Genomic DNA, 72089 nt, shown 5'->3' on the forward strand with positions numbered 1-72089 from the left:
TGCGCTTTGTTTCCATGCTCTCGTGTAGTATTTAGACCACTACAAAGAATGGAGTCAACAAAATATAAAAATAAAATGAAAAGTCACTCAACACTCAAAGAAGAAAAAGGTAGAATTTCCTACCCACAGTTGCAGCAGGACGGTACTTCTACCATTTCGTGCCAATCCACACGCGACTTCTCCCCCGCGGGTATAAACGGCGGCGTCCCTTTCCCTTGCTCCACTCTCTCTCACGTTTGCTCCAAGAGAAAATGGTAGAATTTCCTACCCAAGCTGGTAGAACGACAGTTTCTACTCTGCAGTTATACGGCAGTTTCCTGGAGAGCAGCCATCTTGCTTGACGTCACCTGGTTGCCATTACAGCACTGTGGGGGCGTCATGACCGCGCCCAGTTATATGCGCTGCAACCATTACGGCAGTGTGGGGGCGTCATAGGCGCGCCCACTGATATGCGCCGCAACCAACACCGCAGTTCCCTCGAGAGGAGCTATTTTACCTGACGTCACCTGGTTGCCATTACAGCACTGTGGGGGCGTCATGACCGCGCCCAGTTATATGCGCTGCAACCATTACGGCAGTGTGGGGGCGTCATAGGCGCGCCCACTGATATGCGCCGCAACCAACACCGCCGTTCCCTCGAGAGGAGCTGTTTTACCTGACGTCACCTGGTTGCCATTACAGCATTGTGAGGGCGTCATGGCCGCGCCCGATGACATTGCGCCGAAACCAACGTATACCCAAAAGGTAAAACTGGTTGGAGTAGAAATGTGGTTGCAATGCGGCTCTACCGAAATGGGTAGAAAATCATACCTTTTTTTCTTAGAGTGAAATGTCATCGCACGACAGGAATAGCCATTACCCGAATTCAATACTGGACGATAATTTTCGTTTCCGTTTCCGGTAATGGAGGACCGTGGCACGTGTTCCCGTTTCTGTTATCGTTACCATCTCCAATCTCGGTAATATACTGTTTCTGTTTCCCTGCTTACGTTACCCTTCCCTGCTCTTAACTCGTAATCACAACCAGGGTGTCGAACCGCAAAAAATACGGGTTCGGTTCGGGTTCGGGTTCGCGTTGTTTTGATTTCGTTCCGGTTCAGTTCCGGTTCGGCCACGAGAAGAAACCGAACCGGTTCGCAGCCCCGAACCGGTTCGCGAACCGGTTCAACGCTTTCGTTTTATATGTTCCATAAAACTGCTTTTATCAGGAAGTGCGTGGCTAATAGCTTACTGCTGTTGTCTGCATTGACGTTTTTAGCGGTGAGGTAGCTCTTTAGCGAGAGAAATAAGAAATGGATGAACACTTATTGCAAATAGAGTCCACGCTGATGAAGCGGTGTTGTCCCGCTACTTTCTGTTCCCAAAATCTCTTTTTCACACGCACAGTGCCAGCAAGATAAACTTAAAGGAAGCCTAATAAGATGGACAGCGTAAGATAGACGACAGTAGTTGCCGGCACACTGCCTTCGCAGCGTGAATCGATCTGAAACCGTACTGAAGCATGTCGAAAATAAGCCTGCCAGCCTTACTCTGTCCGAGCTCACAGCAGTGTACTAGTTAATCCACCTCAGAAAGGCAATGTATCACGACACAACTGCACTACCAATAAGCAGAACCACATTTACGTTTCAAACCACGACCAATCAAACAGGCACCGTTCTGCGTACGCTCCTTCTCCACTTCTCATGTTTCTGACTTGTTTAATTTTTACTGCTCACATGTAAAAAGAAATCTTGGGCGCTTATTTGATCACATATTCGTCGTGTAGAGCTACATAACTGGCCTACTCCATTCCTGTTGCATTCGTCCGCGTGGCACCTCGTCTCTGAAGAGTAGACGCCGCATCACCGCGTGCGTGGGGCGCCAGCCGCGGCGCTCACAAGGACAACTGCGCTTCAACATGTTAAAAAGATGCTGAAAGTATACTTACTATACGTCGTCGTCTGACTGCTAGGAAAATTTCTGAAATCCATGATATAGGCGCGTGATGATGATACCGATGTGTCTTCGTTCGGGGATAGAGAGGAACTCTTGTGCTGACTTCTATGTCCGAACCGTTTTGTTGCGAACCAGTTACCGCTATTATTTTTTAGGGTTCTGCTCCGGTTCGGGTTCAGCAGTGTTCTGAAAATTTCGGTTCGGGTTCGGTTCCGGCAAAAATAACGGTTCGGGTACGGTTTTCGGTTCGGGTTCGGGTTCGGTTCGACACCGTGATCACAACTGCCCGCCAGAGTCGACAGGATGCACGCCAAACAATGCTATGTCGAAACTTTGCCAACCAATCGCGGAGCGCGCGATCTCTTTCGGCCAATGGGAGTCAACGATGATGCCTGACGCAGTAATACCACGTGATTATGACGTTGAAACTTTTTCTCTTTTTTTTTTGTTTTTTTGTAACCTTTATACCGACGGGGCCCGTCTAGTGACCCCACTATATCGACGGGCGGGTTCCGTCGGTCGCGCCTCACGCTTGCGAGTGACGCTTCCAGCAACAACAACAACATATATATTGTGATGATGAAGTGGGGAGGTTTTCCACTCTAGGAGTGGAACGCTACCCAATAGCTAGGGGTCTAATATGAGTGGTGACAATGATGGGTGATGACGATGAGAGATGACGGGAATGATCGAAGTGGCGATGACGATGCTGGACGTGATCGTGATGGTGGGAATGTCCGAGGGCGCTGCTGGGGTCATAATGAGTCCTTTAGGCCTGTCGCCTCAAAGAAGTCAACCACGTGACGTAAGACCGCCCTGGAGTCGGCCGCGGTGTCCCAAGGGCCGAGGATGGTCGACAAGTTGAAGGAGCGGCAACCAAGGGTGGCAAGCTCTGACTGCAGTGTACGCCTCTCGTTGACATAGGTCCGGCAGCGGAGGCATAGGTATGTGCTCAACGTTGGCAAGTACGCCACACTCGTTGCACATAGGGCTAGCCTCACAGCCTAGCTGGTATCGATAGGACGGACTGAAGGCCACATTCAGACGTAGCCTGTGGATGAGTGACTTCAGAGGACGAGGAAGCTTTGCAGGCAGCCGGTATGACAGCCCAGAATGCATCGCTAGTTATAAATACAACTCTGGCATGTAATGTAATCATTTATCGCAGTCAGCTGCAAATTATGCCAACGACCAAGCGTTGACAAACGTAAGGCAAGAAGTTGGCATGAGGATGAGACGACCATCTGCTGGGGTCACTGTTAACACTAAGTGGGTTTATGCGGAGCGAAGGGGAAGAGCCAAACACGCTCAACAATTACAACCCGTTTAATCAAAGAAATAAGTGCAACAAAGAGTCGGCCGAGAAACACGGGATTCGAGAATGGATCTCACCAATGTCATGTCCTCAGGATCACTGTTTCACGTCACACGACGAGTCGATTTCGCTGTTGGTCCTCTTCTGTTCTCTTCTTCACTGTCGTATCCGTGTGTCTCGTCGTTCTTCACCTCCTTCTGGTCTTCGGGACCACGTCTAGGTTTCCGCAGGCCTTCTCGTGTTCCACTCCCTCCTCGTTTTTTTCTTCTCTTTTCCTCCGCTGCTCTTCCTCGTCTTTTTCCAGTACAGTCTGTTCATCACACTCGCCACAACAAAGAAAAAATTCGACTCGAGGGCGAATTCCTTTAACCCAACCACTTCTGATGGTTGTCGTGTCCAGTCGAACAAATTTCACTGCAGCCACACTGATTCCTCAATCAAACTCAACTCTAACTAAACTCTTTTCCCAGCTCGGCGTGCTGTCTCATTGAGATTAAACCCCCTTGCAGGCAGTTCTATTATGCTGACGGGGCGCTCGAACGGAGCTACCTCTGGTATGCTGAGGGTACGGGCCCTCGACTGCGCAAGAAATACCGAGGTTGAGGGTGAGATAACTGTGCTTGATGAAGCATGTTCTGTTGTCGGCACAGTACGTCAACTATTCCCTCCAGCAGGGTGTGCATCATTACGTCTGGTTGCAGCGCGCCGGATTCGCCTGTATGTGAAGATGAAGATCCGGCAGGGTGGTGCACTGTTACCCTGTCTCGAAGAACCTCAGGTTCCTGTTCCTGTGTACACCCTTGCCTAGTGTCAGTTCCGCTGCCAAGTGAAGTGAAATGTTCGTTAACGGAATCGTCTCTCGTTGTCCTAAGATTAGCCTCATCTGGGCCGTTCTCGTATGGTCCAACGTATGGGGCTGGCTTCAGCCTTGCTGCATGTATGATTTGTTGCCTTCTGTTTGTAATACCTCGGATCCTGTACGTGACGTCAGAGAGCTTCTCGACCACACGGTATGGTCCTTCCCACTTCGGAGCTAGCTTCCTTGTCACCCCTTGTCTCCCCGCCATGATACGTACGTACACCCGATCGCCGACTTCATAATTCGTTTGTCTGCTGTCCTTGTCAAGTCGCGCTTTCCTTACTTCAGCCGCATTAGTCAAGGCCTTCCTGGCTATGTCATGAGCGATTGTCAGTCTTTGCGACAGTTCTGCCCTATAATTCTGGAGGGTACCGTAGTGTGGGGTCGGAGTCTTCCTTAGGGCGTTGGGAAATGTAGGGTAATGGCCGTATCGGAGAAAAAACGGTGACTCCTTCGTTCCCTCGTGAACAGCGGTATTATAAGCAAATAGCGCATACGGCACCCACATGTCCTAGTCTTTCTGATCATGGGCCACGTAGTGCGATAACAAGTTTGTTATTGTCTGATTCAATCGTTCGACAGCACCATTGCATTCTGGATGATAGGCCTTAGTCTGTAACTTTGTTATGCCGAGAAGTTCATACACATCTGTCATCAGCTTCGACGTAAAGTTTGCTCCCCTGTCCGTGAGAAGTTGTCCAGGTACACCGTGTCTAAGGATAACTCCTTCGACAAACGCTTTTGCCACGGTCTCCGCCTTCTGATCTTTCATAGACACCGCTTCAGCATACCGGGTCAAATGGTCGACGAACACGAGTAAGTAACGGTTGCCCGTGGCTGTTATGGGAAGTGGTCCCATGATATCCATGGCTGTTCTCTCAAATGGTTTACTGACTTCTCCGAAAAGTTGAAGTGGTGACCGCGCCAGATTTTTCGGTCGTTTTCTTTCCACGCAAGATTGACACTGCGCACAGTATTCTTTAATGTCCTTGTTCATCCCTTTCCAAAAGAAACATTTTACTATCCTAAGCCTTGTCTTCCGTACTCCGAGGTGTCCCGCGTACGGCGCGTCGTGATACTGCCGAAGTATCATGGGTACTATGCTGGTGGGTACAACGGGACGTTGCAACTCAGTCGTTCTTACCGTTTCTTCTTTCTTCTATGTGGCAGAGAATGCCTCTTTCATCAATGATGTAATGTCCATAACGCTGGTCTTTGCTTAGTTTGACGTTGTCAACGATCCCCTTCAGCTTTGTATCTCCCTGTTGTGCTTCTTTGATTTCGCTCTCATTCACAGCCGGGACAATTTCTGTGACTTTCCGTACCACTGCCCTGCTCAGAGCGTCCGCATTGCGATTCAGTTTGCCTGGCTTGTGCTCGATGTCCATTTTATACTCTTGCAACCGTAAGTTCCAACGAGCGAGTCTTGAGTTCGGGTCCCTAGTATTCATGAGCCATCTCAGAGCGCTACAGTCTGTGACAACTCTAAACTTCCTCCCGTATAAGTAGCACCTAAAGTGGCGTACGGCCCAGACAACTGCGAGACACTCCTGTTCTGTCGCTCCGTATCTTGTTTCGGCATCGTTTAGCTGTCTGCTCGCATACGCCACGGGATGTTCTGTGCCATCTATCGTTTGCGACAGCACCGCCGCGACAGCGTACTTCGACGCGTCAGTGATTAACGTGAAGGAACTTGAAAAGTCTGGAAACCGCAAGACCGGGGCTGTCGTGAGAGCGTCCTTCAACGACTGGAAAGCTTCCTGTGCTTCAGCATCCCATTGGAATGGGGTGCGCTTTTTAGACGTTAGCTTGGTCAGCGGATGAGCGATGCTCGCGAAATTGTTAATATGTCGACGATAATAGCCAGTTAATCCCAAAAATTGTCTGACTTCTCTTACCGTCTTGGGCACTGGGTATTTCTTTACACACTCTACTTTCTTCGGGTCGGGCCTGACGCCATGACGCGAGACGACGTGTCCTAGGTAACTCACTTCTGGCTTGAGGAACTGGCACTTGCTCGGCTTTAGTTTGAGTCCCGCATCGTGGAGTCGGTTGAAGACGTCTTCGACATCTTTCAAGTGCTGCTCGAACGTGTTACTATATATGATAACATCGTCGAGATACACATGACAGACCTTCCCCAGCAGTCCTGAAAGGATCACGTCCGCCGTCCTCTGCCAGACTGCCGCACTGTTGGCTAGCCCCATGGGCATTCTTGACCACTGGTAATGTCCAGAGTGTGCGTTGAAAGCTGTTTTCACCTTGTCGGCGGGGTCGAGTTCGATCTGCCAGTACCCTGACGCCATGTCAACAACGGTGAAATACTGTGCTGATCCGAGCAAGGAAAGGGTTTCGTGAACGTTTGGCAGCGGGTAAGGATCGATTCGTATCACCTTATTCAGTTCACGGTAGTCCACTACCAAGCGGAAAGATCCGTCAGCTTTCTCGACTAGCAGGGCCGGAGCGCCCCACGGCGACGTGGAGTGCTCAACTATGCCTTTATCCAATAACGCGCTTATCTGTCTATCCATTTCCTCCCTTTGGGCGTAAGGCACCCGATATGCACGGCGGTAGACAGGCACCGAAGAAGTGGTCGGTACGCGGTGCTTTATTACTTCACACCGACCCAGGTCATGCTCCGACATCGCAAATACACGACTATATTTTCTGAGTAACTCTAGCAGCTGTAAACGTTCTCTGTCGCTTATATGATCCAACTTGAACTTGCTGCTGATCTCCTCTTGATTGGATTCTGATATAGTGGCACACAACTCCCCTTCTTCGGTTGGCGACTCTTCTACGATAGCCGGAAAGAGTGTTCCCACGACTTTTCTTCGGGGCAACGAAAGTTCCTTCTCAGTTGTGTTGGCGATTCGTAGTGGAACCATGTTTTCTTTGCCCACCCGTACCAATGTGGCAGCACCTACTAAACCTTGCGTCTCTATCCGGTCTAAGTGGGCCACAGCTGTCGTGTGTAACTCCACCCCTTGAACAAGACCGAAGCATATGTTCTCTGTTCTAGGTGGTAACACCACCTCACGGACCAGTCTGATAGGGACACAGTCGAATCTGTGAACTTCCTGCCTACCTTCAACGTGGCCTTCTTGACCCCCATTTATCATCGGGACTTCGCATCCCTCTATACGTACAACTCCTTTACTCGTAATCAGATCTATGTCTCTCGAACGTAAGAGGTCGTGTCCAATAATGCCTGCTGTTGGGAATACCGCTTCATCCGTGCACACGTGGCAATAGTGCTCGAATGTGACGTTCCCTATACGGAAGGGCAACTTAAACACACCCCTTGTGTCTAATGCCTCACCAGTGATGCCGACCAACTTCGTACGTTCGTCTCGCGAAAGCTCGAAAGACGTTTCCCAGCCGGGGTCGATCCCGTAAAGTGTCGACGCTTTGACCAACGTAACCCGGGATCCCGTGTCTAGTAGACAAGTAACCTTTTGACCTCCAACTTTACACTCAATGATTGGACTTGTCTCTGTACATAACCTGACCACCTTGATATGAACCGCCTCTTCGTAGTGGTCTTGCGTAGAGGCTGGCACTAGTTTCCCGGACTAGTACCTGATACGTGCCTCGTTTGGGGAGACGGTTGTCGCGTTCGATCTGGGCCGTCACCACTTTGCTGTCTGCGGCTGGCCCAGTTCCTAGGCCTGTCCTGACACTCCCGAGCGAAGTGGCCGAAGTTTCCACAATTGAAGCACCGTCGTTCTCGACTGGTCTGTTGTCGTGGCCCCGTTTGTCTGTCCTGCCTCATCTCGGTGGTCAACTCTGCGAGCATCCGCTCCAACCGCTCTAGCCGGTGTTTCATGTCATCCGTCTGTTCTGAATTAGTCACAACGGGCCGTACCGGCAGTTGCTCTACTGTCATCTTCTCATTTCTCTCTTCCTTTGCCGCAACCTCTATTGCTTCCCGAAATGAAGACGGGTCGCGTGATAGCACAAATCGTCTGATAGGGTCCCGCAAGCCTGTTAAGTACCTCGTGAGTAACTGACCGTCCAACAACTCTCGAGCCACAGAATTCTTCTGTTCAGAGCCTTCTCCACTAAAATTATCCAATGTATCGTAGCCAAGTGCACGGAGGCGGCTAGCAAATGACCTCACTACTTCTCCATCTAACTGTTTCGCCCTCATGAACCGTTCCATTTTAGAGCTTCGAGTGTCGGTATCATATTGGGCCAGCACTAACGTTTTAAACTCTGCGTACGTCTTTGCATTGGCCAACTCCCTGTCTCGCCAGGCAAAGTCATAAGCCTCACCCACCATCTTGCATCTTGCGATACCTATGAGCTGTACATCATTCCATCCGCCCATGGCCCCTACTTGCTCTAATGTGCGTAAGAAATATTTTGCTCTGATGCCTTTGTCATCTCCCGTGAACATAGGAACCATATTTCCTAAAGCCAGAACACTGGCCCCTACGACGCTCGCATGAACTGCCTGCAAGTCCCCGGCGCCGTTAGACGCTCCTCCTTCGGGTAAGGGCATGATGTCTTACCCTATAACTCCACAAAATCCCACCGCTGCCACCAATTGAGACGACCCTCTGCTGAGGTCACTGTTAACACTAAGTGGGTTTATGCGGAGCGAAGGCGAAGAGCCAAACACGCTCAACAATTACAACCCGTTTAATCAAAGAAATAAGTGCAACAAAGTTTCGGCCGAGAAACACGGGATTCGAGAATGGATCTCACCAATGTCATGTCCTCAGGATCACTGTTTCACGTCACACGACGAGTCGATTCCGCTGTTGGTCCTCTTGTGTTCTCTTCTTCACTGTCGTATCCGCGTGTCTCGTCGTTCTCCACCTCCTTCTGGTCTTCGGGACCACGTCTAGGTTTCCGCAAGCCTTCTCGTGTTCCACTCCCTCCTCCTTTTTTTCTTCTCTTTTCCTCCGCTGCTCTTCCTCGTCTTTTTCCAGTACAGTCTCTTCAACACAAGGACATGGGAGGAGAGGACGCGTCGCCATAGTAACAATGGCCTCACCATTGCTCAACTTCAAGCTCAAAATTACACGTAGGGTGTATGCAATGAAGAACGGTGCAAAACATCGGAACAGGGATGGGTGCATTCCTTGTACTGCATATACGTATGTGGTACATATGTATCGATGAAGTTGTAGGACATGCCGACGTAACGTTCTGTGTTTTGGCCTTTGGCCGATAGTTATCGCGAAAGTGGGAGGGGGGCGGTTCTCTTTTATATTTATTTTTCATGCGGGGGGGGGGGGGGTCTGTTTATGGGAGTAGCCGAATTTGTCGTGTGACGAATTCAACCTCTCCCTAGTATTTTCAACATCAATACCAACACCACGTTCTGCGGGGCTGCCGATGATTGGTGTTGGCACCATAGGCACTGTTTTGGTTAGCATTAAATCTGGCTCCAAGGATTTTACTGATCTTCGTACTCCTGAGGGTACGCCAGGTACGCATGTTTTCTTTTTGCATGCCCCCATACTTATCGAACCCTGTCCCAGCCCCCACTTAAAAAAAAGAAAGAAAGAGAGAGAGAGAGAATCGTGACGGCGCCTCTGCACTGCACTTTTCAATCTTTCTTTCTTGATGCGCACACAATTCATTACTTTGATAATATCCGGAGTTGCACGCTATTCAAGGTCTCATATTGGTTGATGGCAGCTTGAAGCTCGGCAAAATGCGATGCGAAATGCGAAATTTTCACGTTCTCGATACTTTCCTGGCGATAAAGCAATACCGGGAGGTGTGTTTTCCTCAAGCGGTTCAGTGCAGGTGGGCACGCGATCAAGGCAGCAAACAATGAAAGTCAATGCACGGATAAAAGCTGAGCAACACGTGGTTGAAGCGAAACACGTGAAGGGAAGGACGACCCGTCACTGCGTCACTAGATGGCGCTGGGTCAACCCCGTCAAAATAAAGAGCGTGGCCCTGGCAACGACAACGACGGGTCCCGTGGATATTGCGGAGTCAGGTTTGAGGTCAGGTTTGAGGTCAGGTGCACCCAACCGGGTGTACTCTGTTTTTTCATGATCAAGTACTCTTTATGCCCGTGTTTCTAATTCAAGATTTTTGAATAAAATCCCAAATTCTGCTTGGGTTACCATCTCAAAGTCTGGGACGTTTGGCATGGAATGACCCTCGAGCACCCGTGGTGCGTATCCTTTCGTAAGTAGCCATTTTAACGTTCATGTAACAAAGTAAACGTCACAACTTTATACTACAAGAGGGAGATCATGCTGTTTTAGGACAGGCAGGTCTGTGATGCATTTGTTTCAGGATGGATATCTTGCTGGTTGTGCAGGAGCTGCTCTCGACGCTGCAGTCAAGAATGTTGTATCCATGGTAATACGCCCATCGCTACAGCCCAAATTCAATATGAATGAGAAGACAGGCAGCAAGTCTCCGTTCAAGGGGTCCAGTCTCTGCACTGTTGTGATTGGTAGGTAATCCTAGTGCTCTTTCCAGTTGTCTTACTTACGAATCTAGATATAGCAGTGGCATGTGGAAATAAAGTGTGTGTGTGTGTGTGTGTGTGTGTGTGTGTGTGTGTGTGTGTGTGTGTGTGTGTGTGTGTGTGTGTGTGTGTGTGTGTGTGTGTGTGTGTGTGTGTGTGTGTGTGTGTGTGTGTGTGTGTGTGTGTGTGTGTGTGTGTGTGTGTGTGTGTGTGTGTGTGTGTGTGTGTGTGTGTGTGTGTGTGTGTGTGTGTGTGTGTGTGTGTGTGTGTGTGTGTGTGTGTGTGTGTGTGTGTGTGTGTGTGTGTGTGTGTGTGTGTGTGTGTGTGTGTGTGTGTGTGTGTGTGTGTGTGTGTGTGTGTGTGTGTGTGTGTGTGTGTGTGTGTGTGTGTGTGTGTGTGTGTGTGTGTGTGTGTGTGTGTGTGTGTGTGTGTGTGTGTGTGTGTGTGTGTGTGTGTGTGTGTGTGTGTGTGTGTGTGTGTGTGTGTGTGTGTGTGTGTGTGTGTGTGTGTGTGTGTGTGTGTGTGTGTGTGTGTGTGTGTGTGTGTGTGTGTGTGTGTGTGTGTGTGTGTGTGTGTGTGTGTGTGTGTGTGTGTGTGTGTGTGTGTGTGTGTGTGTGTGTGTGTGTGTGTGTGTGTGTGTGTGTGTGTGTGTGTGTGTGTGTGTGTGTGTGTGTGTGTGTGTGTGTGTGTGTGTGTGTGTGTGTGTGTGTGTGTGTGTGTGTGTGTGTGTGTGTGTGTGTGTGTGTGTGTGTGTGTGTGTGTGTGTGTGTGTGTGTGTGTGTGTGTGTGTGTGTGTGTGTGTGTGTGTGTGTGTGTGTGTGTGTGTGTGTGTGTGTGTGTGTGTGTGTGTGTGTGTGTGTGTGTGTGTGTATGATGTTTACATTCCTCCCATGGCTACAAGGTTTCCCAGGTGTCTCAAAACAGACATTTTTCTGACAGATTTGCTCTGGTTTCGATATGCACTTGATCAGCTTTGGACAACCGCACACGATTTTGCTTGAGCAGTAAATCACAAAAACGGTCATGAGCAGAAATGTTCTTTCCTTTTTTTCTTCTGCAATGTGTTTAAGTGCTGTGTTTGTACAAAGTTCTATTAAATACGGATTTACCCAACAAGCCTGACGTGATGTGATGTGTTAAACAAAGAAATGGGGATGTTACTGTTAGTTACGACGAAGTCGAACAGGCTACTCAATACACTTACACACAGAAACTACAAACAGATGAGAGAGTTAAAGTGATGAAATTCAACATGTAGATAAAAAGTTTCAACCAAGTGAGCGTAAAATGCCGGAATCACTGGTGCACACACCGTACCCATTCAGCATGTCATAAAATGCCCGTAAGCCCAGTTGTATATAGAAAATCTTCAAGTGCCCTCAGCGCCTTGTGGGACGACGGAGGACCTAACAGTTTCGTGATACCGAAGGCTCGGGAGGCCACACGAGACAGGCTCGCCTCTAAAACTCTTCGACCAACAAGTCCAACGCATCATATACCGTTTACTTTTCAGGAGCAATAGTACAGCGGACACCCCTGTGCGAAGAGCCAGCTGTGTACAAGCCTGTAGGGGGGTTCCTTGCTGGCGCGGGTGACAGAGACGGCGACAGGCAGAAGCGCGAGACAGGTGTCAACTTAAAGGAGCATGGAAAGGACTTGGAACATATATTTTGTTACTGCGTCATACGAGCATACTATGCTTCAGGAAACGTCACCCAAGATATTTTCTTAGGGAAGTGTGAATTTACTGAGAAAATTGCTTTGTAATAGAGCGCGCAGCGGCGACGACCTCGCCCAGCTCCTCGCGTCTCGTGACGTCAGGTAGTAGAGGACTCCTCATTGGCCACCAAGAATCGTCTGCTAGCGGGAACGAACAGTGGAGACGCGAGAGGGGCGCCGCAAAACACGACTGCAAAAAGAAAAATAGAGGTCACTCGCCTCAGTATATTGGCGAGGCACATAGCGCTGCAGACGGGCAGCCAAGGAGAGCAAGTTTTCTGACCCGCGAGATTGGAAGCTCTCTTGCGCTCCAGGATTACGCGCTGCACTCGTAGTTCTTGTGCGAATGTGTCCCAGGCCTTGTAATAATAATTTCTAGTTCTCCCGACATATTTGTTCTCGAGTTATTCCATGCTCCTATAAGCACTGGTCCCGCTCCTTCATATGAGAACGAAGACCCGGATTTCTGATGTTGCGCTGTCGGAATATGTATATATATATTAATTTTTAAATAAAATGCAGCGTTAACATATGTTGCCCGAATGCTTCAATGTAGTGATCATAACGGGTAGGAGAAACATAATTTCTTCAGTAACCCAAGTGGTTCCAGCAAAAATCACAAGTCGTAAATGACCTTTGTGGTTTTTGTTGAGATAATATAGTGATGTGAAAGCTCCAATAAGGCTGCAAATGAGATAAAGGCAAAACTGGCCTGCCAATATTGGACCCATAATGGCAATAATAGCTTGCCAATATTGGGCCGGTTTGAATCTGCAAAATTGGGCCAATATTGCCGTGCTGCCTGGGGATATCTGGGTTTCGGGACCTCAGAACTTCTGGCTGCTGCTTCGCTTTGCTGTGACGGTGTTGACTTCGGTGTGGGTTCATGTGCGTGTGTTCGTCATGCATTAACGCCATGAAATTTACAAACGGTAGCGCTGCTCTGATCCGCAGCTAGCTCTAAAACGCACAGCTTATGTGTGCTGTATGTCTGGTGCCTGCTCTGAAGAAAACATCAGGTCGCAAAATCCGCACTAGAATTTCCGGGCGTCCTCCCTGATGAAGCCGAGACGAGCAGCAGGAAAAGCAGACGACAGCTTTGATGTCACTATTCTTAGCTACCCCCATGTAATAGCGAGCTACCGTAGCTACCGCTCCTATCCTAGCTACCGTAGCTACCATCGAGTAGGCGACCCGTTTTAGGAACGTGTGTCGTGACGTAATCGCGTTGATTCTGGAACGCCAAAGAGTAGCTACCCTCAACACTCGAGTCGACCCCAGTGAGTTCCGGAAGAAGGCACTAACGGCATTGCATGCAGATAGCCTTGCTTTGATAAAATTTAAATCCGTCCAAGCTAATGGAAACAAGTAACCCTCGGTGCAAGTGTTCTCTTCGTGCTGTCGTACAATCCGAAGGAGGACTAGATGGCGTGGCTGTACTGGCATGTATAGTTTATGCGGCATGCCGTTAGACACGCTATTCTTTTACAAAACGTCGCCAGTTGTGGATATGCAACCGGAACATCCACGTGCTCACGCTCACAGGTGCTCAGAGTCTCACTTGGCAGCACACACACATAAATGGGATGACAATGTCGTGGGTCATTCACCGTCGTTATGGCTGCAACACTGCCCCATTGCTCTTGTGGAAGGGATGAGATGGGGATGATGATGGAAAGGTGTCCTATTAGAGTTCGTCCATTAGTCCAGTGCTGGAGAGGCACTCAGCAACAACTCGTAGGCCTTGCATCTGATGTGAGGGGTACGACCATGGCTCGAGAATGTCGGTTAAGTCGAACTGTCGTTGATCGACGCGTTGCAGAGCAGCTTCCATGAGGGCGAACATCAATTGGGAAAACTCAATTTCTCATGAATTAAATTTTATAAAAGTGCTCATAAGTCATGGCAGAATGTCCCCCGAGATAGATCGCGTTGGCTCCATACTGTTCCATACAATCAGATTTTATAATACGATTTATTGCCGCTGTACCAGCGGCAACAACCACAACATCACACACCGACAGTGCGCAGAACCTAACAAACGGATTCCAAAGAACACTGTGCAATAAAATTCACAAGCGCAGTCAGGGCTGTATGCTCCTTACTGGAGGGCCAGACACCTAACCATCCAGTCGGTCGAGAGCGGCCTTCAATGACGAAAGTTCGGTGGCATATCTATACAATGGATAAGGATGTGTTCTATGTCCTCTGCAACGGCACACGTTACGCAGTTCACAGAGTTAAGTTCCTGTCTTTTTTTTTTTTTTTGGTAACGTGTACAAGTCTGCACGTGAGGAATAAGGAAATCTACAAGCTTTACATTACTCACCATATTGGGCCTTCGGATGGCAGGGGCTTCAGAAGCACGGCTCGTGGAGTCACTTATACATGTATGGATGCTGACGAACTAAATTCTCAATTACAAAGAAGACCTACGATCATAACTTTCATACCCGCTTTTGTGAACATTCCGCACACAACACGTAAACATCATTCTGTACTCAGAAGTGCTTACAATCACGAGAATTAGAGACAAAAGGTTCTCCATCTACAACCACAAACCAAACTTTATCCTGCACAATCCAGACCGCTATTTCCTGTGACACACACTCCAATATTTGTATTTTGCATTGTGGAACATCAGAATTTGTAGCCGCCTTCAACCAGAAGTAGCGGGTCAGGTAAGGATGGCATAGACGTAGGCCAGCTAGTGGAGCGAGATGCGTAAGTTTGGCCAGCAAAGACGACACATGTCGTCTGTGTCCTTTGTTTGTCTGAATGATTACTGTTGTGTTGTTTGATTACTGGCCTAACTCACGCTGTGTTCTCCATGGAGCGCGCCAGGTGTCATGGTTACCTGGTTGCTGGCTACCATGGTCCTCCTCCGGTGAAACTCTAGGCACCCCTTCACAGACCATGCCCCCTGCGGCTTGTGGTGAAGCATGCGCTTCTAGTTGGGTGACGGCCATGTTGCTAGCTCGGTCAAGAAACGACACACACCATAGCTCTATACCCTGCCAACAACAACAACAACAATAAATGAAGAAGTGATGATGACATGGGATGTTTCCCCGTGGTAGCCACAGGACACTACCCCATTTCACAGTGGTTAATATGAGAGGATGAATTATGGTGAGAATGAAGCGACGACAGGTCGGAGTTCTGTTTAGAGCTCTTCGAGGAGTCCAGTGGCCTGCATGAAAGCAAAAAGGGAGCGAAGAGCCCGGCACTGATGCGCAGGGGAGCTCCATGGGCCAAGTACTTTGGACAAGCTGAATGGTCTATGGTCGAGGAGTTCAAGTTGGCGTCGAAGTACCTGGCGTTCACACGTGTACCGCTCACAGTCCTCGATGACATGGGGGATCGTAGCTGGGGTGCGGCAAGCTAGGCACAGCGCCGTGTTACTGTAACCCAGCTTAGCACGGAACACAGGGGTGAAGGCGACGTTGAGTCGTAGACGCCGCAGGAGGGTCGTAAAGCTGCGAGGGAAGCCACTTGGCATCCTAAATGATAATGACGGGTCCACTGCATAGAGGAGCGACCATTGAGTGATGTCATGCAGCCATTGCTGGCGGGCCAAGGGTGACACCAACGCAGACAAGTAGGAGCGCCTATCCCCGTTGGAGAGGATAATGGGCTGGGGGGGGGGATATGTTTATTAAGAAAAAGAAAGGAAAGGTCAGCCAGACGAAGGTCGGCTTTGGAGATACGGTGGGCCGCAGCAGCCGCCAAATCTGCCTCTTCGTTGCCCTGAATGCCGGTGTGGCCGGGGACCCACTGTAGGGTCACCCGGTGTCCCTGTTCGCCGAGAACCTTCAGCGCCGTCAGGATACTAACAACCACCGGGGCCAACGAGCCGCGGATGCCCATGGTTCCTACACATTGCAGGGCCGATTTTGAGTCAGTGTATATCACCGAGGAACGGGGAGGGTATTTTGAGACAGACTTTAGAGATAACAAGATGTCATACAGCTCCGCAGAGGTCGACGAAGTGCGATGTGACAGGCGGAACCCACATGATAGTGACTCCTCCGGTATGACAAAGGCAGCGGAGGAGCCATCCGACGTAGACGAACCATCTGTGAACACAACCGTGCGGCCTCTGTACTTTGTATCCATCATTTCCAAAGTAGACTGCTTGAGAACCGAAACGGGGATCTGGCTCTTCGGCCCCAGGAGGCCAGGGATGTGTGTCGCGAGGGATGGGCTCGGCAGTGTCCATGGTGCCACAGAAGGGGCGGTCGGGGCAACAGTGAAGCCAGGGATGTTTCCAGATGTTGCTGTAACACATTGCCAAATATCTATCAGTGGCTTTGGAAAGGGGTTCCTTCTGTGGAAGAGAAACCATAAATAAAATTGATAATAATCACACGATATATTCTCAAATGGTGCCGAATTGTCGCACAAAGGGTATACAAATAGCGTATTAAATATTTCGCACAATGCTCCGTAGTTTGCTTTTAAGTGCAGATACACTTTGAGAGGCACAAACATGACGCCAGATCTTCGCTGTTGCTCCCCAGTCACCTCCCGCGCCAACGCATATTCATGATTTAACGCATATATGCGTGAAATAGCGCATTTATGTTCATAATGGTGTTCATAATAAACGCATAATGTTCATAATTTAAGTTTTACGTGGCGAGGCAGCTATGGTCATGAAGACGTCACAGCGTTGGGCCCAGGGGTCCCAACTTTGGGTCTGGCCCATACAGGCACCGCTGATACCGTTTCTTCGCTACTTGAACGACGTTAACAATAGCTCACTTGTGGTTGTTTTGATCCATGCCGCTATGGATTTACCCGTCTGACCCGGACATATGGTAGACAACGGCGCACCTGCTGCTCCAGAATATCGAGGACACGTGTCTGTTTACGTCCTAGAGGGGGTTGAACTGCGAATTCTAGGCCATTCAGGTCACTCACATTTGTTTCGCGCATATATATAAATGGGCCTACCTGAGTTTGCATTCAACAGACGGGATACGAAAGTCCTTTTGCTTCCCAACTGTCATTCGACACCAGGAAACAACATGCACTTGAACGTCATCTTCTTGGTTGCAGCTTGTGAGTAAATGGGAACAATCTTGTACGCATTACCGATCTATAGTACATAATAATATATTGCAGTTCAGATATTGCCCCGAGGTCGTATACCGCGCAGATTTAAATGCAGGAAATGGGAGAGGCGGTTCGTAGTCTTCACGCTCGTAGCCGACAAGCACCCATAACCTTCGAACCCTGAACCTGAAAAGGCATTCAAAAGAGATATCGCGACAGGGACTTCTCAAAGTATCCTCCTTTCTTGTGTGCTCATCTTTAATTTGCCTCTTGTTGTTGTTGTGTGCTCATGATCCTTGCAAAAACAAAATGATGCACATCAATTTAATATTTCCATTAAGCATGGACCTGTTAGTGCAAAAGCCACTTCGTCAGGTCATCCAGCACTCTAAAGAGTACAAAGAATGGGAGGGATTAAACTCGACTTTTCGTACCTTATAACTGCAATGCAGTAAAAGAACAGAGAAACATTAGCGAGCGACCTTTGCGCAAAACAACAACTTTATTTTCGACCTTGGAGAGTGGGGAGTTTCATCGCCACAGGCGATACTCTACCCCATTGCTGGATGGAATGGGGGGAATAAAATAACGAGCCCCTTCACAATAACGATCGAAGTCCGATGGTGTCCAGAAATGTCAGAAGAGCTTTGAGCGCAGAGCGTTGCTGGGCTGGATTGGGCCAGGGACCAAGCAATTTCGAGAGGGAGAAAGGGCGAGAGTCCAGCTGACGAAGAGACTCGGAGAGTGTGGTTCGGGAAGGTTCGTAGTGAGGGCAATGAAGAAGAATGTGCTCCAGATCCTCAAGAGCACCACAGTGGCAGCAGGTGGGAGAGTCAACTTGCCTCAAGCGGTAACGCCACTGAGCTGTAAAGGCCACATCGAGGCGCATTCGGTGGATTAATGCAGCATCTTGACGAGAGGTGTTTCGTGGCATGCGGAAAGCGAGCGTGGGATCAACTCTGTTCAACATAGAGGGGGCCTTTGCGCAATGCGCGTGATGGATGGCCATAAATCCCTCAAATAGCAAAGATAAACTGTAAGCAAACGACAACAGCAACAATAAATGATGGAGATGCGATGATGATATGGGATGTTGGTCTCCACAAACAACACTCAACGTCACCCTGAATTACTGATACAACTTAGAACGTGCATCCCCATTCCATTTCGCGACGACTGTGTTGCTTCTTGTTTGCGCCAGAACGCAAGAAAAATTTCACCAGTGTGCGTAATGCAGGCACGTGATGATACATGAGCACAGGGTGGCCCACACCCACCATGTTTGTTACCACTACTAAGCAGTCGCTTCAGTCCAAACCACAATCTTGTCCTGGTCAGGCGTCATATGGCATAGCATCGTTTTGACGCCGTGTGAGTTCTGTTACGTTCTGTTTACACATATCTAGCGTGATAGACATATCTACACGTGACATACGTACATATACGCGTGTTATGTATAGCGTAAGTTAGGCGCCGTGTGCTCCTGCGCAGCACTACATATACACGCTGCTACGACAGTAAATTAAATGTTGCACACAAGCAAACGTCACATACCGAATCGAAATATCACAATTATAATATTGTGCGGTCAATAACTTTTTTTTTATAAGAAACACCATATTATTATTTTTTCCCAACATCTACATCAAAAATATCAAGCGATTCTGCTGCAACAGACAGACGGCGTTGTTAGACACTAACGGATGCGTAGCAAGCCGACATAGGTCTGGCTGACCTCTCCTTGCGTGGACGCCACCTCCTGTTTATTAAACTTATATATACCCCCCCCCCCCCCCCCACTAACGGATGCGAAGAGAAGCGTTGGATCAAGTTAGGATAGGTCACTTCAGTCAGGTTAGCCAAGGGTGGGGGGGGATATGTTTATTAAGTAAAAAGAAAGGAAAGGCCCAGGATAGGTTAATGTATGGGGGCGGAGCAGGGCGGAGCCCCCTCCCCCGTGCTCGCCATAGGCGGTGGCGGCATTAGATTGTGCCGGCTACAGACTACGACTACCGACGACACTAGATCAAGCCGTGTTATAGCACTCGGCAGTTGCGCAATTAGGCTACATCACGTCAGAAAAATGTCATTAGTGACATCACGGTTACTGGCGCATGCGCTACTCGCTGCATAGATCATGCTGCGACTAGGCGGCGCTGGTGGCGTTGGTGCTAGTGAAAGAACTCGCCGTTGTCGGCCTCACAAAGGTGGGCAACGTCACGACTAATGCTCTGGGGGAACGTTCGTCCTGGGTCGACTTGTAAGGGAACTGCGCCAACATATGTCTGGTTGCACGAACATCCCATTTATAACGATGTGCTTTCGAAATCTGCATTCGAGCACTGCACGGGCCTAATTTTCAGGCCCGTGCCCGGCCCAGGCCCGGCTGCTACGGCCCGCACCCGGCCCGGGCACGACGTCTTCTATAGATTTACAGCCCGGGCCCGACTCCGCCGGCCCGGGCCCAGCCCGTACCCGACTGTTTCCATTCTCAGGCAGGGTCCCAGCCCGCCTCTGCTCTATATGTTCTCGAGGCCCGGAGGCGTCTTTAGGTTTACTAAAGAGCACAGCGCAGCGTGGAAAAGGCCGCAGCTAAGTGGTGCAGAGTGAGGAGGTGCACTCGAACGGATCGGTTGTGTTTCTCTGCCGGCGAGCCGCTCTGTGCTTTGTGCTTGCTTGCTTGGGAAGGCAGCGCGCAGCGGCGCGTGGCCGATATGCATGTACCTTGTGGTTCAAGAGAGACTCATCTCCGCTCTATTGCGCATGCACCGGTGTTAGTTCCCCTTTCTCAAACTCTCACGCGAAAGAAAGATGTCGAACACCAAACCTAACTGAACCTCGTGCCGGACTCTCAGCGCGCCCGCCACACCAATCGTCCCCAAATGTGTGTGAGTGCACGTGTGAAATCCAGACCCATTACACAGAAATAAGCACGATCACATATAAAAAAGTGATAGTTCTCAGATGAGGATACCATGGGGAAAATCCCCAATGGAAAAAAAAGTGACAAGAAAAATCAGCTGTCCAGTCTCGTGAAGTATGTTCGCGTACATGCACGACCATGGGCGTGTTATAAAGTCCGTACCCGGCCCGGGCCCGATGGCTGAAACCCGAACCTGGCCCAGGCCCGCATAAAAGACGCAAAGCCCGCGCCGGGCCGGGCTCGGGCTTTCGGGTAAGGGCGGGCCCGTGCAGTGCTCTAACTGCATAGACGCCCTGCTCCCGAACATTCTAATATGTTTCTAATATAATTCTAATATGTTCTGGAACGTATGTTTTCAGTTTACGATGTGTTTCTATCCTTTTTTTCTTCTTCTTTTTTCTATACTGTGCAAATTAGCGGACTTCAGTTCTTTATTTTCCGTCGTTGTCTTTCGGGCCGCGCTTGTTGTTCCGGTGGAAATGTTGTTAAATGAACCGCCACAGTGGTGGTGCTGCTAGTGGTGGTCATGGTGAAAGGGCTCGCCGTTGTCAGCCTCACAGAGGTGGGCAACATCACGACCGACGCCCTGAGGATTGTGCGTCCTGGGCCGACTTCTAAGGGAACTGTGCCCAGGAGAACTGGGACAGATTCTGACCTCTCTATACCGAAGTTGTGCCAAGTTGTAGCACTTAAAAATGCGAAACAAACATTCTACGCATCTCGACTTCCTGCAATGCTGTCGTCTGACCCGCGGAAATTCTGGAGGACAACCAACCCTAAACCTCATGCAGCCATTCCGCTGAAAGATGCTGATAGTCACGATTTTCCCGACGACATATGCTCACATGTGTTTAATGATGCTTTTGCAAGAGTATTCATGGATGACGGCCGCCAAAATTGCCGCTCGTTACAAGTTACAACATCGGTTCATTGAAACAATGAAGCTATGATCGTCCGCTAGTTTTGACGGCATCAATACAAAGATCCTCAAGAATACTAAAGTAATATCTGCCGCATACCTGTCAATTATCTTCACCCAGTCGCTCATAGACAAGGACATACCGGGTACCTGGCGAACGGCGAAGGTCATTCCTGTTTTCAAAAATAGCGATACATCATGTAGACTTAATTACCATCCCATTTCGCTGACCAGCGGTCCCTCGAAAATTCTTGAGCATATCATCTTCTCTTGCATTTCTTCACATCTCGAAGAAAATAATTTCTTTTACAAGCACCAACATGGATTCCGCGAAAGTTATTCCTGTGACACTTAATTTTCCTGTTTCGTTCATGACCTCCAATCTAATCTTGATCGTAACATTAGAACCGACGCTGTCTTCCTGGACTTCAGGAATGCTTATTAAAAGTCGCCAAAGCAAATTGTTCTCCAGCCTCGCGGAGCTCTCCAACAGATAAGCTGCCGAAATTTTTGTCCCTGCAATCCCTCCGACGTGTGTTGTACTATGTCTATAAACTCACATGATGGCTTACAACCAAAACCAAAAGGCTCACTGGCAGGCGTCATGTTGAAAAATACAGTTCTGTACTGGTTGCGACACACCTGTCTGACATCTTCATTCAAAGGTACAGCTGCCCGTGTTGGCTTGGTCGCCCCTAAAGGAGCATTATTGTGTTTGACGGTGGGCAGTATGCCGTACACGTGTGTTAGCCGAAAGTAACACTTGGAGACTTCAGACAAGTGTGTCGCAAGCACTATATTGTGGGCCAGGTCCCCGCCGGCCCGGTAGGAGTAGAGTCATGCTCTGCTCTTCGGCGCTGAACGCAGTATCGCGCGGTCGTTCCTCACACTTCGCATTACGCAGTCTATAATTTGAATGACGGCCTTCAGCGCCGTGCACTGACGCGACGCGCCTCACCCCGCCCCGCCCTGCACAATGGCGTTATAAACCAAACTTATAAGAGACCTTTATGGTAAGCTGTCTCCACTGCAAACTACCCACGTTGCTAGCAAATACAGCACCGAAGCAAGGCTCGTACGTGATGACGGTCTCAGTTGGATTGGTCACATGAGTGTCCCACCGAAGTTGAATTCGAAAGGGCCACACATTGAGAGGGCGGAGTATTCACGAGCTTCTGGAAGAGACCAGTAATTCTGGGCGTAACCGCGAAATTTTAAACGTAAGAAAGTGTTTGACGTCTGATATGGACGAGCTTCGCCCCGTACATAAGTTACACAAAGCCAGGAGATATATCCAGTTTCCCCAGCATGGTCGCGCCCAGTAAATAAGGGTGAGGTATAAGTTTGGATAGCCTGTAATAATACTGAACTGTATTTCGACTGTTGATTAACCAGAGCTCCAGGTATAGGAAGATCCCCCATTAATGGCCAGACGCCTTTTTTTATACACGGTTCTGATAACCGCGTACAAGTACACCCAAGCAGCACAATGTACTGAAAGTCGAGTGCAATAGGGGTGGACGGGTAGGTGGAAGGCCTTGAACAGAATTCCGAAACTAAAGAACATTGATAAGACACATACCGGCCACCCCTATTGCACTTGACTTTCAGTACATTGTGCTGCTTGGGCAGCGCACGTACTTATCTCACCCGTTAAAAGAACCACGTGCCTCGGCGGATTAAATTTTCCTGACTAGGGTAAGCGCAGGTATCGCGGAACTGACACAATTATCTTTCAATCTTCTTATGTTGGACGTTTCTGCCCCTTGCCTCACGTGTACAGCTTGGGACAAAAGTTTACGGAACACCGGGGTGTCGCATTTCGCTGTTGGGACGAAGTCAATTTTCTATCGTTGCACACTTCCCCCCCACTTAGGAATCAGCCCCGTAAGTTCTGACAGCTGATTTCGCCTCCTGTCGAGACTGGCTTGTGTTTACACGATAACTCTGGTTCGCCTGTGGGGAGAAACGATTGCTCGACGGTCCTCAACCAATACTTTGTGTCAGTATTCGCTAGGGAATCAGCTGTGAATGTACCTAGACCACCTTTGTACAATTTCCCACCTATGGAGGGGATTGACATTAGCTACAGTGGTGTAATTAAGTTAATTGAAAGCTGTCTTCTTCTTGTGGTGTTGATGGATTACGTCCAAACGGTTAAAAAGTACCAAACATATATCCGCAAAATTCTTAACGTTAATATTATCACAGTCTCTTTTTCGCTCAAGCTGATTGCTAAGGTCATTCCTGTGTTTAAGTCAGGTAACAAAGCTGACCCCAGAAACTATAGGCCTATTTCTCTAACTTGTTTGCCGTGCAAATTCCTGGAACACATTATAGTGTCACATTTAACTTCCTTTCTTGAGGCGAACAACTTTTTCTTTCCTCTGCAGCATGGGTTTCGTCGTGGTTATTCTTGTGAAACCCAGTTGGCTAGGACTGACCCATGACGTATTTAGTTTTCTTGACCAGGGTTGCCAGGAGGACGCTGTCTTTTTGGATTTTGCGAAGGCTTTTGATCGGGTGCCCCACGTCCGTCTTTTTGCAAAATTATCTAAACTCAATATCGACCCCTTCGTTCTCTCATGGATTCAGAATTTCTTAAGCGGCAGGTCACAGTTTGTGACAGCCAACGAGACAGCGTATTCTCTTGCGCCTGTATCCTCAGGAATCCGTCAGGGTTTGGTGATAGGCCCTCTTTTATTTCTCATTTTCATTGATGACATCTGTAACGGCTTAACTTCTTCTGTCCCCTTGACCCTTGACTTGAAAGTACCCTTGACTGTGTTACACTCCAACAGGACCTTGAACGTATTGGACTCTTGGTGCTCGGCATGGTTACTACCTGTCAATACTCATAAATGTAAAGTTCTCTCCTTCTCACGGTCCTTTCCTCTAATTTCAAGTTACTACTTCGGCACTTCCCTTCTCGTCGTCGCTCGAATCTTACAAATACTGTGTGTGGTGTAACACTAATTGCAGACCTTTCATGGTCCCAACACATTTCCCGTATTGTCGCCGACGCTAACCGTTCCCTTGGCTTCCTTCAACGCAATCTTAGGCTTGCGCCCTCTCATATAAAAAAGCTTGCTTACACGGCTTTCATCCGGCCAAAACTTGAGTATGCTTCGCCAATCTGGGACCCCAACCAGGACTACCTTTCCTCTGCAGTTGAGCGAGTACAAAATCGAGCAGTTCGTTTTGTCACTAACTCATCTGGCTATGACACTAGCATTTCCGCTCTTCGGAGTGACCTTGCTCTTCCTACCTTATCGTTGCGCCGTATCCAATCTCGATTTTCGCTCTTTCACAAAATCTGTGAAAAACCATTTCTTAAGTACATCTCTCTTACAGCCTCCTTCCTACGTATCTGAACGTCATGATCACGAAAATAGGGTCTGCTTACATAAGCATAATACCCTTTACTGCTTCCACTCGTTTACTCCCCGATTGTCAAGACCCTGGAATGACCTTCCCCGTCATGTAGCACTTTTCACTAATCATCCCCAGTTTCAGGCGGCCATCACCATTTTGTTATCTCTCCCCTGACTCTTCTTTACGTTCTTTTTCTCTTTCTTTTTTTTCGCACTGTTGCTCACAGGATCTACATGTGGTGTACATCCTTGCTGGTCTTTTGCATTATGTCTTGATGACTTTAGTATTGTATTTCCTTTTTGTTTGAGAAAATTTATTAGACGACTCATACTATAGAGCACACTACGAGTACTAATACTAATATTAATACACACTAATACACTATTTGGAATTAGTTATAATGCACAAGATACAATGTATATACGGTTGCATGACTATGGGACTGTACATATATGACTACACAACTGTGACTATATACACATGACGACCATATTCGTCACTGTGGCTATGTATTTCCGGCTATTTCCTTTTTTTATATCTGACGTTTCTTTTGTTGTTTGCCGATCATGTTAATTACTTTTTATTTCAGTTTTCACAGTGTTATTGTCGCCCAATTCCTCCGTTATGTTGTACCCGTTCGGGTCTTTAACGTATTCTAAATAAAATAATAAATAAAATGGTTGTTGATTGGAATCTGGGGAGGCACCCAGAGGATGCAACTTGCCCAGGTAACTGCGATCCTTTAACAAGCGTATACCCTTACCATCCTTGTTATGGATTCGTACCAACCGGCCCAGTTCCTTCTTCAGCTAGGGATAATGTTTTTCGAAACGTCGCCGAGTCTGAAGAGGGAAGTCCGAACCGACAGGGGCCATGAAAAGAGGGAAGTGTGACCGTGGCCACGCGAGCTTCCGACCGTAGTTCCATCCTGATCTATACTGTATTAAACAAAGAACTAATCAATCAAAATACATTTTACGGTTATATTAAAAACGGATCATCTTTGCTCTATTTCACAGGCTGTTTTACTGTACTCCATCAAGCGAATTGCGGAGGTATCAGCTTCAAGAAGAATCACAAGGCAAGCAAAACTGTAAAAGCGGAATCTGGTGTGCACTTTCAAGTATCACATAAAGATGGTGACCCTAGCATAGGAGTTCGAATAGGAGACACTGGCGATGGTGGTGACGGAGGCGCTGGTATAGGCATCGGAATCGGAGGTGCAGGAGGAGATGGCGACAATGGTGGCAGCGGAGGCAAAGGAGGATCTGGCACAGGAGTCGGAGTAGGTGGTTCCGGTGGTGATGGTGGACTGAATGGCGACGGTGGTGACGGAGGAGCTGGTATTGGAATCGGAATCGGAGGTGCAGGAGGGGATGGCGGCAATGGAGGCAGCGGAGGCAAAGGAGGATCTGGCACAGGAGTCGGAGTAGGTGGTTCCGGTGGTGATGGTGGACTGAATGGCGACGGTGGTGACGGAGGAGCTGGTATTGGAGTCGGAATCGGAGGTGCAGGAGGGGATGGCGGCAATGGAGGCAGCGGAGGCGACGGCGGTTCAGGTACAGGAGTTGGAATTGGTGGATCCGGTGGTAACGGAGGCCGTAATGGCAACGGCGGAGACGGAGGACCAGGCACGGGAGTTGGAGTAGGTGGATCCGGTGGTAACGGAGGTCTTAATGGCAACGGCGGAGATGGAGGCCCCGGCACGGGAGTTGGAGTTGGAGGATCCGGTGGTGATGGAGGCCTTTTCGGTAGCGGCGGAAGTGGAGGACCGGGCACTGGAGTTGGTGTGGGAGGATCCGGTGGTAACGGAGGATTTGCTGGCAACGGCGGAAATGGAGGTCCTGGAACGGGAGTTGGAGTAGGAGGATCAGGTGGTAATGGAGGCCTTTTCGGTAGCGGCGGAAGTGGAGGACCCGGCACGGGAGTTGGTGTGGGAGGATCCGGTGGTAACGGAGGATTTGCTGGCAACGGCGGAAATGGAGGCCCTGGAACTGGAGTTGGAGTAGGAGGATCAGGTGGTAATGGAGGCCTTTTCGGTAGCGGCGGAAGTGGAGGACCCGGCACGGGAGTTGGTGTGGGAGGATCCGGTGGTAACGGAGGATTTGCTGGCAACGGCGGAAATGGAGGTCCTGGAACGGGAGTTGGAGTAGGAGGATCAGGTGGTAATGGAGGCCTTTTCGGTAGCGGCGGAAGTGGAGGACCCGGCACGGGAGTTGGTGTGGGAGGATCCGGTGGTAACGGAGGATTTGCTGGCAACGGCGGAAATGGAGGCCCTGGAACGGGAGTTGGAGTAGGAGGATCAGGTGGTAATGGAGGCCTTTTCGGTAGCGGCGGAAGTGGAGGACCCGGCACGGGAGTTGGTGTGGGAGGATCCGGCGGTAACGGAGGATTTGCTGGCAACGGAGGAAATGGAGGCCCTGGAACGGGAGTTGGAGTAGGAGGATCAGGTGGTGATGGAGGCCTTTTCGGTAGCGGCGGAAGTGGAGGGCCCGGCACGGGAGTTGGTGTGGGAGGATCCGGTGGTAACGGTGGATTTGCTGGCAACGGCGGAAATGGAGGTCCTGGAACGGGGGTTGGAGTAGGAGGATCAGGTGGTGATGGAGGCCTTTTCGGTAGCGGCGGAAGTGGAGGATCCGGCACGGGAGTTGGTGTGGGAGGATCTGGTGGTAACGGAGGATTTGCTGGCAACGGCGGAAATGGAGGCCCTGGAACGGGAGTTGGAGTAGGAGGATCAGGTGGTAATGGAGGCCTTTTCGGTAGCGGCGGAAGCGGAGGACCCGGCACGGGAGTTGGTGTGGGAGGATCCGGTGGTAACGGAGGATTTGCTGGCAACGGCGGAAATGGAGGCCCTGGAACGGGAGTTGGAGTAGGAGGATCAGGTGGTAATGGAGGCCTTTTCGGTAGCGGCGGAAGCGGAGGACCCGGCACGGGAGTTGGTGTGGGAGGATCCGGTGGTAACGGAGGATTTGCTGGCAACGGCGGAAATGGAGGCCCTGGAACGGGAGTTGGAGTAGGAGGATCAGGTGGTAATGGAGGCCTTTTCGGTAGCGGCGGAAGTGGAGGACCCGGCACGGGAGTTGGTGTGGGAGGATCCGGTGGTAACGGAGGATTTGCTGGCAACGGCGGAAATGGAGGCCCTGGAACGGGAGTTGGAGTAGGAGGATCAGGTGGCAATGGAGGCCTTTTCGGTAGCGGCGGAAGCGGAGGACCCGGCACGGGAGTTGGTGCGGGAGGATCCGGTGGTAACGGAGGATTTGCTGGCAACGGCGGAAATGGAGGCCCTGGAACGGGAGTTGGAGTAGGAGGATCAGGTGGTAATGGAGGCCTTTTCGGTAGCGGCGGAAGTGGAGGACCCGGCACGGGAGTTGGTATCGGAGGATCCGGTGGTAACGGAGGATTTGCTGGCAACGGCGGAAATGGAGGCCCTGGAACGGGAGTTGGAGTAGGAGGATCAGGTGGTAATGGAGGCCTTTTCGGTAGCGGCGGAAGCGGAGGACCCGGCACAGGAGTTGGTGTGGGAGGATCCGGTGGTAATGGAGTGTTTGTCGGTAGCGGCGGAAATGGAGGCCCTGGAACGGGAGTTGGAGTAGGAGGATCAGGTGGTAATGGAGGCCTTTTCGGTAACGGTGGAAGTGGAGGACCCGGCACGGGAGTTGGTGTTGGAGGGTCCGGTGGTGATGGAGTGTTTGTCGGCAACGGCGGAAATGGAGGACCTGGAACGGGAGTTGGAGTAGGAGGATCAGGTGGCAATGGAGGCCTTTTCGGTAGCGGCGGAAATGGAGGAGCCGGCATGGGAGTTGGAATAGGAGGACCAGGAGGCAAAGGCGGAAAAAAAATAGTTATCCCTGGTTGAAAATGCAGTTTGTCGGAAACTACAGTTATGGCGGTAGTCTTGAAGTATTCTTGTGATTTATTATTTTGCTTTTGAAAAATCTTGGATATGTTTTCTTCATAACTGCGCGACTTCTTGACTTGCAAATACCTATTGTGAAGAGTCCCTAGCTTTGGTCATATGCTTGTGTAGTGGTGGAATAAAGTTCGTATCACAAATTCATATTTGATACTGAGCATTCATACTAAATTAGGCATCTGTATATGAAGCGGTTCTATGAATCTTTTGTTTCGCTGCTTATTTCCGAATTACGAGAGGTGAAGAAAATACAGAATATGACTAAACTATAAAAAAATGTTGGCCGCCTTCTGCAGAGAAATCTCTGGACAAAAAGCACACCGCCTACGTCACAACTCCGCGGCGTCCGCGTTGCCGGACGACGTGGACGACATCACGCGGGAGGCGCTGTGCAGACACTGAGCGAGCGCTCCCGCCGCCGGTTTCTTCTCAGCCCGGATGTGGGGATGTCCGATGGGGAGAGGTTGCATGTCGAGAGTGAGAGGCTCTGTGCTGCTGACGATCATCATCATCAGTAGCAGGAGGCTCAATGAGGAGCGTCACGTTGTAACCGTTCCAGAATGTTTTAACGTTTTTCTTGAACAAGGTGATCAGTACATCACTGCCAGTGTGCATCCAACGCCTTGCACTTTTCTCGTTGTTATTTTTTTTTCTTTTTTTGTGCAACAATCAGTGACAAGAGAGGTGGTGCGAGGTGTTACATCAAAAATTTCGGCAACAAGTCCACTTCTACGTCGGATGTTGCACGTGTTGCACGGCTGTGTCGGGTGTCGGGGAGGCAGCGCTCCGAAAGATTGGAATCGAGTGGAATGTTTCGACAGAGAGTGGAATATGTTCCGACCATTTCGAATCTGAGATATTCGACGTCAGAGCACATCTGATGCGCGAGCTAGCAGCCTTTCAAGAACGAAAAGTGTCGCAAAGCCACTCTGTTCCTAGACTCTTTCAGGTTGCTCCCATATGCCAACTCAACGGAGCGCGTACGAAAAAACAAGTCTCAAAGAGGTACAAATATACAAGGTGGTGCCGATAATCGACACATGCCTGGTAGAACGAAAAATATATAGATTGTACATGAGGCTCAGAAGGAAGACTCGTCATACGCTGCGAACACCATTGCAACACGGAGGTTACTGTCCGCGTCCACCTGGGCTCCGAGAAAACTTCGTCGCAGTCGTCAGAGTCAGACGAAATCAGGGTCTTAATGGCCTGAACCCATGATGGAACACTGCTACTAAACCGCTATGACTGGCCGCGACACACGCGTACTTCCTCTGCTTCTACATACCCGGTGACGTCATGCGTCGGCTCCGCACCGGCGCTCTGGGAAAGGGAAGTTTTCGCCACCTCCTTCCCCGACTGTGGTTTCGGTTTAGATTAACTGATATTTCCGCATAATACATCGCGTAAGAACCATTCCTATAGATGGTATTTGGGGGCCAATATGTACCAAAAGCATCGTGCAACACTCTTTATTTTTATTTTTTGTTTGTTTGTTTCAAAGGCCGTTCGAAGTCTCCCTTTCATTTGACGGAGAACTGAGCTGGGCCAACAATTTGCGCGCTACGGAACGGCGTTTTTCGCAATCTTTTTCAGCTATTGCAAAAGCAGTAGGGTATCTACTTTGTAACGCATTGGGGTAAATCCGACGTGCGCTTTCTGTCCCCAACAAAAAAAAAAAAAAAAGAAAGAAGCGTTAGATTCGCTTGGCATGAGAGAGGGAGAGAGAGAAATACATGATGACGATGATATGGGGATGACTTCCGCTCACTTGGCAAATTTCGGAGGCCACTTGGGAAAACCCAATCTCTCATTCATTAAATTTTATAAAAGTGCTCACAAGTCATGTTAAAATCTCCCCCCGAGGTAAATAGTGTTGACTCCATACGGTTATACAATTACATTTTATAATACAATTTTTTCTTCTTTTTTTTCTTTTCTTTTTTTCGCGTTATAGGTAAAACACCCTCTATGCATATCTTCGCTGGAGAACACTGGCGGACTTCCAATATGGCTTCCCTCACCCAGGGGCTCGTCTCCGAATTATGTTCGCTCTAGCATTCTCTCTTGATACCTAGGGGGAAATCACAATATATGAAACTCACCCCAACAGATACGTGCATTACAGAGAAGCAGGCTTGCGGCATCTCAACAACGAAGAAAGCAACAAACACTGTCATCTCGGTAGCACTGAATTAAGCATATGGACCAAATAAGATTTCATAGGTCCCAGGTCCAACACATTTTTGTTGTTGAAAGCTGTTGTTTCCTATTCACGTCGTATTCATGCACCACAGCGTTACTGCAGGGCTGTGCAAAGCACATGTGGAGCACGTGTGTACGGATGTACAGGATGTGAACGTGATGTGCGCTCACGTATCTTCCAATAAAGCTGCACTCACTTTTGTTATACCCTCTCTCCTGGGGTATTTGCGCAGGGGTGGCATCCAGTGTACTGCTCCATAGACGAAAGCGTGCTGGGCGAACGCAGGTCATGGTCACACGTGACAGCAAACGTCACCGCACACGTGACCTTAAAGATGGTGGAACCCGTGACCGGCGGCTAAACCGTTTGTAACGCGTCTGCTCTTTCTGTGCGCCGTTTTCGACGTTTTTCGATCCCGGTAATTATTTATCCAATAATCTCGCAGTAAAACGCGCAGTCTTGTACATGAGGGCTCGTACTGTTGACCACTTCCAAAAATGTGATGACGACCACGCGTAAAGACACACTGAGTCGGTATACTGAGACGGTAAACTAAGGAGAAATGGGATACCATGTCGCGGAAGAAGCACCGAATAGTTTACGCTGGCAAAATACGTTCATCTCTTGACTTTATGCCAACGGGAATAGTGTCCGCAAGCGCTAAAATGAGATGTAAACAAAGTCACATGACTTCAAAAGGACGTTGCGTATGACGTGTGACCAGCGTCGGAACAGGGGGTGCAGGGGGAGCGACTGCTCCCCTTCATTTACAAATGAGGTAGCACGGCTCCCCCAGTCAAAGGCCACTGCCACAGGGCGACAAGTTCTTGTGCGAATTTTCGTTTAAACCACTTTTTTTGCGAGTTAAGTTAGAGAAGAGTTAGAGACAATTGGCTATTAAATCTTCGTTCCGTACCGCGGCTCCCACTCGGACATGCATTTCATGTTCCTTCTGTTGCCTCTTCCATTATTGGAGCTGCCGCACTGGCAATAAGCTAAAAAAACTTGACTGCGGAAAAAAGAAAAAAAAAAGACGCGTTCTGGCGGTAATAGCGCTCGTTTGTCATTTTTGTTTGTAAAGTATGTATAAAAGATATGTAAATTATGTTCGTAATTATATTAACATTATCTGTTCACTGACATGTTCATACACATTACTTCTATAATGTTAGTTTAGGTCTGCTGTACAAGTATGCACAGGTCGTAATTTGCCTGGAGCACGTTTTGAAATTGTGTACCACCCCTGCATCGCACACATGGGCCCTCAAGGCAAGCAAAAGAAGAAGATAATGATGATTATGTTTATGGTAGCATTTTTTTTTCGCTCCACCAGTGAAAAAATAGTTCCAACGCCACTGACCACGAGAAGATGGAGGTTTTGCGAAAAGCACCCGCTTGAGGGTAGTTACAAGAATGGCGGGTTCGTGTCACCCTTGTGGGTATTTGGGCTTGCGAGTGCTGCCTGGGAGCAATTCCAATATATTCGATTCGGAATATACATAGCTTGGATTCGAAATTTCAAAATAGAGTTTCATATTCGATTCCGAATGCGAATTGATATACGTACAATTGAACCTCTGTATGCAAAAAGGGGGATAAGTCGAAAGATCCCAAACCGAGAAAATTTCAGGTGAATATTTGGTGAAGTAATTGTAGCTGGGTTTCCTCGAACAACGCAACTGCAAAATGTGTAGCATATATGTATGTTTCTACTCTACATGCGTGTCCTGTTACCCTTATGAAAATGATTTTCTAGTTTCTATACAAGACCTATAGAGAATCTATCTATCGTGTCTAGTGTGAATCTTGTGCATAGGAAATAGATAGAAGCTGTATAGGGTTTTTTACTGGTAAACTCTATACAGTTTCTATACAGGAGCCAGACTCTAGAATGTATACATTTTCTATACAGTCTCTATAGAGCTAATACTATAGCCGCCCCGAAAGATCTTATTTACGAACATGTGCTACTTGTTTTTTGCTGTACATTTGAAGAACAACTAATACATGTGATGTGTGCATGTATGAACACGGATACAAATGCTAATAACAATATTGTGACTTATCACTTCAGACAACGTGAACATTTGCCGTTTAGTACTTTTTAATGTTGCACTTGAAGAACTGCTGCTTCTACACTGTCAGGGGAAAGGGTATAAAAAGCGTATGTATAAAAAGGTAAACGAGGGCGGAAGTAATGTTTTTGTACATATTTCAACTGTCTATACCATCGTTTAAACCCAGTGTAACTCACTGATCGCAGTAGCTAATCGTATAGTACGGGGCTGGCTCATTAATTTGGTGTGGAGATTGTGCTGGTCTAGTTCGAGTAATTTGAATAATAAACACAGTCCTTAATGCAGTAATATATTAACAGCTGGAGGAAATGCTTTCAGTGACTGTTATTCGCTACTGAAATTACAATCTATGCGTGCTCCCCTCGGGTGGTGACCGAAATAAACCGTCCAAAATAAATCGTGCTGAAATAAACCGTGTCAATATAAATCATAGTAATACTCCCACGGTGTTCAAAATCCCGCTACCGGCGAGAAAACCACCGCCAGCTATCCAGATACCGAGTGCCGGTCGCCAATAGCCACAGGAGCGGTGATGGCCCGCACCCTGTGCCGACGGGAAAAGCAGCCGGCACGCAGGCAATAAGAATGATTTTCTAGTTTCTATACAGGACCTATATATAATCTATTTATCGTATCTAGTGTCAATTTTCTGCATAGGAAATAGATAAAAGCTGTATAGGGTTTTTAACTGCTAAACTCTATACACATTCTATACAGGATTCAGGAACTAGAATGTTTACATTTTCTATACAGTCTCTATAGAGCTAATACTAGGCGCCGAAAAGGTCTTTTTTAGGGACATGTGTTACTTGTTTTTGCTGTACATTTGAAGAACAGCTAATACACGTGATTTGTGCATGTATGGGCATAGATACAAATGCTAATAGCAATATTGTGACTTATCACTTCAGGCAACATTTACCGTTTATTACTTTTTAATGTTGCACTTGACGAACTGCTGCTTCTACACTGTCAGAAGAAAAGGTATAAAAAGCGTATGTGTAAACCAGGGCGGAAGTGCCATTTTTGTACCTATTTCAACTATAGCATCGTTTAAACCAAGTGTAACTCACTGATAGCATGTAGCTAATCGTATAGTACGGGGCTGGCTCCATGCATGCGCAACGTGCAGCACCACATTAATTTGGTGTGGAGATTGTGCTGGGTTAGTTCGAGTAATTTGAGTAATAAACACAGTCCTTAACGCAGTAATATACTAACCAGTTGGAGGAAATATTTTTTGTGGTTGTTATTCGCTACCGGAATAACAATCTACGCGTGCTCTCCTCACCCGTGTGGTTGCATCTCTAGCTAAGACGGCTCCACATGTGGCCTAGCCATTTCGTTGTGTGTTTTATTAGTATCTGTTCCTCTGCAAACATGTCACAGGCGTGAGCGTGTGCAAGCGTATTTCTTCGGTTTCTTTTTTCGTTCCTTTTTTTTTTTTTTTTTTTTTTGCGGTTTGGAGTTTTGCGCAGTGGGTGGCATGTGGCAGTGAAATAAATGAAAAGTTCCTGGTTTTTGAAATACAGACGAAGATTATCGAGCTACTGCCATCGGCTCCCTCTTCAAAATTCTTTCGTAACCCGTTTCGTGACGCACCATCTATTGACAGTAAAGTCCACTTCATATAGTACATAAATACAGTCAGTATAGAAAAATGAGGCAACTTTGTGTCCTACATGAACACAATCTGTGTAGAAAAATGGGGCAACTTTCTATCGTATGTCTAACTACTTTGTTTTCAATGTATATGTAAATGCTTTATCTATTTTCTATCCGATAGTATTCCCATTTATTCATAGAAACTCCATTCGGAGTAGATACAAGTTTTAATCTATTTCTTATGCGCTCTATCTAGGGTTTCCTATAGAAATCCTGTAGAAAATAGCAATTTTTTTTCATAGGTGTGTGACTTAGCAGAAATTGAACAAAGTCCAGGAACATGACATATCCCCTCTTTCAATGTAACACTGCATGCCAAGAGTTGTCGTGCAGAAAAAAAAATATCTCGTATCGAGCTTGGATGGGTGAACAATGGTGATGACAGGTAGGGTTAAGTCACCTCTGCGTAGTGGAGCTGCCTGGATCGGGCTTACCATGCTGCTAAGCGAGCACACTCGGCGATATAACACGAGCGCACTTCGTGTGCACGTTTTTTTTTTTTTTTTTTTCGCTTACAGCGCTCAGTAGCGCTATTGGCGCGGTCACGTGAGGTACGAATAGCATGTCTTTCGAGTCGAAGTCGAAGTCCACTTCCGCATTGTAGAAAAATTTAAGCTACACAATTTGTATGCATATGTATAGAAAATGTGCCTGATCTGAACGTGGCACTGTGGCATTGAGGAGTGCTCAGTCAACCTCCCAGGTGTACATCGCTCGCTGAGCGACTCCTGGTTTGTCAATCCCGAACGATGCGCAGCCACCCAGAGCTGACGAGCCGCAAGCACGGCGAAACACGTGTCCTCTGGTGCTGTCGCATCGTTCAATGAGTATATATATATAGTTCGCAATTTGCTGGGACACACTGCATATGATATCTCGTTACAGCAGCTCCGTGAAACAATTCAGAACGAAGTAAAGATCCGTTTGTTGTTTTAGTGGATTCTCATTAGGAAGAGTAAGCGGCATCTAGAGGTTAACCCTTTCAAGCAAATTTTACCTTCGCCAGTGGGTAGCACATTGAACTGATCCCTCTAGCGTTCTCTTGCCGATGACACACACCGCAATTTGTTTTTGCATTGTGGAACATCGGAATTTGTAGTCGTCTTCAACCAGAAGTAGCCCGTCGGGTGAGGAATGTATAGACGTAGGCCAGCTGGTGGACGAGATCAATGGAGAGCACAGTATGAGCTTGGGCAGCAAACAAAAACGACACGTCCTGTGTCTTTTGTTTGTTTAAATACTGTTGTGTTGCTTGATTACTGCCCAAACTTTCCATGGAGCGCGTGAGGTGTCATGGTTACCTGCTTACTGGCTACGGTCTGGCCTTGGGCAGTTAACAAAGACGACACAGACGACACGACGTCTGTGTACTTTGTTTGAATGATCACTGTTGTGTTGTTTGATTACTGCCCAAACTCTCCATTGAGCGCGTCAGGTGTCATGGTTACCTGGATACTGGCTACGGTCCTCCTCCGGTGAAACCTGAAGGCGAGCTTCCAGCTTCGAATCCCATCACAGGCCGTGCCCTCTGCGGCTTTTCGTGAATATGCGCTTCCAGATGAGTGAAGGCGATGGTGCTCTGTAACGAAACGACACACACCATCGATACTTCGCCTAATATCTTCCAGTGGCTTTGGAAAGAGGTTTCCGCTGTGGAAGAGGAACCATAAACAAAATTGATAATAATCACACGATATACTCTCAAATGATGCCGAATTGTCGCACAAAGGGTACAAATAGGGTATTAAATATTGCGCACAATGCTCCGTAGTTTGCTTTTAAGTACAGCCACACTTTGAGAGGCACAAACATGACGCCAGATCTTCGCTGTTACGACTCGCAGTCACCTCCCGTGCTGACGCATATTCATGATTTAACGCATATATGCGTGAAATAGCGCATTTATGTTCATAATGCTTTGTTTTACGTGACGAGGCAACTGTGGTCATGAAGACGTCACAGCGTTCGGACCACGGGTTAATTTTGGCCTAGACCAGGTTTGAGCCCGCAACTTTGGGTCTGGCCCATACAGGCACCGCTGATAGCGTTTCTTCGCTACTTGAACGACGTTACCGATAGCTTACGTATTGCTGTTTTCATTCATGCCGCTATGGATTTACTCGCCTGTGACGCGGAAATCTGACAGACAACCGTGCACCTGCTGCTCCAGGACATCGAGCACACATGCGTGTTTACATTCTAGAGGGGGTTGAACTGTCAATTCTAGGTCGTTCAGGTCAGCCACATTTGTTTCGCGCGTGCATATAAAGGGATGTACCTGAGGTTGCATTCAGCAGACGGGATACAAACGTCCTTTGGCTTCCCAACTGTCATTCGACACGGGGAAGTACCATGCACTGGAACGTCATCTTCTTGGCCGCAGCTTGTGAGTAAATGGGAACGGTCTTGTACGCATTACCGATCTATAGTACAATATAATATATTGCAGCTCAGAGATTGCCCTGAGGTCGTATACCGATAGGAGAGGGAGCTAGTAGTGTTCTGGCTCGTAGCTGACAGGCGCCCATAACTTTCAAACCCTGAACCTGAAAGGGCATTCAATAGAGTTATCGCCACACGGACTTCCCAAAGTGTCTTCCTTTCTTGTGTGCTCATAATCCGGACAAAAACAAAACGATGCACATCAATTCAATACTTCTATTATGCATGGACATGTTAGTGCAAAAGCTACTTCATCATGTCACCCACCACTCTAAAGAGTACAAAAATAGGGGGGGGATCAAACTCGACTTTTCGTCTAACTGCGCGTACCATATAACTGCAATGCAGTAAAAGGACAGGGAAACATTAGCGCGCGGCCCTTGCGCATTGCACGTAATGGATTGTCATGAATGCCTCTAATAGCGAAGATAAACTGTAAGCAAAGAAAGCACTCAAATTTCGAATTTCGAAATATAAGTGTTGCATGTGTGATCTGCTAGACTGTATACCAAAAAAGCTACTTTTTTTTATGACCCGATAACATAGGTATCCACAAACAACACCCAATGTCACCCTGAGTTACTGATAAAACTTAGAGTGTGCAACCCCCCCCCCCCACACACACACACACTTCCATTTCGCGACGACATTGTTTCTTCTTGTTCGCGCCACAGCACTAACGCAAGAGAAGTTTCATCAGTGTGGGCACTGCACTGCAGGCAGTTGGTGATACAGAAGCACAGGGTGCCCTACCCACCCTGGTTGTTACCACCAATAAGCAGTCGCTTGAGTCCAAACCACAATCTTTTCCTGGTCAGGCGTCATATGTAACATCATTCTGACGCCATATGTGACTTCTTTTATGTTCTGTTTGCACATATCTAGAGTGATAGACATGTGACATACGTACATGTACGCGTGTTATACATGACTAGCGTGAGTTAGGCGCCATGTGCACCTGTGGCCGTTCTTAGGTACCAATAAAACATTATTATTCTTAGTAACTATTATTGTTATGTCAATGTTAATATAACCAATGTAACCTCACACGGATATACTATACATATCGCACCATATGCCTGCAAATCCGACCGCACGTATTGAACAAATGACAAACGCAATTCACCCCTCCCTTGATATGTTTAACTTCCGTACAGACGTTTTCAAAACGCTCCTCTGGCGTTCACTCAGTAGCATGTGAAATTGTACCGCTTACTGCTTTCTATTTCGTTTTTCCCATGTATTGTATGTCTGAATATGAATATGTTCCTGGATATGTTATGTTCCGTATAATGTGTAGGGTAAGGTGGGGCAAGATGAGACAAAAATTTGCTATTGAATATGAAGTTTTTATTTATCGTGTCTTTCACAAACACTCGTCATAGGCGCATTGTCAGGGGTATAGAGCTTCCGACCTCTACATGCAGAACGGACGTAGCCTTTGTAAAATAAACATAAAACAAGAAATTCAAAAATGCCTATTGTCTCATCTTGCCCCTACCCTCGGGGCAAGACGCGACATCGCGTGGGGCAAGATGAGACACGCCGCATGTTAATTAGCTAAAAAAATTTTTTTTGCGCAATCCAAGCAGACAAAGTAAAGCCCGTGGGCCGCTACACAACCCCCTTGAGCCCACCGTCCACATGATGTGCAATAAAACCACACAATACCCGGTCCTGCTTCCCTTCACCGTCCTTTGCCAACAAGGCACCGCCACTCTGATGTGTCGCTGGTCGCTCGCTTTTGCGTGCGCTTCTGCTTTGCTGGGAATATCCTAAGAAACAGGAAAATTTGCTGGAAAATCCTAGGCAATATGCAAGCAATAAATCTCTGAGGAACAAGCGTAAAAGCCACTTAATAGCTGACTTCCGTGTCTACATTACATTACATTTAAACTGCATAAAATTTAAACTACATTAAATTGTCGCGTCTTGCCCCGTGCATACCATCGAATGCATTCATTTTTTTCTTCAACACCTGATAACCAAGAGTGCCCATATTTTGCATATATCTTGACGAATGAATAAAGAAATAGGATGTGCACCTGCATTGCACAGAATAAACCTGCGAAACGCTGCTGCACAGATAAGAAAATGGACTACAGAAAATGGCGCCTTTTTCGTGGGTCTCTAGATTACAGGCAGAAGTGAGATTTTTTCTCTCTCTCTCTCTTCAACGCATGCACCAATCAGGACAATTCTGATGTGCAATAAAGCGGACATGCAGAGCCACCTATGAGTAAAGTTTTATGCCCATGGAGCAACGCGTCTCTAAGGCATGCGGCGCCGAGCAAAAAATGTCGCGTCTTGCCCCGTGTCTCATCTTGCCCCACCTTACCCTATATGTATGGGTAAGTCCTTACCTGCATCGTCTACGTGCGCCAATACCAAGGCTTAGGCTGTTCTTATGCACGGTAATAAATATATTATTATTATTACCACCAGAGCCTGCGCAGCACTATAGATACTACACCCTGCTACGATCGTAAATTAAATGTTGCACACAAGCAAGAGTCACATACTGAATCGAAAAATATTATAACCATAATCTTGTGCGTTCAATAACTTTTTACACAATATGCATCTGTATAACAGACACCATATTATTATTTTGTTCCCCCAACATCAACCATATGGAGCGATTCTGCTGCAACAGACCTCGTAGTTAAGCCTAGAGGATGCGGAGAGAAGCGTTGGATCAAGTTAGGTTAGGTCACTTCAGTCAGGTTAGCACGGGTTAGGTTATTATATGGGGGCGAAGCAGGGCGCCCCCCCCCCCCCCATATAGTAACCTAACCCTGGCTAACCTGACCGAAATGACCTAACCTAACGTGATACAACGCTTCTCTTCGGCGCGCCCCCTACCCCGTGCTCGCTCAAGGCGGTGGCGGCATCAGGTTGTGCCGACGACTACCGACGACACTACACCAGGCAGGGTTATTACACTCAGCACTTGCGCAATCAGGCTACATTCCGTCAGAAAAACTTTATTATTGACATCACGGTTACTGGCGCATGCGCTACTTGTATGGATCATGTTGGTGGCGCTGGTGGTGCTAGTGAAAGAGCTCACCGTTGTCGGCCTCACAGAGGTATGCAACGTCACGACTAACGCTTTGGGGGAACCGTTCAGGGTTCGTCCTGGGCCGACTTAATATGGGAGCTGTTCCGACATACGTCTGACAGTGTCTGAAGAAAGCCCAGGAAAAACCCCACACAGTACAGCCGGCTCATTTGCATAGCGAAATTTGACATTTTATATACAAGGGTGGTGGACTTGAATAATGACTGGCTCCACTTCTGCCATCTCGAAAACATTTAATTAACAGGTTAATTAATGAATTTAATTTCGTTAGTCGTCCAGTAGTTGCAAACGCTGTCCTGCATGCAGTAGGTTCGCCTGACCGTATAACCCACCAGCTGAAAGCTCTGCTTCTTTTTAGTAAAAATTCTGTAACGAATAAAAGAAAACACCTTGTATATCTTCTTGAATATCCCCATTTAGAAGCGCTGTTTCGACATCATAGTGACGCACCGTCAGTTTCTGTGTGGCTGCTATGGTGAGAAGTACACGTAATGTTGTCAGTATTGCCACATGGAGCAAATATAGCGTCATAGTCTTCCCCCATACTTCTGTGAATATCCTTGAGCAAACGACCGGACTTTATACCTTTCAACGTTCCCGTCTTCGTCCCGTTTGGTCTAAAAATCAGTTTGCAACCAAATGGCCGTTCTCCTTGTGGTAACTTCACAGGACCCCAGGTGTGAAGCTGATGCAAAGATTCAAATTCTTCCTTGGCAGCTTCCATCCATTTGGTTTTTTCAGAAAAAAAAAGATAACTTTTGCATGTCCTTTCAGCTCACTGGATCAGGGGTCGACGTCACATGCGACACATATGCCAGACGATCTGGTTATAGAGGTCCCGGCAAAAGTTTACGGAACTCGTGGGCGGTGTATTTTCTCCTCGGTGCGACACCCTAGCGGCAAGCGGAAGAGGTCTTGTTCACTCGTTCAGAGGGCTGGAAGAGTCCGCCGGCAGCGAGCACATTCAAGCCATACCAAAACTACCGCGGTGTGTCGCTATACCAGCGCACGCGCTCACCCCTCTGACTTACTACCCTACCATTTCCGCACGCTGGTAGGGTGTCGCACAGAGGAGAAAATACACCGCTCGCGTGTTCTGTAAACTCTTGTCGGGACCTGTACTCCTTTGTTTCTCCTCTGCGATCGCCGAACCACTTGTTCTTGTGCCTCTATCTGTTCTGAGAATGTTGCCGGCAATATGTCCGCTTCAAACTCAGCTGGTGTATCAGAAGGTACCCTGTGGTGAAGATCCCTATAGGTTCTTCTCGTCCGGTTTGATGTGCCTGTTTCTCCGTTTCGCAAGGCGCTGGAAACACATGCGAATTTTCGCGAAACTTTTCCATAACAGGTCATTCGTCTATCAGACAGCTTCGTGTAACCTTCACAAGGATTCTGTCTCCTTTCTGGGTCTCGCTAAAGCCAACTAATGTCCCTTCGATTGCACGGAAATCCTATTCATGACGATATTCTTTCGAAATCTGCATATACACCCTGCATGCTCCCGAACATTCTAATATGTTCTGGAACGTATGTTTTTTTTTGTTTAGATGTGTTTCTATCTTTTTTTCTTATTTTTTATTTATTTATTTTTTTTTTTTTTTTGTTGCTGTACTGTACAAATTAGAGGACTTTATGGCCTTTATTTTCCGACGTTGTCTTTCGAGCCGCGCGTGTTGTTCCGGTTGAAATTTTGTTAAATGAACCGTCACAGTCTCAACGTATATCGCGCAATGTTGACCAAGGGCAAGTCGGCCAAGAAATCTGGTTAGTTACGCTTTCATAGACTTTGGCTGGTTAGCAGTGTGCTATCCACGCATACTTGCATTCCTATACGAGTAATTTGACTGAATGAAAACAGCCGAAATGCATGTAATAGATGTAGTTCCGTATGTGTTAGTACAAGGTGTGTGTACTCTGAAAGGTCAGTTCGCGCACGACGCGATAACTATTTGACGGACAAACTTCCGTTCGCCAAATAATTTTGTTCGTACGTTTCTCTGGCAGAAATTCTTCACTGTGTGGCAGCGTATCTCTCTCTGCCAAGTACTTATCGCATCACGAGCGAAAACATGGTAGACAACAGTGCACCTGTTGCTCCAGAATATCGAGCACACGTGCCTGTTTACATTTCAGAGGAGGTTGAACTATCAATTCCTGGTGGTTCAGGTCAGTCACGTTTGTTTCGCGCGTGCATATAAAGGGATGTACCTGAGTTTGCATTCAACAGACGGGATACGAAAGTCCTGTGACTTCACAACTGTCGTTCGACACCGGGAGGCAAGATGCACTGGAATGTCATCTTCATGGCTGCAGCTTGTGAGTAACTGCGAACGGTCTTGTACGCATTAGCGATAAGTAATACATCATAATAGCTCACAGTTCAGAGAACACACTCTTCGGCACTTCCAGGCTTGTGTTGTGTTCGTCTGTTGTGTATTTCAGCCTCGGAACAGTTATGCTACGTCCACACTTACAGCACTGAACGCCGCGAACTACGGAAATGCAAGACAACTTGTCGCGTCCACACACAGCAACCCGCGAGAGTCGGGAAAGCCGCGAATGCGCCGAACAACGCGACGCGAGAGTTGAAATTGCTTACTACTTTTGCCAGGAACGCCGGGAAAGTCGCGAGTCTGAACCAATCAGCGCGCTCCACGAGCGAGAACGCTGGGAAGGAAGAGCAGCGGCGTGGACAACAAATATGGCGTTTGCGTATCCCTGGTTTACGAAATTCTAACCAAGGCTCTAAAGCAGCGCTAAACGTTGTACGACAGCAAACGAAAGGCAAACAGAAACGTAAATATGAAGACTGGCAGCACAGACAGCACACTGGCAGACTGGACAGCACAGCAGCTGCTGAGAGAAGACAAGGAAGCAAGTTTGTCGCTGTGTGGAGACATGTGTAGATACATCCCGTCTGCTGTTCGCAGTGGGCATCGCTTTACAGGACGCTGTGTAAAATACAATAAGTATATGTTTTGCAACTGTTATCTTCATTTATCAGAACGACATCATACGTATTACAAGTGCGAAGTTTGAGTACAGATCGAATACTTGTACGGAGGAGAGTGTGAAGCAGAGGACGGTGTGGGACGAAAGGGTCGCGAATGTCGTAAGGGCAGTGAATGAATTCCCCGTATTCGCGACTTTCGATGATGTAGTGTGGACGTAGCATTACTTTCCATCATGTTCCCCTCAAGTAGTATAGCACGCAGTTTGGAATGCGAGAGATATAAGAGTGGCAGTTGGTAGTCTTCACACAAGGAATCGGCAAGCATCCATAACTTTCGAGTACCCAACCTGGGGGAGACATTCAAAAGGGATATCACGACGCGGACTTCTCAAAGTATCCTCTTTTCTCGTGCGCGTGATCCGAGCAAAAACAAGAAGATGCAGATCAATGGAATACTTCTATATTATGCGTGGCCCTATCAGTGACCCAGATTGTCAGACGACTTTCCGTCGGATCATGTTATACTTTACAACTACAATCCAGTAAAAGAACAGATATACATTAGCGAGCGACCCTTACGCAACGCACGTCAGGGATTGCAAGTCCCTTCTAATGGCAAAGACAGTCCAGTCCGTTCATGAATCGCTGTTGCCCAATGAATGGAAAGCCGGGAAGGTCGTGCCGATCTTTAAATCAGGAGGTCCTCACCTAACTAGCATTATCGACGTATACCCCTCACCAGGGAAAATTTTGTTGCATATTGTTTTTTCTCATTCTGTCAGGTTCCTGGAACAGAACTGCTCCTCTTATTTTCTGTCAGAATGGGTTTCGACGTAATCTTTCTGCGAGACACAACCAGCCCGTTTTGTACATTCCTTAACCACGACTTATCTGCAGAGACTGATGCAGCGTATCTCGATTTCCGATAAGCACCTGACAAGGTCCCTCACGAATACCTCCCAAGGTAGATTTAGCGAGGTAGCGAAGGCGGGAAAAAAACCAAACCTGACCCGGCAACACTGTCAGCTCCGTGACTCGAGCGATCCTGGATGTTGGGAGCACAGGTACAGTCGTAAACCAAAAATATTTACGACGCGCGGATTGGTCTTGCATATATTAATAGTTTATTCATAATTCACGTATAGGTGGGGTGCATTGACGTGCGCTGGTTCACCAGGAAGAGGGAAAAGAAGCATGCGTATGGGGAGGTGCGCCGGTTCGCCAGAAAGAGGGAAAAAGCACGGGTAAAGCTATGGTGTGACGTCGTATGCACGCCTCCTATAGGAAAGGCTACCTGTAGCCCCACTAGTACACATTTACCAAATCATCTACTACCGGAGTACGTTTCCGTATCCTGCTCCTCTGCGCATGTGTAGCAGTAGGCTCGTTTGTCCGTGCATTCTTCTATCCGTGTCGTGTGCCCGTGCATTGTAATGCGCAGTTCGTACACTTTTTGTATTAAACAGGAAGCGACGTTCACATCTCGAAGCTGTAGACGAAGATTAACACGCGTGAACAGATGAGTGCCATGCATCCCGTACTGCCGGCCCCGCGACAAAAAGGTTTCGTCATGGCAAGACCGGCCATGATAGCGTGAGTGCTAGCGAGCCAGCTGTGCGCCAACGATGCCATGTTCTTTTGCAACGGACCCATTATGACCACTCATTGAAGAAATACAAACGGCTAATCACTACGTGTATGTTTAGGTATAGGTGAGGAATGAACATTAAGTGAAATTTCCTGTTTACTTGAGGTTATCACGTACCCTGTGTCAAAACCTGTGATAACTCTGTATTGCGAACTGATTTGCGTCATTAAACCTGATGTGATTTATTTTTCTCTGTTCTCGTCTGGTATTGCTGCCCTGTGTGATAAGTATGGTTCGTCAGGTAAAAGGGAAGGGAATACAACACAAACGAAGTACGCGAATGCGAAGGCGCCATGGCTAATTATGCACTGCTTGCTATTCATGCAGCTGACGTCATATCTGACGTAATTTATTTACAAAAGTAGTAGTCCACGCAACGGATGGATGGTGCTGACAGTCCCTATCATGGCGTCATCTGAAGTCGCAGGGACCTATGGGGGTTTCGCTACCTGTCTATATATACTTTGTACCTCCTCCTTAAACTCACCGAACTAAACTTTGATAAGTTACTCTTTCCCTGGATAAGCGATATTCTTTAGGACCGGTCATTTTTCGTCGCATGTAACAATCACTACTCAGCAGAGCACTGAACGGGCCTAATTTTCAGGCCCGTGCCCGGCACAGGCCCGGCTGCTGCGGCCCGCACCCGGCCCGGGCCCGACGTCTTCTATAGATTGACAGCCCGGCCCGAGCCCGACTCCGCCGGCCCGTGCCCAGCCCGTACCCGACTGTTTCCATGCTCAGGCCCGGTCCGAGCCCGCCTCTACTACTATATGTTCTCGAGGCCCAAATGCGTATTTAGATTTACTAAAGACCACAGCGCAGCGAGGAAAAGGGCGCAGCTAATTCGTAGAGAGTGAGGAAGTACACCCGAACGGATCGGCTGTGTTTCTATGCCGGCAAGCCGCTCTGTGCTTGGTGCTTGCCTGCTTGAGAAGGCAGCGCGCAGCGGCGCATGGGCGATATGTATGTACCTTGCGGTTCAAGACAGGCTCATCTTCACTCTATTGCGCATGCACCGGTGTTAAGCCTGGTTTAGAGTCCGACGGAGGGGGGCGTAACGACGCGCGGCGCGCATCGCGAGCCGCCGCCGGTGCGTTCATAGTTCGACGACACTCGGCGAAGCGCACCGCGGCGGCAACGCGTGACTGCGCCAGCCGCCGTCGGGGAAGTAGAACAATGCTCTACATCTGACGGTGGCGAGCGAGCTGTGCATGGCGTGGGCTCTGGTGGACTTGCATTTCCCAACGTGGCGTCGCCCATTGAGCTTTTGATCGAAACTGGAAAGGAACATCCGTGCCTATATAATAAATGACGGATGGACTATAGAGACAAGCAAAAGAAGATCAACTGGGAAGACGTGCGACTTCCTTATTTAATTCAGTGTTCATGTTTGGGGCTACCAAACGTATTACAGTAATACAAACATAACAGTGCCAACGATGGGAACACGGATTGTCTTCAGTCGGGTTCCAGTACGCGGGTACAGATACGACTGCTTTCCCACTGCGAAATGTGAAAATATCCGGTGCTGTTTTCCTTGCGCTGCGCCGAATGGCGTCGAACTATGATCGCGGCAGGATAAGAATGCGTGGTGTAGCGAACGCTGGCTGTCGGCACGCAGCGCGGGCGGCCATGGGCGAAGACTACGTCGGACTCTAAACCAGCCTTTAGTTTCCCTTACTCGAACTCTCACGCGAACGAAATATGTCATGTTCGCGTACATGCCGGCGTTGTCAAACCCGTACCCGGCCCGGGTCCAGTGGTTGAAACCCGAGCCCGGCCCAGACCCGCATAAAAAACGCACAGCCCGAGCCCTAAGCCCGGGCTCGGGCTTTCGGGTAAGACCGGGCCCGTGCAGTGCTCAACTCAGTTCATGTGGCAGCTCCTTCTGGAATCGGCAATTTCCATGTTTGTACCGCCCCTAGCGGCGGAATGCCGAACGTCGTATTTTGACCACAAATTAACATGGCTGGCTACGCTTTTCGGACTGGCACGTCGCGTTGTGTTATACTTCTTTTTCTTTTTTTTTTCTTTTTGTTACATTTGAATGAATAAATACCTGCTGATTGGCAGGGTTGGCTCTCTTGGCTGTGGTTTCTCGAAATCTATTAAACCTCTATTCCTACTTGATTTTCAATCATCCTCTACCTTCTCTACTATAGTATCTTTTTCTTTTGTCTTTCCTTAGCTATTCTATTGGACCGAGCCCTGCGATACCTCGTGTGGTGTGGGGTCTCGGGCTTTCAGACACATGTCGGCACAGTTCCCCTAGAAGTCGGCCCAGGACGCACATTTCCCCAGGGCGTCAGTCGTGACGTTGCCCACATACGTGAGGCCGACAACGGCAAGCCCTTTCAACATCACCACCACCACCGTGTGGGGTCTCGGTCCTCACCTTGTCTTCTTCTTCTCTGAGTGTAATGGCACGTCGCGTGGCAAAATAGCAAGAGAATACTGCAAGAACAATGCGGAAAGAGTGAAATATCTCACATGGACGAAGCATAATGAATACGTAATTATTGGTAAAGCTCATCGTTCACTTAGCTTCAGAAGGCAGGACCTCAAAATGGCACACCAACACTTGAAAATACTAGCGAACTGAGAGTGGCGATGGATGAGATTAGGTTAGGTAAGGAGACTTCACTGAGGTTAGTCCAAGTTAGGTTACTATACGGGGGCTGTTCTTCTCCCCCTCCCCGGTGCTCCCTCTAGCCGCGGGTACCGGCATCAAATTGTCCTTCCGACTCTGCATCACGCCGCGTTACAGCAATCCGGAGATGCGCTAACAGGTAGATGACGTCACCAATTCGTATTCGTACCGCATTGACATATTTGTACCGCACCTGAAGACGTATTTACGTCAGAGCGTCACTAGTGACATCACGGCTACTGGTACATGAGCTACTTGCATTGTTCATGTTGTTGGAGCTGGAGACAGGTTACTGCGAGCAACGTCTCGTTACAAAGAGTTTCGCAGCCAATCATGGGCATTGCCGTTTTTGTGGTCATGTGTACGTCAACCATTGCAATATGTTACGCGACTGACGAGCACCTCACAAATTTCATTATAGGAACTGTAAAGTGAAATAAAACCACAATGTTTCAATGCTCCACCATGTAGACTTCACACTATGTCATCACACACACACAAGTCATCACATCTCAGTTCTTCACACTTTTCGCACTAATTAATTTTGAACACTTTTAGAAACTGAAAGGTGGCGACCCTCAACGTTCGCAAAGAACAAAGTTGGATTGGCGAACACACATTACGTGATACTGTACGCATTTGAGACAGGTTACTTACCATTAGACTTTTTTTTAAGAATAACCCAATTCTTGAGAAATTCGGTTTAAACTGTTAACGGTTGTAACGCCCGAGTTCCGTGCCTGCGAGGTGATCTGTGCCATCGGTTGGCCTTTATCTCTCACTGTGTCTCTCTGTCGTCTCCTAGCTGTATTGCCGCTGTTTGGAAAACGTCGCATCCAAGAGATTTAACCGAATGTGTGGTTTGCGTTTTTGTGTTCCGGAATGCACAAACCGTGCACATTCACAATGAAATGCTTACTGCACTCGCGATACACGCACTATCTCGTCTGATGTATCGTCTAGTTGCTTGCGTCCTCAGTAGATGGCGCGCGTGTTGCCTCATGTTCGGGGCGCTTCTGGAGTCCACTAGCTTGCTTTGCGTAGCAATCTCCGAAATTCGATTGCTCAGAAAATACTCAATATACAGCATAACCATTACACACCTGAAGCGTCCACGTTACAAGCTTTCCGAAAACCATACAGTTTCTATAGGTTTGACATTCACTTTACAGTCCCTTTAACAAACTGGATTAATAAACCAAACTGATTAAAAATCGCCAAAATAAATTCTTCTCCAGCCTCGAGGAGCTCTCAAAAGATAAGCCGCCCAAATTTTCGTCTACACGTAGTTCCATCCTGATGTATCCTGTATTAAACAAAGAACAATACATTTTACGGTCATATTAAGAATGGATAATCTTTGCTCTATTTCACAGGTTGTTTTAATGTACTCCATCAAGCGAATTGTGGAGGTATCAGCTTCAAGAAGAATCACAAGGCAAGCAAAACTGTAAAAGCAGAATCTGATGTGCACTTGAAAGTATCGGATGGACGTGGCGACGGCGGAGACGGAGGCTCCGGCACGGGAGTTGGAATAGGAGGGCCCGGTGGCGACGGAGGCACTAATGGCAACGGCGGAGACGGAGGCCCTGGCACGGGAGTTGGAATAGGAGGACCCGGTGGCGACGGAGGCACTAATGGCAACGGCGGCGACGGAGGCCCTGGCACGGGAGTTGGAATAGGAGGACCCGGTGGCGACGGAGGCACTAATGGCAACGGCGGAGATGGAGGCCCAGGCACGGGAGTTGGAACAGGGGGACCCGGTGGCGACGGAGGCACTAATGGCAACGGCGGAGATGGAGGTCCAGGCACGGGAGTTGGAATAGGGGGACCCGGTGGCGACGGAGGCCGCAATGGCAACGGCGGAGACGGAGGCCCCGGCACTGGAGTTGGAATAGGAGGACCCGGTGGCGACGGAGGCACTAATGGCAACGGCGGAGACGGAGGCCCCGGCACTGGAGTTGGAATAGGAGGACCCGGTGGCGACGGAGGCACTAATGGCAACGGCGGAGACGGAGGCCCCGGCACGGGAGTTGGAATAGGAGGACCCGGTGGTGACGGAGGCACTAATGGCAACGGCGGTGATGGAGGCCCCGGCATGGGAGTTGGAATAGGGGGATCCGGTGGAGACGGAGGCCGCAATGGCAATGGCGGAGATGGAGGCCCCGCTACTGGAGTTGGAATAGGAGGACCCAGTGGTGACGTCGGCCGCAATGGCAACGGCGGAGACGGAGGATCCGGCACGGGAGTTGGAATAGGAGGGCCTGGTGGTGACGGAGGTTCTAATGGCAACGGCGGAGATGGAGGACCCGGCACGGGAGTCGGAATAGGAGGACCCGGTGGCAACGGAGGCCGCAATGGCAACGGCGGAGACGGAGGACCCGGCACGGGAGTCGGAATAGGAGGACCCGGTGGCAACGGAGGCCGCAATGGCAACGGCGGAGACGGAGGGCCCGGCACGGGAGTTCGAATTGGAGGACCAGGTGGTAACGGAGTGTTCATTGGCAACGGCGGAAATGGAGGTCCTGGAATGGGAGTCGGAATTGGAGGACCAGGTGGTAATGGGGGAGTTAATGGCAACGGCGGAAACGGAGGACCTGGCACGGCAGTTGGAATTGGTGGACGAGGTGGTAAAGGATGGTTTTTTCGACTCGGGGGAAACGGAGGATCTGGTACAGGAGTTGGCATAGGAGGAGCAGGTGGTAATGGAGGCCTTTTCGGTAACGGCGGAAGTGGAGGAACCGGCACGGGAGTTGGAATAGGAGGGTCAGGTGGTAATGGAGTGTTTTTTGGCTCTGGCGGAAATGGAGGACCTGGTACAGGAGTTGGAATTGGAGGACCAGGTGGTGACGGAGGCACTAATGGCAACGGCGGAGATGGAGGCCCCGGCACGGGAGTTGGAATAGGGGGACCCGGTGGTGACGGAGGCCACAATGGCAACGGCGGAGACGGAGGCCCCGGCACGGGAGTTGGAATAGGAGGACCCGGTGGCGACGGAGGCACTAATGGCAATGGCGGAGATGGAGGCCCCGGCACGGGAGTTGGAATAGGAGGACCAGGTGGTGACGGAGGCACTAATGGCAACGGCGGAAATGGAGGCCCCGGCACGGGAGTCGGAATAGGAGGACCCGGTGGCGACGGAGGCACTAATGGGAACGGCGGAGACGGAGGACCCGGCACGGGAGTCGGAATAGGAGGACCCGGTGGCGACGGAGGCCGCAATGGCAACGGCGGAGACGGAGGCCCCGGCACGGGAGTTGGAATAGGAGGACCCGGTGGCGACGGAGGCCGCAATGGCAACGGCGGAGACGGAGGCCCCGGCACGGGAGTTGGAATAGGAGGACCCGGTGGCGACGGAGGCACTAATGGCAATGGCGGAGATGGAGGCCCCGGCACGGGAGTCGGAATAGGGGGACCCGGTGGCAACGGAGGCCGCAATGGCAACGGCGGAGACGGAGGCCCCGGCACGGGAGTTGGAATAGGAGGACCTGGTGGTGACGGAGGCACTAATGGCAACGGCGGAAATGGAGGCCCCGGCACGGGAGTTGGAATAGGGGGACCCGGTGGCAACGGAGGCAGCAATGGCAACGGCGGAGACGGAGGCCCCGGCACGGGAGTTGGAATAGGAGGACCTGGTGGTGACGGAGGCACTAATGGCAACGGCGGAAATGGAGGCCCCGGCACGGGAGTCGGAATAGGGGGACCCGGTGGCAACGGAGGCCGCAATGGCAACGGCGGAGACGGAGGCCCCGGCACGGGAGTTGGAATAGGAGGACCTGGTGGTGACGGAGGCACTAATGGCAACGGCGGAAATGGAGGCCCCAGCACGGGAGTTGGAATAGGGGGACCCGGTGGCAACGGAGGCAGCAATGGCAACGGCGGAGACGGAGGCCCCGGCACGGGAGTTGGAATAGGAGGACCTGGTGGTGACGGAGGCACTAATGGCAACGGCGGAAATGGAGGCCCCGGCACGGGAGTTGGAATAGGAGGACCTGGTGGTGACGGAGGCACTAATGGCAACGGCGGAAATGGAGGCCCCGGCACGGGAGTCGGAATAGGAGGACCCGGTGGCAACGGAGGCAGCAATGGCAATGGCGGAGACGGAGGACCCGGCACGGGAGTTGGAATAGGAGGACCCGGTGGCGACGGAGGCACTAATGGCAATGGCGGAGATGGAGGCCCCGGCACGGGAGTCGGAATAGGGGGACCCGGTGGCAACGGAGGCCGCAATGGCAACGGCGGAGACGGAGGCCCCGGCACGGGAGTTGGAATAGGAGGACCTGGTGGTGACGGAGGCACTAATGGCAACGGCGGAAATGGAGGCCCCGGCACGGGAGTTGGAATAGGAGGACCTGGTGGTGACGGAGGCACTAATGGCAACGGCGGAAATGGAGGCCCCGGCACGGGAGTTGGAATAGGGGGACCCGGTGGCAACGGAGGCAGCAATGGCAACGGCGGAGACGGAGGCCCCGGCACGGGAGTTGGAATAGGAGGACCTGGTGGTGACGGAGGCACTAATGGCAATGGCGGAGATGGAGGCCCCGGCACGGGAGTCGGAATAGGGGGACCCGGTGGCAACGGAGGCCGCAATGGCAACGGCGGAAACGGAGGCCCCGGCACGGGAGTTGGAATAGGGGGACCCGGTGGCAACGGAGGCAGCAATGGCAACGGCGGAGACGGAGGCCCCGGCACGGGAGTTGGAATAGGGGGACCCGGTGGCAACGGAGGCAGCAATGGCAACGGCGGAGACGGAGGCCCCGGCACGGGAGTTGGAATAGGAGGACCTGGTGGTGACGGAGGCACTAATGGCAACGGCGGAAATGGAGGCCCCGGCACGGGAGTTGGAATAGGAGGACCTGGTGGTGACGGAGGCACTAATGGCAACGGCGGAAATGGAGGCCCCGGCACGGGAGTTGGAATAGGGGGACCCGGTGGTGACGGAGGCCGCAATGGCAACGGCGGAGACGGAGGCCCCGGCACGGGAGTTGGAATAGGGGGACCCGGTGGCAACGGAGGCAGCAATGGCAACGGCGGAGACGGAGGCCCCGGCACGGGAGTTGGAATAGGAGGACCTGGTGGTGACGGAGGCACTAATGGCAACGGCGGAAATGGAGGCCCCGGCACGGGAGTCGGAATAGGAGGACCCGGTGGCAACGGAGGCAGCAATGGCAATGGCGGAGACGGAGGACCCGGCACGGGAGTTGGAATAGGAGGACCTGGTGGTGACGGAGGCACTAATGGCAACGGCGGAAATGGAGGCCCCGGCACGGGAGTCGGAATAGGAGGACCCGGTGGCAACGGAGGCAGCAATGGCAGTGGCGGAGACGGAGGACCCGGCACGGGAGTTGGAATAGGAGGACCCGGTGGCGACGGAGGCACTAATGGCAATGGCGGAGATGGAGGCCCCGGCACGGGAGTCGGAATAGGGGGACCCGGTGGCAACGGAGGCCGCAATGGCAACGGCGGAGACGGAGGCCCCGGCACGGGAGTTGGAATAGGAGGACCTGGTGGTGACGGAGGCACTAATGGCAACGGCGGAAATGGAGGCCCCGGCACGGGAGTTGGAATAGGGGGACCCGGTGGCAACGGAGGCAGCAATGGCAACGGCGGAGACGGAGGCCCCGGCACGGGAGTTGGAATAGGAGGACCTGGTGGTGACGGAGGCACTAATGGCAACGGCGGAAATGGAGGCCCCGGCACGGGAGTTGGAATAGGAGGACCTGGTGGTGACGGAGGCACTAATGGCAACGGCGGAAATGGAGGCCCCGGCACGGGAGTTGGAATAGGGGGACCCGGTGGTGACGGAGGCCGCAATGGCAACGGCGGAGACGGAGGCCCCGGCACGGGAGTTGGAATAGGGGGACCCGGTGGCAACGGAGGCAGCAATGGCAACGGCGGAGACGGAGGCCCCGGCACGGGAGTTGGAATAGGAGGACCTGGTGGTGACGGAGGCACTAATGGCAACGGCGGAAATGGAGGCCCCGGCACGGGAGTCGGAATAGGAGGACCCGGTGGCAACGGAGGCAGCAATGGCAATGGCGGAGACGGAGGACCCGGCACGGGAGTTGGAATAGGAGGACCCGGTGGCGACGGAGGCACTAATGGCAACGGCGGAAATGGAGGCCCCGGCACGGGAGTTGGAATAGGGGGACCCGGTGGCAACGGAGGCAGCAATGGCAACGGCGGAGACGGAGGCCCCGGCACGGGAGTTGGAATAGGAGGACCTGGTGGTGACGGAGGCACTAATGGCAACGGTGGAAATGGAGGCCCCGGCACGGGAGTTGGAATAGGAGGACCTGGTGGTGACGGAGGCACTAATGGCAACGGCGGAAATGGAGGCCCCGGCACGGGAGTTGGAATAGGGGGACCCGGTGGTGACGGAGGCCGCAATGGCAACGGCGGAGACGGAGGCCCCGGCACGGGAGTTGGAATAGGGGGACCCGGTGGCGACGGAGGCAGCAATGGCAACGGCGGAGACGGAGGCCCCGGCACGGGAGTTGGAATAGGAGGACCTGGTGGTGACGGAGGCACTAATGGCAACGGCGGAAATGGAGGCCCCGGCACGGGAGTCGGAATAGGAGGACCCGGTGGCAACGGAGGCAGCAATGGCAATGGCGGAGACGGAGGACCCGGCACGGGAGTTGGAATAGGAGGACCCGGTGGCGACGGAGGCACTAATGGCAATGGCGGAGATGGAGGCCCCGGCACGGGAGTCGGAATAGGGGGACCCGGTGGCAACGGAGGCCGCAATGGCAACGGCGGAAACGGAGGCCCCGGCACGGGAGTTGGAATAGGGGGACCCGGTGGCAACGGAGGCAGCAATGGCAACGGCGGAGACGGAGGCCCCGGCACGGGAGTTGGAATAGGGGGACCCGGTGGCAACGGAGGCAGCAATGGCAACGGCGGAGACGGAGGCCCCGGCACGGGAGTTGGAATAGGAGGACCCGGTGGTGACGGAGGCACTAATGGCAACGGCGGAAATGGAGGCCCCGGCACGGGAGTTGGAATAGGGGGACCCGGTGGTGACGGAGGCCGCAATGGCAACGGCGGAGACGGAGGCCCCGGCACGGGAGTTGGAATAGGGGGACCCGGTGGCAACGGAGGCAGCAATGGCAACGGCGGAGACGGAGGCCCCGGCACGGGAGTTGGAATAGGAGGACCTGGTGGTGACGGAGGCACTAATGGCAACGGCGGAAATGGAGGCCCCGGCACGGGAGTCGGAATAGGAGGACCCGGTGGCAACGGAGGCAGCAATGGCAATGGCGGAGACAGAGGACCCGGCACGGGAGTTGGAATAGGAGGACCCGGTGGCGACGGAGGCACTAATGGCAACGGCGGAGACAGAGGACCCGGCACGGGAGTTGGAATAGGAGGACCCGGTGGCGACGGAGGCACTAATGGCAACGGCGGAAATGGAGGCCCCGGCACGGGAGTTGGAATAGGGGGACCCGGTGGCAACGGAGGCAGCAATGGCAACGGCGGAGACGGAGGCCCCGGCACGGGAGTTGGAATAGGAGGACCTGGTGGTGACGGAGGCACTAATGGCAACGGTGGAAATGGAGGCCCCGGCACGGGAGTTGGAATAGGAGGACCTGGTGGTGACGGAGGCACTAATGGCAACGGCGGAAATGGAGGCCCCGGCACGGGAGTTGGAATAGGGGGACCCGGTGGCAACGGAGGCAGCAATGGCAACGGCGGAGACGGAGGCCCCGGCACGGGAGTTGGAATAGGAGGACCTGGTGGTGACGGAGGCACTAATGGCAACGGCGGAAATGGAGGCCCCGGCACGGGAGTCGGAATAGGAGGACCCGGTGGCAACGGAGGCAGCAATGGCAACGGCGGAGACGGAGGATCCGGAACGGGAGTCGGAATAGGAGGACCCGGTGGCGACGGAGGCCGCAATGGCAACGGCGGAGACGGAGGCCCCGGCACGGGAGTCGGAATAGGAGGACCCGGTGGCAACGGAGGCCGCAATGGCAACGGCGGAGACGGAGGCCCCGGCACGGGAGTCGGAATAGGAGGACCCGGTGGCAACGGAGGCCGCAATGGCAACGGCGGAGACGGAGGCCCCGGCACGGGAGTCGGAATAGGAGGACCCGGTGGTGACGGAGGCACTAATGGCAACGGCGGAAACGGAGGCCCCGGCACGGGAGTCGGAATAGGAGGACCCGGTGGCAACGGAGGCCGCAATGGCAACGGCGGAGACGGAGGACCTGGCACGGGAGTCGGAATAGGAGGACCCGGTGGCAACGGAGGCCGCAATGGCAACGGCGGAGACGGAGGACCCGGCACGGGAGTCGGAATAGGAGGACCCGGTGGTGACGGAGGCACTAATGGCAACGGCGGAAACGGAGGCCCCGGCACGGGAGTCGGAATAGGAGGACCCGGTGGCGATGGAGGCACTAATGGCAATGGCGGAGATGGAGGCCCCGGCACGGGAGTTGGAATAGGGGGACCCGGTGGCAACGGAGGCAGCAATGGCAACGGCGGAGACGGAGGATCCGGAACGGGAGTCGGAATAGGAGGACCCGGTGGCGACGGAGGCCGCAATGGCAACGGCGGAGACGGAGGCCCCGGCACGGGAGTCGGAATAGGAGGACCCGGTGGCAACGGAGGCCGCAATGGCAACGGCGGAGACGGAGGCCCCGGCACGGGAGTCGGAATAGGAGGACCCGGTGGTGACGGAGGCACTAATGGCAACGGCGGAAACGGAGGCCCCGGCACGGGAGTCGGAATAGGAGGACCCGGTGGCAACGGAGGCCGCAATGGCAACGGCGGAGACGGAGGACCCGGCACGGGAGTCGGAATAGGAGGACCCGGTGGCAACGGAGGCCGCAATGGCAACGGCGGAGACGGAGGCCCCGGGACGGGAGTCGGAATAGGAGGACCCGGTGGTGACGGAGGCACTAATGGCAACGGCGGAAACGGAGGCCCCGGCACGGGAGTCGGAATAGGAGGACCCGGTGGCAACGGAGGCCGCAATGGCAACGGCGGAGACGGAGGACCCGGCACGGGAGTCGGAATAGGAGGACCCGGTGGCAACGGAGGCCGCAATGGCAACGGCGGAGACGGAGGACCCGGCACGGGAGTCGGAATAGGAGGACCAGGTGGTAACGGAGTGTTCATTGGCAACGGCGGAAATGGAGGTCCTGGAATGGGAGTCGGAATTGGAGGACCAGGTGGTAATGGGGGAGTTAATGGCAACGGCGGAAACGGAGGACCTGGCACGGCAGTTGGAATTGGTGGACGAGGTGGTAAAGGATGGTTTTTTCGAATCGGGGGAAACGGAGGATCTGGTACAGGAGTTGGCATAGGAGGAGCAGGTGGTAATGGAGGACTTTTCGGTAACGGCGGAAGTGGAGGACCCGGCACGGGAGTTGGAATAGGAGGGTCAGGTGGTAATGGAGTGTTTTTTGGCTCCGGCGGAAATGGAGGACCTGGTACAGGAGTTGGAATTGGAGGACCAGGTGGTAATGGGGGAGTTAATGGCAACGGCGGAAACGGAGGAGCTGGCACGGCAGTTGGAATTGGTGGACGAGGTGGTAAAGGATGGTTTTTTGGCATGGGAGGAAACGGAGGATCTGGTACAGGAGTTGGAATAGGAGGACCAGGTGGTAGCGGAGGACTTTTCGGTAACGGCGGAAATGGAGGACCCGGCATGGGACTTGGAGTAGGAGGACCAGGAGGCAATGGCGGAGGAAGAATAATTATCCCCGGTTGAAAATGCAGTTTGTCGGGAACTACAATTATGTGGGTAGTCTGGAAGCATTCTTGTGATTTATTATTTTGCTTTATAGAAAATACCTGTTGTAAATATATTCTCGCTTTGGTTATATGAGTGTTTAATTGTGGATTAAAGTACGTATTGCAATTACAGATATATCTTTGATACTGAGCATCCATACTAAACTGGGCATTATGTGCACTGCTTCGGTGAATCTTAGTTTGCTGCGCATTTCCGAATAGACCTCTCCCCGTTTACAAACAAATGACTACTTCCGGACTACAACAAAGTCCGGTAACATGACTTAAAAAGCTTATATGACTCGATGTGTTAAAAAGTAACTCGACATTGCACATCCATGAGCAAAAGGTGCAAGCGAGCTTGTGTGCTGTAGAAAGAGACTGAGATTGGCTGTAACTACTGTTATGCAGTTCAACTACAACTACGAACCACCCCTTGAAAGCGTATAGTTTAACTATTAGTGTAACTACATCATAGCCCCAATATTTAAAACTACTTCGTAACTACTGGGACGTAGTTTTATCTACATTTTAACTATCTTGGCGTTAACTATTTTGGCGCGGTGTCCAACCTATCCTACACCGACGGTCCTGTTTACGGACAATGCGCTCTACATGAAGCAGAACTGCTGGATAGTATGCAGAGCCCTGTGATCAGAGTCAGGGATCGGAATCGGAACTGAACCGTAACCGAAAACCGCAAAAAAAAACGTTATTTTTTGCCGAACGGAACCCGAACCGAACCGTAAACATTTTTTCTCCCTCCTTGAACGAACCGGAACTGAACCGAAAAAATATGATGCGGTAACCGGTTCGCGAGACGGTAAAAATGCCTATATTTTCTCATTCGGCTGCCGCGCATAAGCTCCCTGCATCGCTCGGAATCTTGCCGAATTGATAGAACAGACAAATAAATAAACTAAGAACTGGTTAGTCCATGCACCTCCTACAGCTTCACCTCCAAAAGGTTCACGATCCCTGTAGATTTTTGTAACTCGAGGTGTAAAAGAAGATGTGCTACAAGACAGCTACGTTTTGTATTATTGCCTCGGCGGCTTCCTTTCATTAAGCACCGCAGTGTGAAGGCGGCGTAAATTTTGATAGTTCACAGTGACATCCACAAGCAACGCAGACCTCTAGCGATGAAGGGAAAGAGGCTGGCGTGTGGTCCAGAGCATGGAGGAAGGGATCACAGAGGCGGCTTCCCACCATCTTTTCAGCGGGGACCGTGCTGGCTTGCGCATGGGACTCTGAGATACTCCAATCTACCACGTGACCGCTTACTTTCCTTTTTTTCTTGATAAATTGGCGACAGCCTTTTGCAATGAAGTTCAATGGTACGCTGTGCGCCATTTCCCAGCACTTTTCAGTACAGTAAAGGATGATCTTCTGTGCACTGCATAGTTCTCTATCGAGGGAGTAAGCTTTAGGAACAAGGAACAAGCCGTCGCAGGAACCTGATATTACCTCTCGCATGTGACACACTGATTAGCATAGATAGAGAAGTTACCCGTCAAAAAGAACTCGTTACGACTTAAGTTCCGGTATGAAAAACATAACTAAGGTAATATCCAAGTTCTTCAGCCTGAAATGTAACCCGCAGTTCCTTAGAAAAAAGCACGAGTTACTTCCAAGTTACTTCGGACACAGAATAGCACTACACAGCTGCTGAGCATGTTAGCAGAGTTCAACGTTCAGCTGCCTGCGGAAGAGTGCAATACGCTTCGACCGTTTTCGTTTATGACCAACAATTCGAACGTTTTGCATCTTAGTCCCAGTGTGTGCACAATGGTTCAGCTTCATTTCAATGGCAGCGGATCTTACTTCCTGAGTAGAATACAGTCATTGATTGAATATCACGTTTTATTGCCTAAAATGCCTCGAAAGAACCGGAGAGAAAGCAAGAAAATAAGTGTACGTGAGTAAAAAAAGAAAAGTAACTTGTAACTTAGTTTAAGTTACTTTGATAAAGTTTGAAAATTTGAAAAAGAAACGAGTCCCTCTGAAAGTCACAACGGCGCAAAAGTACCCAGTTAAGTTACAAGTAGGGTTCCGGGTATTATTTCTAGGCATTACCGAAGGATATTTTTCGGAGTTTATTTGGGTTTCCGAAGAACGAAGTTTTTCGGAATGCATGATTTACAGTTAATATCCGAAATTTTGAGAAAACTTGACTGCGCACGCACGGTTGTGCAACAAAAACGCAACACTACAGAGACACAAGCTTAAAAATACATTTCGTGCTGCGAACACTGAAGTGTTTCACAATTCCAAATGCACCCTTTCCGTGTAGTCACTGTTATAGCAGTGCTTGCATACGACAACCTCTACATTGAGATCTCAGGACCATGTGTGAACTCATCGAAACCAGAGTACTCCTTGACGTAGTCTCAGTGCAGCTTTATTTTGCGTCCCATCTTCTCGGAAGCTCTGCAACTAGTTGCCCTTCCAAAAAGATCACTCCGTATGACCTCAGTTCGGTGCTCATTTTAGTGCTTAGGTCAATGTAGGACAAGGAAATAGGGAAACAGACTGGGGAAAACCCCGGGCTTGTGAATCCTCATAGTGGTCGGTATGACCGCCGAAGAAAACGCTAGGTCGCTGAGACCATTATCATGTATCCGAGGACGGTATCCGAGGTCAGAAGAAACCCAGGACACAAAAGGAGGCCAAGAACAGTAACATCATAGCTATAAAAAAAAAAAAACATATGCCAAGAGGAGTTTTTCAGATTAATCCGAATTGCTTAAAATTTTACCGGGCTATGTGTTTTTCGGATAAATCCGACAACCCCGGAACCCTAGTACAAGTCACTAACAAAAGAAACCTCGTTACAGTATCGATTTACCTCGAACTCTGCTGATTAGTACAGCAGACGTAAACCGGTTTGAACCGATAAATATCGGTTCAAACCGTTATTTTGGCTGCGCTGAACCCGAACCGATAACCTTGAACCGAAACTTGAACCAAACCTCAAAAAATAACGGTTCCGAGCCCTGGTTTTAGTCGGCTGTCTTTTTTTCTTTTTTTGTTTAATGATTCAGGCATTTTTATTGCTTCATATGATTACGCTGCAAGTTTCTATTTATTGACTTTAGACCCGAGATGTAAATTAGAAATTTGTAGAGCGTGCCGAGAATCGGCAATCGCAACTCTTTCCTGTGGCGACGTACGGCTAAAAAAGAAAGTTCGCGCGCCGTAGAAACCTAAGTACTGTAGCGAACTTTATTATTTATAAATATAAATTACTCTCACGGCTTACAGCATTGAAGAGGGGAGTGGCTATGCAAGCGAAAACAGGTTACAGGGGATGTGTTAATTACATATTAATAAATGTACATTATGTATGTACCAATACATTATATATCGTATGTTATACATTGCTATCATGAGATACATTGGGCATGAACACAAAGCGAATCTCTGAACTGAGCGGTGTCAGTGATAGCAGTAAGCTGGCCGGGTTAACTACAGAAAAATGGAATAATTACGTACCCAGAGATAGTTTCTGACTACTTTTTAACTACTATGCAGTAGTTTAATTAATAGTTTAACTACATGTAGTTAGCTATTTGCCATCATGGAAAGAGTAACGTTTCTTTGAGCTTGAGGAACACAAAAGAGGAAGTCGCTTGTGTTCAAGTCTTGTGTTGTCCTCTGCGTCTTGTGTGTTCCTCAAACTCAAGGAAATGTTGTCTCGTTGTTGCACATCCGTCGACATCAAAGTTTGATGCAGCTGTTAACGCAAATCATAGTATTTTGCCTTTGTTTTCGTCAGCGTACATGCCACACCGTCGGTCATGTTTTCCCACCATGGCATAGGCATGCCATGAGAAGTAAATCAAAGAAAAAATTGGGCACTATCTTTGGGCACTTCACCAAACAAGTTCAAATGTTGGAGCCTTACAGGGCCCTATTTGCTCGCACTTGTATCTCCTCCAATCCATCCTCCCTTCACCAACTGTTACGAAAGGACATACACGACTCTCGACGTACGTTGGTAGGCGCCACAAAGCTACCCGTTTAAAGGAGCCCAGAAAGCCACCTACCAGCTCCCGTGGCGTTGTGGTTAGGATGGTCGCTTTTGACGCCGAGACTGGGAGGTGGTGGGTTCGAATCCCACCACCGGCTGTGCTGTCTGAGGTTTTCCCTGTGCTTTCCGAAATCTTTCCAGACGAATGTCGGCACAGCTCTCCCTGATGTCGGCCCAGGACGCATATTATGCGCCCTGTCCGGCTGTCCCCCACTCTTTCCTGCTGTCCTTTCTGCTGCCTATCCATGTCTCCACATCGGTACTCCGCTCATAGCCACAGTTGCTTCGCGGCGGTAACACGGAATAAAAAAAGGAAAACAGCAGGTCAAGGTTCCAGGATGAACAGGAAGTGGAAATCCAAAGGTGAATGAAGGGAAACTCGTTGTTCAATAACCGGGACCAGCCGTTCCTTTTCTTTTTCTTTTGTTTTTTTTTTATTGAAGCGTAAATTATATTTTACCTCATACTAATTTGCCTTCTCTGGCGTGCATTCGTGCACCTATTGCCCTCTATTGGAAGGAGTGCACTATAGCTTATGTGCGCTATGCTCGCGCGCCGAGAGGGGGCGCCACCAATCGGGGTACCATAGACATCTAAGACAGAGTTTCCCAAACTTTTGGCGGTGACGGACCCCCGGAAGCGATGAGAACCAATTCACGGACCCCCCCCCCCCCCCCCGCCACACACACACACACAAATATACCGGGATACGCGCTGTGTACACTGCATTGCAGACCGCGTTTAATACGCGAGACAGGGTATAACAAGGAACGAAATTACATTTATGCAAGCATAAACATGGTCAAGTGACTGACTAGACAGAAGCGAAGTTGACTTCCAACACCGCGTTCAGTGCGAGGTATCATCTGTAGTGTCACCATCGCTGCAAGAGGTCCGCAGGCTGCCAAATATAAAATGCGCTATAAACACAGGAACACTCTCAGTCGAACTCGAAGCAAAACGATATGACGCACTGTATTTCCCATGCTAGCCAGTGCATAACCAGCAACCTCGTCAGCTGCTGCGTGCTTTCGATACAGCTTCAAAAACGATTCCGGATTGATTTCTTCTTGTTGTTTGTATGTGTATGACGCGGACAAACGTGCATTGCAGGACTTTTCTATCAGAAATTAGAAGCTAGCCGTTGAAGCATGCTTGTGGCAATTTTGGAAGATCGGGCAGCATGTACGAGGGCGTGTTTGTGGGGACGAAAATCCTCACTGAAATGTGAGAGACGGTCGCGGACCCCCACAGACACTCTCGCGGACCCCCAGGGGTCCGCGGACCACACTTTGGGAAACACTGATCTAAGATACAAGCACGTGGCATGCATAGTTCATACGGCATGCAGTTAGACACGCTGACGCTATTATTTTTCAAGACGTCGCCACTGGCTAGGATTGTGTGGACATGTAACCGGAACTTCCATGTCTTCACACTTTCTTCTGCAACGAGCTTTCGAAACCTCCGCAAGTCCTCCCTGCAGTTGCACACCATCTCTTGCACAATGTATAAGGACGTGCTGCGCGACGATTTCACCTTTTACCTTCTTTCTTTGTTTCTTTTTGTTTCCTTTGCGACATGTAAATAAGGGAAACATATCGCTTGCTCCTCTGGAGAACACTGTCGGACTTCCACTGTCTCTTCCCTCACTGCTCGTCCAGCGGCGTCGGAAGTCCCTCAGGGCTGCGGGGAGGGGGGGGGGGGGTGCTATTCTAACCCAATCCGAACCCAGAGGAGCCATTGATGTTCTTATCAGAAACGACTCGTCAATGCAATCTGATGTCTCCGATGTCCGATTGAATCTTTTTTCCCCCGGTTCCGATGGAGGGCAAGTGCTCGAAACGTTAACTGTTACTTTTAACCTCTTTTTCCTTTTTTCCCCAAATTGCCTCCTTGGTACTTTACCCCTTTCGTTGTGTTCCCCCTGCATTTTGGACGGGTGCTTGTTTTCAGTCTGCGCGGTGACAGAGCTGAAAGCAAGTCTGTCTCGGACAACAGGCACAGATTAGAAATCGGGTGTCGGGACGCTCAGAGCAAAAGTTTGAGGGAAAGGCCGTTCGCTTTAGCATTTTCCCTTGATACCTATGGGGATCTACATGGAAATCACAAGAGATACGTATGCAATAGAGGAAGGCACGTTTATAGCATCTCAGAAACGAAGGGAGCAACATACACAGTTAGTAGAGTCATCCTGGTAGCAATGAAGTATATGGACGAAATAAGATTTCATATGTCCCAGGTCCAGCATATTTTTGTTGTTGGAAGCTGTATTTCCTATTCACGTGGCATTCACGCACCACCGCCTTTCTCCACCGTCATGAAAACAGCACGTGATATTCACGTGCACATCCGCACGCATGTGCAGCACACATGTACGGATATACAGCATGTGAATGTGGTACGTGCTCACGTATACTGTAGAAGTGTTTTTTTTTTTTTTTTGCGCGGAATTATTTTTCGCATTTTTCGCGCATACCTCCAAAATCGGGAATTTAAGTTCCCGCGAATAACTCTGGCCATAAGAGGGCGAAAATCGTGCGGCGTTCGACACTATACCATGACTACCTTGACCCTTTCTACTCCATGCAGCGTAGGCAGTTTAAGCAAGCCGGAGAAGATTGTTTTCCCATCAGGCGAGATGTAAAGAAATGAAAATTGATCACGCTTTTGTTACTCCTACAAACGCATTGCACTGTGCATACATACCACTATATCACGGAGCCGCAACATGGCTTTCCCCGCTTTCTCAAAACCAGCTTGTATGATTGTACGACATCGCAACCGAACTGTTCAGTGCCCTGAGTGATAGTGAATGAGAACAGCTAAGGTGGTGGTGGCTGGCCTGCACACGGTCAGTACTATGGCCTCGTGTAGGGTCCCTAAAGGCCATTGTACAGGGCCTTTCCTCCCATGTCTGTGAGGAGAAGAAAGGGATTGACCTAGAACGCCGCCATCCCCGTGAACCCCTATTGACCGCGGCACGATATGCAAGAGCAAAGCACTTCCGGAAACCTGTGTCGCGAATTTAAGTTCTGGCGAATCACTCCTCAAACCAGCTTTGTTCAAAAACGCGAAAATAGTTTCCACGCGGAAAAAACCACTTCTACAGTATTCGGATAAAGCTGCACTCACTTTTGTTATACCCTCTCTCCTGGGATATTGCGGCCTGCGAGGGCAGCTTGGGAGCTATTCCAATACATTCGGTTCGGAAGCTTCGATTGGAATTTCCAACATAGAATTTCATATTCGATTCTGAATGTGAATGAATATACAATTACGCGCATCGTTATTTGACAATATTCGATATTCTCATAGCCCCATGTAACAGGAAGTTCTCCTCGCCCGTGGTCGTAAACCAAGGGTGAAAGAGGAAGAAGGAAGAGCGCAATATCAGTCATGCGGTTATGGCAGTAGGATATTCCCGGAATGTTGTGTACGGGGGACACGTCTTTCGGATATGGTAAGTCGTACGCACGTCAGACCGGAAGATCCGTGAATACCCGGATAGAGGAACACAAAGGTAACGTAAAAATTGCGGAAGGTTCTTTTCTTCTGCTTACGAGAGCGTGCGTGTGCGAGGAATCGTTTTAACATTAGGGGGAAGTAGAAACAAATAGCACTTGAGATATGGATAGCATATCTGATAGGGCAGAGAAGATACATGTGCGTTAGCGACAATAATCCATAATTCTTGGCTTTAAGTCTCGCAACAACTACATGATCATGAGCGACGCCACAGTGGTTGGTCTTGCTATTTCGTGTTAGCGCCGCGAAGCAACTGTGGCTATGAGAGGCGTTCAGACGTGGATAGATGGAGAGAGGACGGCAGGCAGGAGTGGGGGACAAGGGAGGTTTAGTATGCGTCCTGGGCCGACTTTGAAGAGAACGGTACCGGTACTCGTCTGGAAAGTCTGCAGAAAATCCCTGGGAAAAACCTCAGACGGCACAGCCGGTGGTATAGGAAGTGGTCGGTCTGTGGATTGATTTTGCCCACCGCACGTGGTATTTAACGACCCTCGCGAAAGGCTACGCAAGGTCTAAGCAACCGGTACCTATGTGCGCGTTACCACAGAAAGCATGTCGTTATAGGGTAAAGAAGGGGAGCTTCCTTTCACAAAAAAAAACAAAAAAAAAAACATATTGTCCGGCGCTTTGAGGTGTGGTTGTATTCTGTGTGGTTTTCTGGAAAGATTTTGCGATTTTAGGTATGTCGTTCTCCAGGGACCAACACGCCCAAAAGACGTGTTAGGCTGTGGTTTCAGGAAAATGAAAGGGCACTTCCAGCAGGCACTGTAAGGAGGAGTACACTCCAAGAGATACTCTATGTTTGGTATACACTAGATCAGGAATAAGGAAAAGTACAAGCTTTACATCAATCACCCTACGGGGCCTTCTGGATGGCAGGGGATTCAGAAACACAGCACGTGAAGTCACTTATGCCCGGTTTCACCAACGCTGGTTATCTTTGAACCGAGATCAAGGGATGCGAAAACTTCAAGTAAACGCTCAATTCTTTTTTTACAAACCTTAGTTGGTGATGTGATGAATGTTTCAGTGACAACAAACACCTTTAGTGAAGCAAAGTTAAGTGTTAAATTCAAGTTAAAGGACCGTTGATCTCCATTCAAATGTTAGTCGGCGTTCGTGAAACCCGGTCTTAGACATATATGAGCTAGCCAGCCTGCGGAGGACGCTGATGAACGAAATTCTCAAATACAAAGAAGCCTAACGATCATAATTTTCTTACTCGCTTTTGCGAACATTCCACACAAAACACGTAAACGTCATTCTGTACGCAGAAGTGCTTATACAGGCGGGAGAATTAGAAACAAAAGGTTCTCCATCTACGACCACAAACCAAACTGTATCCTGCACACAATCCAAGCCGCTGTTTCCTACCTGAAACGCAACCCTTCCGGCACGCCGAAGCTATTTCGCGTAGCGCCGCAAAGCTCTACCCCAACTCTGCGAGATGCAATATCGCATTCCACGCAGCCAAACCGAAACTTCAGAAATACAAACTGTAGCCCACACAGTTTTCCCTGCCGGGGACTGACGGATCAATGCAACCGCCAGCAATCTGACTGGGTCGAAAGGGAGAGCCGTGCCATTCTGGATTGAACTGCAAATGGTTGGCATCCCCTCCAGCGCTTTCAATCTATGAACACCTCCCGCTCGCCTACTCTTCTAAAAATCGGGGTTAGAGTATGTTAATTGCTTAGGTAAGGATACGGCCACAATGCCATTGTGTACCTCGACGCCAGCCGTAAAATGAGACGCCGATTCCTCGCCAATGAGCACGGGCGCTTAGGGTGAGCATTCCTTCGACAGAGAGAAGTGCAGTTGGCGCACAAGCGTGTGCTATACAGTTTTAGTAGAGTATTCCGGTGTTAGCTCGGGAACTATTAATTATCTGCGAGACATGGATGTTGCTTCGTTGAAGGGAGCGGAGCGTCATGCTAGGCCTTCTTTATTTTGTAGGCCTCGCATTGCTCTCGTAAAAAAAGGAACTACACGGCATAATACGCTCCTATAGCAAACCGTCATCCCGAGTGACATCGTTTTCTCCCGTGACTTACTGAAAACAGGAAGTGTACGACTTTTTGTGACACATACTCAATTATTGGGGATAATACCGCATTAGGTACAATAGCCCACGTGTCTTGATGAGCGCCCCAGTTAAGATTCATGTGCCACATTGGATCGGTGAGCCCTCAGTTGACATATCCTCTTCCCTTTGTACCATCACTTTCCTTCCTGATTATATTCCCCTCCGCTCACTGAAAATAACGTGTTTCCTTTTCTCTGTATTTTAGCCGTGTTACATCGCGTCTTTCTATCCTCACTCTCCATGAATATTAGGTAGAGATATCGGTTCTGTGACTGGCGGTAACGATGACAGCGTGCTACAAAGTTAATGATAACTCGTAACCGCATCATTATGCCCAATTGTTCGCCTTCAGTGTGCTATGTGGTGAAGTTCTCCTTCGAGTGTGTTTCTGCAAACTGGTACCGACCGAAATGCTGACGAAGAAAACGTACACATTTTGCAACTCACCACAAGACTAATGGCCAACCATTGCGCAGAAGCATACTGTTATCACTCCTGCGGAAAGCGCGAGGCGCTCTCCTTTTTGGACATCCCATGCACTTGCGTTAAAGGGGTTGCGACAGGGCGCCCCAAGTTATCCCAGATAAACGTAAAAAAACGGTGCTTTTTGTCGATGTGAACCTGCATTGAAAGTTTCACAGCGAAGACGGTAATAGAAACGGATAAAATGGGCACCGCGGATACCGAAACTCATGCGGCTCTGACATCACAGACCTCACCGCCGCCAGTGAGGCAGCGCACGAGAAGTCACGTGCTTACGGTTGCCAGTGGGAATGGACGCAACTGTGAGGTCTGTGACGTCTGCGCGTTGCACGGTAGTGCGTTCATGACTTATATCTCGCTAAGTACTGCGCGTAGAAGAATCCTTTTTTCCTCGGTATAGACATATCACTGTTTGTAAACAAATGATGTCATGGTAGTGTTCGACAGCGCTACCAATTTGGTAGACTTGAACTATACGCCCGAAGCTACGGGCGAACAAGGTCGTGCCCGAAAGCCACGATCTTGAGAGGATTACGATGGTCTCTCAAAGGGACGCGACGTTCGGTCCTACTTTTCTTTCAATAGGAGGCAGCAAACAAGTGCCAATTCGTTGAACCCAGCCCTCCCCTTCCGATTTGTTTCGGTTTCAGTCTGTCTAACAACGTTATGATGACGTTTCTCGGGTAGAGGTCTATTCTGGCGGGCAATACAATGCGTCCATGATGTAATAAACCACATCTATGAAAGTGTCTCAGCACCTTTAATTGTCGCAAAAAGGCGTACTCCCCCCTTCCTCCCGTCGTTTTTAAGTAACCATGAGAGATAACGATGTAATTCTGGGTGACGGTTGGCGTGTTATGCGGTGAAGTTCTGACTTCCGTTTTAACAGTGCGGATCTTACAATGACTTCTTCTATCACATCACATCACTCCAGCGACTAATTGTATTGCATCCTGTACATTGTTCTGACTTGCAAGAATCCTAAAACATAGACGAAACGCGTACAAGACACACGACACACACCACAATGTACAAAGTAGCCCATACAGCCACTAGCGTGCAGCCAGTCAAGAAATATAGCGTGTACACATCAGGACACGCTACCGGGAAAGTGACATCGCTCTCTTGCCTGATTTGTTGAAAATAGGAAGGTACACAGATATGAGACGCTCTGCGTGCATGTTAATGGTCACAGAAAGGCATATGTTCCGCTCTCTCCTGATAACCGTATTATTGCGTGCACTATAGTTGGGCTTCACCGTGTCGTATGCCTTTTGCAGCTTTATGCCTGTAGCCACAATTTTCCATTCGAAATAAAAAGTTCAAAAAGTTATGCGTTTATAGTGCAGCCACTGTAGCCAGCTTTGGCTACTTTCGGTTTCACCTGGCGTCTATGGGTATCAGAGCTGGTGACTATTTTCGGCTACACCTTCAGGGTTCAGCTGAGGAATACAGCGAAACAGACATTCGCGATTTCTCTGTTTTTTTTTTTGTTTTTTTTTTCTATCTCTCTCAACTACGCTCAACAGTGGTACGCAGCACGGCGAAAGGGATGGTCGGGAACGCTTGACGAGCGAAGGCGGTGATAAAGGAGAAGACCCATGAGGCTCTCGTCCCTGTGCTTGAGCGTTCTAGCGTGCGTTATGTTTTCCCGCATGTGTCATGGGTTGTATATTATGATGAATCAAAATTTCTTCGTTCATTGAATAAGGAGGAAAGGGAAGTGTCTTGTCCTGGGGGGCACCGCGTTCATGAAACAAAATGAAATTCGTAAATCCAGGGTTCATAAATCGGGAGTTGTCTCGATTTGGTTCCACTCTGGAGATGGCTACATTGTGGCTAGGTAGAGTACGAGACCGGCCACGTGCAGCTTTGGCCGTCTGGCAACTCTGAGTGTAGCGCAGGCCTGCTCCGTTTTGCCTAGCTTTTTCTTTAGGGAAGTGCCTCAGGATGAGAGCTACCGATATTTCCAACGCAGGCTGTTATTCTTCTTTTTCTTTTTAGTTTGAGAAATTGCTAATCGCTGGCGATAACTGTTCAATAGCCATCGTCGATCGTTTGTTGCTCGTTTTCGCTTCGTTATTACTCACCAATCATCACCAAAGCCATGCCAAAGCTAGAGTGCTGACTTGAAGCGTGGCGACACAGAGGATAAGACTACACTGACATCGACGTCGCTTATACTTCATCGTCTTATCCTGTGTGCTGCTTCGCTTCAAGTCATGCACCAGCCGGCCCCATATATTCTGGGTCTAGAGTAGTGCTCCGTTGTGTGGAACTGTATTGGAAAGGTTTTGGCATCAACCATTAGAAAATGTAAAACGCCGATTTATTAGAATTTACTTTGATAGGTACCTCGGGAGAAGTTATTTTTACGAATGTAACAGAATATACTTTACCGTTGCAATTTAGATACGTTGGCTGCGAGACCCAGAAGTCGATACCTCATATTCTTGTGGAAATGTGTTCACGGGATCTTCGTGGTGAAGGGAACAGTACCGACATATGCCTGAAAGCATCTGAGGAAAACACAGGAAAAACCCTGGGCGGCACAGCCGGCACAGCGATTCGAACCTGGGTACCTCCCAGTCTCAACGTGACATGCCCAGCACGCTAACCACTGAACCATGCGGGCTGGTAAACACGACATCTTCGATAGCCAGTGCTTGATTGAATCCATTAGTTTTCATGCACCAATGAGGTTTCTCCGTCAGTGCCGTGTTTTTAATGTTCCAAGATTTAGCTCACATAAAAGTCCCTTGGACCGTGTGCAGCGTCTTTACAATAATGAAGTTTGTGACATTGACGGTTTTGATTGTACAATGTTTAATTAATGTTCCACTGTTTTGTTTTAACCATTGTACCATATTAGCCATCGCGCTGTTTATGGACAAGTTAGTAAGGTTGTATCATCACCGTTAAATTAAAGTTGTTGCTGTTATTATTAGGTATACCTTAAGGTCATAAAAAAGCACGGAGACGAAATGTCCGTCAGCAGTATACATCATCGGGCACAAAACTTCGGAAGCAAGGCTCGTGACCACGCCCGCTAACATCTTGCTTGCATGCTCGTGAGGTCAGCGTTTCCCAATAGACCTCTACCTGTTTGTAAACAAATGACGTCATAATGTTCGACAGCGCCACGAGTTTGGTAGAGTTGAACTACGTTCAATGCTAGTGGCGAACAAGGTCGCGCCCGAAAGCCACGGTCTTGAGGGGATTACGATGGTCTCTGAAAAGGACGCGACCTTCGGTCCTACTTTTCTTTCAATAGGAGGCAGCGAACAATTGTCCATTCGTGGAACCCAGCTTTCCCCTTCCGATCTGTTTTGGTTTCGGTCTGCCTACCAACGTCATGATGACGTTTGTCGGGTAGAGGTTTATAGACATCTACCCGAGAAACGTCATCATGACGTCATCGTAACTATAATGAAATCCGCCACCGCTTGCGTAATACTTTTGACGTCATCGTAAACACCGACAACAAGCCCTCCAATTCAGCAACGTCCATTCCACGGTAGCCACCAAACGAAAGACGGGGAACACGCAAAAAAGAAAAAAGAAAAAAACGATATCTTTCCTCTCAACCCGCTCACTGGGAGCGCTTAGAAAAAAGGGCTACCGGGAAGGGAAAAAATGCAGCCTCAAAGCACTGCATCACATTGCGCGATATCTCCGCCTCGTCTATCGAAAGGGGTGAAGACGCATTCAAATGGCAAGCATCCCGGGAAAAAAAAGTGAAAAAGTACGAAAAAGAAACGAAAGAGGGAGCAACGTTCCAACACACGTAAATGGTACTCAACTACCGTGTATACACACACAGATTCACGCGTGAAGGGAGCTATAAATATTCCCACTTCGACCTCCTTCCCCGTATACTTGTGGAGGTGCGATCCCATTTTGGGAAGGGAAGGGGTTACACGACAGCTCCCCCTTCCCGGCGTCCACCCTTCCCTCCCTTCCTTCCTTTTATTTGTTTTCTTTATATTTTACGCCCACGTTCGGGGCTGTGATGCAAAATAGATGCGCTCAGTGAGGAAAGACGAATGCTCGCGAGAGCGTCGAGCTCCCAGACCGAGGAAGGAACCTGGGGTTTCCCTCCTGCGGGTGGCCTGAAAGGGTTTGCGGAAGACATGCCAAATCGATTCTTCGTTGCAGACGACACGTAAAAAGAAAAGTGGGTGATAACGGCTTTCAATCGGTTACTGTTTGGCGACGATCGAACGACAATATGTACGCTTTGGGGCTTCTCTTTGTTCCTTCTGACACGTATCTGTATATGTGCGGGTTCCGGAAGGACTTTAGGAGGGCAGGGTTGCAAGATTTTATAAGTGTGTGTTTGTGTAAGGAAGGGATAATTTGGAGGTGCTCGTATTTTCGAGAGAAAATAACTTTTGCAACGTTTGAGCACCCTTACTTTTTTTGGGTGGCCATCCGATGCACGCTACGACACAAAACTGACTACCGGACGCGTGTCTGCAACGGCAGAAAGGGCGCTTAGAGGTCACCGGAGGTTCGCTTTCCGGCGCCGTCCGAACAGCCGCTCCTGGCACGACTTGATTACGGACAACGACTGGTGGCCAATCAAAGCAAAGAAGCAGACGAGTGCCTCGCGTGCTTGCGTGCGGAAGCCCCGCTTGTCTCGCTCCCCCAGGTATAAGTGGAGGGTACGGTGAACGTAAGTGTGACCGCTCTCGCCGTTCCCCGCTCCGGAAGCGCCCGATTGGCAGGCAGTGGAAACGTCGCTTTACAGTGACAATACGGACCCAAACCGAAACCAAACAATGACTGTTACGCGTCTTCTTATGGTGTTCATTGTATAAAATATTTCAAAGAAATTCACAACCAATTATCTTGTACTTGGATTCGATATTCAGCGCTTTCCCTTACGTGACGTCACTGACAGCAATTTCCGGTTTCCGTTCAGCCAAGCAACCAAGACATCGATTGGAGGCAAAAACTTGCTGATTACTCTCAAAGTAGTTGTCAATCACCTTCATTTCGGTGTTTAAAAT

At 49.6% G+C, this 72089-nt stretch overlaps 2 protein-coding genes across 2 annotated transcripts; one reads left to right on the top strand and one right to left on the bottom strand.

Annotated features, from left to right (window-relative positions):
• Positions 1–7674: 7674 nt before the first annotated feature.
• LOC135400550 (uncharacterized) lies at positions 7675–8619 on the bottom strand. The gene has a single exon (XM_064632387.1). It carries the CDS (start codon positions 8617–8619, stop codon positions 7675–7677), a length of 945 nt encoding a protein of 314 aa, XP_064488457.1.
• A 1286-nt stretch (positions 8620–9905) lies between these two features.
• LOC135400552 (fibroin heavy chain-like) lies at positions 9906–56921 on the top strand. The gene is made up of 4 exons (XM_064632388.1): positions 9906–10077; positions 10408–10545; positions 25577–28378; positions 48577–56921. Exons 1-4 carry the CDS (start codon positions 9906–9908, stop codon positions 56919–56921), a joined length of 11457 nt encoding a protein of 3818 aa, XP_064488458.1.
• The last annotated feature ends 15168 nt before the right edge of the window (positions 56922–72089 follow it).

The sequence above is a fragment of the Ornithodoros turicata genome, chromosome 7 (genome assembly GCF_037126465.1).
Source record: "Ornithodoros turicata isolate Travis chromosome 7, ASM3712646v1, whole genome shotgun sequence".
Classification (NCBI taxonomy): domain Eukaryota; kingdom Metazoa; phylum Arthropoda; class Arachnida; order Ixodida; family Argasidae; genus Ornithodoros; species Ornithodoros turicata.

Coding starts and splice junctions, on each gene's coding strand:
- LOC135400550 (XM_064632387.1), bottom strand. CDS start 8,619: ATGCCCTTACCCGAAGGAGGAGCGTCTAACGGCGCCGGGGACTTGCAG.
- LOC135400552 (XM_064632388.1), top strand. CDS start 9,906: ATGAAAGTCAATGCACGGATAAAAGCTGAGCAACACGTGGTTGAAGCG. Junction 10,546..25,576: donor TCTCTGCACTGTTGTGATTG/GTAGGTAATCCT, acceptor TCTATTTCACAG/GCTGTTTTACTGTACTCCAT. Junction 28,379..48,576: donor TGGAATAGGAGGACCAGGAG/GCAAAGGCGGAA, acceptor TCTATTTCACAG/GTTGTTTTAATGTACTCCAT.